The sequence below is a fragment of the Haematobia irritans genome, chromosome 1, assembly GCF_050003625.1.
Source record: "Haematobia irritans isolate KBUSLIRL chromosome 1, ASM5000362v1, whole genome shotgun sequence".
NCBI lineage: Eukaryota > Metazoa > Arthropoda > Insecta > Diptera > Muscidae > Haematobia > Haematobia irritans.
Genome location: NC_134397.1, coordinates 21,794,156 through 21,866,244, shown reverse-complemented (window position 1 = coordinate 21,866,244; position 72,089 = coordinate 21,794,156). Strand labels below are relative to the sequence as shown.

General features: G+C 28.1%; 1 long non-coding RNA gene across 2 annotated transcripts; it reads left to right on the top strand.

Moving 5' to 3' along the window:
• Window positions 1-48,334: 48,334 nt before the first annotated feature.
• Window positions 48,335-57,270, top strand: LOC142220437 (uncharacterized). Of its 2 annotated transcripts, XR_012717874.1 has the most exons (3): window positions 48,335-48,673; window positions 48,742-49,715; window positions 57,072-57,270. It is a non-coding gene; the product is annotated as an uncharacterized LOC142220437 (long non-coding RNA). The 2 variants fall into 2 exon arrangements; XR_012717873.1 differs by lacking the exon at window positions 57,072-57,270 and having other exon boundaries at window positions 48,742-49,918.
• Window positions 57,271-72,089: the final 14,819 nt, after the last annotated feature.

The window sequence follows — 72,089 nt, the reverse complement described above, 5'->3', positions numbered from 1 at the left end:
AATTTTCTAAAAAAAAATTAAATTTCGAAAAAAATTCTTTAGGAATATAATTTTGACAAAATTTTCTATAGAAATAAAATTTTTACAAAATTTTCTATAGAAATAAAATTTTGACAAAATTTTCTATAGAAATAAAATGTTGACAAAATTTTCTATAAAAAAATAAGATTTTGACAAAAATTTCTATAGAAATAAGATTTTAACAAAATTTTCTATAGAAATAAGATTTTGACAAAATTTTCTATAGAAATAAAATTTTGACAAAAGTTTCTATAGAAATAAAATTTTAAAAAAAGGTCCTATAGAAATAAAATTTTGACAAAATTTTCTATAGAAATAAAATTTTAACAAAATTTTCTATAGAAATAAAATTTTGACAAAATTTTCTATAGAAATAAAATTTTCAGAAAATCTTCCATAGAAATAAAATTTTAACAAAATTTTCTATAGAAATAAAATTTTGACAAAATTTTCTATAGAACTAACATTTTGACAAAATTTTCTATAGAAATAAAATTTTGACAAAATTTTCTATAGAAATAAAATTTTGACAAAATTTTCTATAGAAATAAAATTTTGACAAAATTTTCTATAGAAATAAAATTTTGACAAAATTTTCCATAGAAATAAAATTTTGACAAAATATTCTATAGAAATAAAATTTTGACAAAATTTTCTATAGAAATAAAATTTTGACAAAATTTTCTATAGAAATAAAATTTTGACAAAAATTTCTATGGATACAAAATTTTGACAAAATTTTCCTATAGCAATAAAATTTTGACAAAATTTTCTATAGAAATAAAATTTTGACAACATTTTTTATAGCAATGAAATTTTGACAAAATTTTCTATAGAAATAAAATTTTGACAAAATTTTTTATAGCAATAAAATTTTGACAAAATTTTCTATAGAAATAAAATTTTCAGACAATCTTCCATAAAACTAACATTTTGACAAAATTTTCTATAGAAATAAAATTTTGACAAAATTTTCAATAGAAATAAAATTTTGACCAAATTTTTTATAGAAATAAAATTTTGACAAAATTTTCTTTAGAAATAAAACTTTGACAAAATTTTCTTTAGACATAAAATTTTGACAAAATTTTCTTTAGAAATAAAATTTTGACCAAATTTTCTATAGAAATAAAATTTTGACAAAATTTTCTTTAGAAATAAAATTTTGACAAAATTTTCTTTAGAAATAAAATTTTGACCAAATTTTCTTTAGAAATAAAATTTGGACAAAATTTTCTTTAGAAATAAAATTTTGACAAAATTTTCTATAGAAATAAAATTTTGACAAAATTTTCTACAGAAATAAAATTTTGACAATATTTTTAATAGAAATAAAATTTTGACAAAATTTTCTATAAAAACAAAATTTTGACGAAATTTCTATATAAATAAAATTTTAATCAAATCTTGGATAGAAATAAAATTTTGACAAAATTATCTTTAGAAAAGAAAAATTTCTAAACAACAATTTTAGCAAATTTTCTCTAAAAATTACATTTTGCAAACATTTACTATAGAAATAAAATTTCGACTAAATTGTTTATGGATATCAAATTTTGCAAAAATTTTCTATAGAAATGAAATTTTGTGAAATTAAACTTAAATTGTGATTAAATTTTATATAAAGTAAATCTCATTAAAAATTTTAATTTTTCATTCTGGCTAGTCTATGAAAATGTCCCGTTTTCTCCCATTTTCTAGATGTAGCAACGTTCTGTTTTTGACGAGCTTAGACTATTCAGTCCATTGTGATACCACAGTGGTGAACTTCTCTCTTATCACTGAGTGCTACCCGATTCCATGTTAAGCTCAATGACAAGGGACCTCCTTTTTATAGCCGAGTCCGAATGGCGATCCACGTTGCAGTGAAACCACTTAGAGAAGCTTTGTAACACTCAGAAATGTCACCAGCATTACTGAGGTGGGATAATCAACCGCTGAAAAACTTTTTTATGTTCGGTCGAAACTGCGTTTGAACCTACGACTCTGTGTATGCAAGGCGGGCATGCTAAACATTGCACCGCAGTGGCTCCCGAAGGTAGGAAGCATGTACAGTTTTATTATTGAACCTGAGAGAGGGGCATAGATGCCTCGGAAAACTTGATCTGATATCTTTCTTATTAAAGAAAGTACTCTGATTACAACATACAGGTGCATCTCGGAATAGTCCTCGAATTTCCCCTGGAATTTCCATCTCTTTAGCATCTGCACGCGGAAAAGTCAAAGATAAAACCTTCACAGGATACCCCATGGTTGTTCAGTCTTTCTCATTTTTTGTCACGCCAAGTGTCATACGCTTTACATTCAATTTAGAAAATCACACAAAAAAGAAACGCTCTTGCATTTGCAAACAACACAAGAAACAAACAAGAAATCCAACGCTTTAAGTGAATTAAAAAACTGAGTACCAAAAGGCACCTCAAAGCCATTCATCGTTGTGACTGCGATGGTGGTGATGGTGGCCTAAAAGGCAATTCTAAATGAAATCCAAACACCAAAGTGTGAAAATACAAAAACGAAAATGGGAGAAAAAGGAAATTTGACACCAAAAAGAAAACTGAAATTAACGTTGTGGAAGAGTTGAAAAAGAGAATTGAAACCAGTGAGTTAGTGTATGGCACCTGCCATAGAGCTTGTAAATGAAATACAAAAATTCAGGGTAAAAAAGTAAAAGAGCGATTTACCAAATTCATATAACAAGAAATCTCATACCCCCACTGGAAAAAAATCTCGTCCGGTTCCAATGAGTTATTCTTTACACTAAAAGTTGACTGTTGAAAATTGGCTGACTATGGCAACTATGGCAATCAGAAGATCGGCAAAATTTTATTTCTATAAAAATTTATTGCAAAATTTTATTTCAAAATTTCTGTAGAAATACAGTTTTTGCAAAATTTAACTTCTACAGAAAATTTTGTTGCAATAAAAATTTTCCCAAAATTGTATTTCTATAGAAATTTTTAGCAAAATTTTAAAAATTGTTTCAAAATTTTATTTCTATAGAAAATTTTTGTAAAATTTTATTTCAAAAAAAAAATTTATGCAAGATTTAGCAAATTTTTGTAAAATTTTATTCCGAAATAAATTTTTTGATTTTTTTTTTTCTAAAGAAAAATTTCTTAAAATTTTAGCACCACACAAAAATTTTGTCAAAATTTTATTTCTGGTGAAAAAAATTGTCAACATTTTGTTTCCATAGAAAATTTGAACCAACATTTTATTTCTATAGAAAATTTTTGCCAAAATTTCATTTCTATAGAAAATTTTGTCAAAATTATATTTCTATAGAAAATGTTTGCCAAAATTTCATTTCTATAGAAAAATTTTGCATAATTTTATTTCTATAGAAAAATTTAGTAAACATTTTATCTTTATACAAAAATTTTGTCAAAATTTTACTTCTATAAAAAAAATTATCAGAACTTTATTTCCATAGAGAATTTTGTTACAATATTATTTCTATAGAAAATTATTGCAAATTCATAAAGAAAATGTTTGCAAAATTTTATTTCTATAGAAAATTTTGTTAATTATGTTTTGCCAAGATTTTAGTTCTAAAGAAAATTTTTGCCAAAATTTTATTTCTATAGAAAAATTTTGTAAACATTTTAACTTTATACAAAAATTTTGTCAAAATTGAACTACTATAGAAAATTTTGTCAACATTTTATTTCTATAAAAATTTTTGTTAAAATTTTATTTCTATAGAAAATTTTGTCACAATTTTATTTCTATAGAAAATTTTGTTAAAATTTGTTGCTATAGAAAATTTTGTCATTTTTTTCCCATAGATTTTGCTTCTAGAGGAAATTTTTTCAACATTTTATAACTTTAGAAAATTTTTTCAAAATTTTATTTCCATAGAAAAGTTTTGCCAAGATTTTATTTCTAATTAAAATGTTTGCCAAAATTTTATGTCTATAGAAACATTTTGCCAGAATTTTATTTCCATAGAAAAATTTTGTAAACATTTTTTAAACTTTATACAAAAATTTTGTCAAAATTTAACTACTATAGGGAATTTGGTCAATATTTTATTTCTATAGAAAATTTTGTTAAAATTTTATTTCTATAAAAAATTTTGTCAAAATTTTATATTATAGACAATTTTTGCACAATTTAAATTTCTATAGAAACTTTTTTTTTTACAAAATTGTAGTTCAATAGAAAATTTATTCTGTAGAAAATTTTGTCAAAATTTTATTTCAATAAAAAAAATTTTAAATCTTATATATAGGAATTTTTCCAACATTACAAAAGAGAAAATATTTGCAAAATTTTATTTCTATAAAAATTTCTGTCACTAATTTAATTCTATAGCACATTTTTGCAAAATTATATTTCCATAGAACATTTATTCAAATTTATTTCTATAGACAATTTTTGTAAAATTTTTTTGAGAACATTTTTGCAAAATTTTATTTTTATAGAAAAATTATGTCAACATTTTATTTCCGTAGAATATTTTGTCAAAACTTTACTTCTATAGAAAATTTTTGCAAATTTTTTTTCTATAGAAACTTTTTGCCAAATTTATTTCTATAGAAAATTTTTGCAAAATTTTATTTCTATAAAAAATGTTGTCAACGATTTTTTTATAGAAAATTTTTGTAAAATTTTATTTCTATCGAAAATTTTTGCAAAATTTTATTTCTATAGAAAATTTTTGCAAAATTTTATTTCTATAGAAAATTTTGTCAAAAATTTATTCTATAGCCAATTTTTGCAAAATTGTATTTCAATAGAACTTTTATGCAAAATTGTATTTCAACAGAAATACAATTTTGCAACATTGTATTTCAATAGAAAATTTATGCAATTTTTTTTTCTATAGAAACTTGTTGCAAAATTTATTTCTATAGAATAGAAATGTTTGCAAAATGTTATTTCTAAGAAAAAATTGCAAAATTTTATTTCTATAGAAAATTTTTGCTACATTTTATTTCTTTATAAAAATTTCTCAAAATTTTATTTCCATAGAAATTTCTAAAAAAATTTTTTGCAAAATTATATTTTTGTAGAAAATTTCATCAAAATTTTATTTCTATGGAAAATTTTGCAAAATTTTATTTCTATCGAAAATTTTTGCAGACAATTTTATCAATATTTTATTTCTATGGAAAATATTTGCAAAATTTAATTTTTATTGAAAATTTTGTCAAAAAGTATTTCTATAGAACATTTTGTCAACAATTTATTCTATAGCCAATTTAAAAAATATAAAAAACGAAAAAAAAAACAATAAAAAAAAACGAAAAATTTTGTCCAAATTTTATTTTGATAGAAAATTTTGTCAAAAATGTATTCTATACCAAGTTTTGCAAAGTTGTATATCAATAGAACTTTTATGCAAAATTTTATTTAAAAAAAATTCAAAATTTTATTTCTATAGACAATGTTTGCTACATTTTATTTATATAGAAAAATTTCTCAATATTTTATTTCTATGGAAAATTTTGCAAAATTTTATTTCTATCGAAATTTTTGCAAAATTATATTTTTGTAGAAAATTTTATCAATATTTTATTTCGTTATTGTTGTTTTTGATCTCAGCTTAAAGCCATGTATTGACTAAACTACAAGTGTAGCTTAACCAACAGAGGAAAAGTATGCTTGTCAAATAAGCTGAGATCAAAAACAACAATAACGATTGAAGAGAAGCCAACAATAACAAACAAAACGAATATTTTATTTCTTTAGAAAATATTTGCAAAATTTAATTTTTATTGAAAATTTTATTTCTGTAGAAATTTTTTGCAAAATTTTATTTCTATAGAAAATAATGGCAAAATTTAATTTCTGTAGAAAAATTTTATTATATGCCATTTTATTTGGAAAATATCAAAAAAAAAATATACTAAAATATTTTCACTTTAAAAACATTGCTTCACACCTGCTGTGTCATAGGTTTTTCTGTTTTCTTCTTTCAAAACCCATACTACTAATGATAATTCACCACCACCACCCTTTTCAGCTTATCTTTATGGTCATTATTCAATTTGCCATAAAATATATTTGTTCGACAATAAAGATCGGATACACAACACCACCAATATACCAAGGACGGCCGCTAGTTTTTCATCCATGTCCAAAAACCTAAGGATGTTTTTATTTATTTTTTTTTGTTTATGGTGGTGGGGATTGTTATTTAACTACTCCTGCTTGCGTCCAGTCAGTCGTCAGGCTACTTGGCCTCAGCATGCAGTTTTTTTCCAGCCCAATTATATGGTTCTGGTTGGAATGAATTCAATGAATATGTCCGTCTGTCTGTAAGGCCAAAGCGTTGGCAGCCATAACGAACAAACAAACAAACAAAAAATGTGAGTGTTGCCAACTTGACTCTAGGATTGTTGAGAGAGTTTGGTATCAACAAAAATGTTTGTGTATTGCATTCGGCCTGTTAATATTGCCATAAAGCGCCATGGAGAATTTAATTTATAACACAGCTTAACAATACGCTCTAAATTAACAACTATTCCCCCATTGTATCTAGAGGAGGCAAATGATAAAGTGCCACGTTTATAAAAAGTTCGTCCTTGCTAAAAGAGGCTTTAAAGGGGAAGAACATTATACTTCTAGAGCATGTTTGTATGTGCAAAAAAAAAAACAGTTTCCGCAAAAGAGTCTGCATACCAAAAATTTTAAGAAAATTCGAATGCAAACATTTTGTAACGAATCGTGAGAATTTGAATTGAAAAATGGCCTTGCAGCAGAAGGCATTTAATTGCTATCAATCTAAATGGAAGTATGCATGCCTACATTATGCACTTTGTTGTATATATTGCAACAATTTGAAAAGCAATGAAGCGAATAGACATTCAGAGATTGCAAATTGTTGCCAAATCGCTTATTTCAATATGGTTTTAGCCCAGACCTGGTATCGATCCTAGAGTGACGAAGCTAGCGGCTGGATTTCGTACAAGCAGTGTTACAGCTATATCACTTTATTGGAGAATTTTGCCACTTTTTTCAATCGATCCCAGCAAAAGATGGAGCACTATTTCAATAGGATTGTAAGAGAGAGATGCAGTACCAACTGCTTACAAAACAACCGAATCAGTGCCGGTTTTTGTGGGCGATGTCCCGATTGCATACTTATTTGAAAAAAAAAGTTGCACAAAAAGTGTCACCCTTTTTTGCCAAGGAAAAATACTAAAAAAAATTATTTCAATGAAAACACTATGATCAAATTATATATGCTAATGAATCTATCAATTATTTTTTTTTCTATAGAAACTTGTTGCAAAATTTATTTCTATAGAATAGAAATGTTTGCAAAATGTTATTTCTAAAAAAAAATTGCAAAATTTTATTTCTATAGAAAATTTTTGCTACATTTTATTTCTTTATAAAAATTTCTCAAAATTTTATTTCCATAGAAATTTCTAAAAAATTTTTTGCAAAATTATATTTTTGTAGAAAATTTCATCAAAAACACTATGATCAAATTATATATGCTAATGAATCTATCAATTATTATAGTTCCATTTCATCGACAATCTCTAAATTTCCTTTATGAAACCAGAATGCTACTTCAAAAGTTATAAGTGTTACACTTTTTAGAAATTCTCAACGATAACAATGGACGACTTGGCACCCGCAGTCAGCGTGCTGTGCGAAATTCTAAAAAGTGGCACAAAAGGTAGCAATCTCAATATAAGGTGACATAAAAGTTTAAGAAAAGTGGCACAATTCTTTGTAAAGAGAAAACACGGACTAATGGAACTAATCAGAATGGTGAACTCGTTTTCTTCAAATTATATATGATTGAATTATTTTATTTCCATTTCATTGAATTTCATTGAAACTAAATTTTCTAAAGAAATAAAATTTTCTAAAAATATACAATTTCGACAAAATTTTCTAAAAAAATAAAATTTCGAAAAAAAAAATTCTAAGAAAATAAAATTTTGACAAAATTTTCTAAAAACAGAAAATTTCAACAAAATTTTCTATAGAAATAAAATTTTGACAAAAATTTCTATAGAAATAAAATTTTGACAACATTTTTCTATAGAAGTAAAATGTTAACAAAATTTTCTATAGAAATAAAATTTTGACAACATTTTCTAAAAAAATAAAATTTTGACAAAATTTTCTAAAAAAAATAAAATTTCGAAAAAAAATTCTTTAGGAATAAAATTTTGACAAAATTTTCTATAGAAATAATATTTTGACAACATTTTCTAAAAAAATAAAATTTCAAAAAAAAAATTTATAGAAATAAAATTTTGACAAAATTTTCTATAGGAGTACAATTTTACAAAATATAAAATTTTGACACAATTTTCTACAGAAATAAAATTTAGACACAATTTTCTATAGAAATAAAGTTCTGACAAAATTTTTTATAGAAATAATATTTTGACAACATTTTCTATATAAATAAAATTTTGACAAAGTTTTCTATAGAAATAAAATTTTTACAAAATTTTCTATAAAAAAAATTTGACAAAATTGTCTAAAAAATATCGACAATATTTTCTATAGAAATAAAATGTTGACAAAATTTTCTTTAGAAATAAAAATTTTCTATAGAAGTAATTTTAACAAATTTTTCTATAGAACTAAAATTTTAACAAATTTTTCTATAGAAATAAAATTTTGACACAATTTTGTATAGAAAGAAAATTATGACAAAATTTTCTATAGAAATAAAGTTCTGACAAAATTTTTTACAGAAATAATATTTTGACAAAATTTTCTATAGAAATAAAATGACAAAATTTTCTATATAAATAAAATTTTGAAAAAAAATTCTATAGAAGTAAAATTTTAACAAATTTTTCTATAGAAATAAAATTTTAAAAAATTTTTCTATAGAAATAAAATTTTAACAAAATTTTCTATAGAAATAAAATTTTGACAACATTTTCTATAAAAATAAAATTTTGACAAATTTTTCTTAAAAAAAAAATAAAATTTCGAAAAAAAAATTCTTTAGGAATAAAATTTTGACAAAATTTTCTATAGAAATAAAATTTTGACAACATTTTCTAAAAAAATAAAATTTCAAAAAAAAAATATATAGAAATAAAATTTTGACAAAATTTTCTATAGGAGTACAATTTTACAAAATATAAAATTTTGACACAATTTTCTACAGAAATAAAATTTAGACACAATTTTCTATATAAATAAAATTTTGAAAAAAAAATCTATAGAAGTAAAATTTTAACAAATTTTTCTATAGAAATAAAGTTTTAAAAAATTTTTCTACAGAAATAAAATTTTAACACAATTTTCTATAGAAATAAAATTTTGACAAAATTTTCTATAGAAATAATATTTTGAAAAATTTTCTAAAGAATTAACATTTTGACAAAATTTTCTATAGAAATAAAATTTCTATAGAAATAAAATTTTGACAAAATTTTCTATAGAAATAAAGTTTTGACAAAATTTTCTATCGAAATAAAATTTTGACAAAATTTTCTATAGAAATAAAATTTCTATACAAATAAAATTTTGACACAATTTTCTATAGAAATAAAATTTTGACACAATTTTCTATACAAATAAAATTTTGACACAATTTTCTATAGAAATAAAATTTTGACACAATTTTCTATAGAAATAAATTTTGACAAAATTTTCTAAAAAAAAAATAAAATTTCGACAAAATTTTCTATAGAAATAAAATGATGACTAAATTTTCTATATAAATAAAATCTTGAGTAAAATGTGAAATTTTAATAAATTTTTCTATAGAAATAAAATTTTAACAATATTTTTCTATAGAAATAAAAATTTTCTATAGAAGTAATTTTAACAAATTTTTCTATAGAACTAAAATTTTAACAAATTTTTCTATAGAAATAAAATTTTGACACAATTTTGTATAGAAAGAAAATTATGACAAAATTTTCTATAGAAATAAAGTTCTGACAAAATTTTTTACAGAAATAATATTTTGACAAAATTTTCTATAGAAATAAAATGACAAAATTTTCTTTATAAATAAAATTAAAAAAAAAAAATTCTATAGAAGTAAAATTTTAACAAATTTTTCTATAGAAATAAAATTTTAAAAAATTTTTCTATAGAAATAAAATTTTAACGAAATTTTCTATAGAAATAAAATTTTGACAACATTTTCTATAAAAAAAATTTTTTGACAAAATTTTCTTAAAAAAAATAAAATTTCGAGAAAAAAATTCTTTAGGAATAAAATTTTGACAAAATTTTCTATAGAAATAAAATTTTGACAACATTTTCTAAAAAAATAAAATTTCAAAAAAAATTATATAGAAATAAAATTTTGATAAAATTTTCTATAGGAGTACAATTTTACAAAATGTAAAATTTTGACACAATTTTCTACAGAAATAAAATTTAGACACAATTTTCTATATAAATAAAATTTTGAAAAAAAAAATTCTATAGAAGTAAAATTTTAACAAATTTTTCTATAGAAATAAATTTTTAAAAAATTTTTCTATAGAAATAAAATTTTAACAAAATTTTCTATAGAAATAAAATTTTGAAAAATTTTCTAAAGAAATAACATTTTGAAAAAATTTTCTATAGAAATAAAATTTTGACAAAATTTTCTATAGAAATAAAATTTTGACAAAATTTTCTATCGAAATAAAATTTTGACAAAATTTTCTATAGAAATAAAATTTCTATACAAATAAAATTTTGATACAATTTTCTATAGAAATAAAATTTTGACACAATTTTCTATACAAATAAAATTTTGACACAATTTTCTATAGAAATAAAATTTTGACACAATTTTCTATAGAAATAAAGTTTTGACAAAATTTACTAAAAAAAAATAAAATTTCGACAAAATTTTCTATAGAAATAAAATGATGACTAAATTTTCTATATAAATAAAATTTTGAGTAAAATGTAAAATTTTAACAAATTTTTCTATAGAAATAAAATTTTAACAATATTTTTCTATAGAAATAAAAATTTGACACAAATTTCTATAGAAATGAAATTTTAACAAAAATTTCTATAGAAATAAAATTTTGACAAAATTTTATTTTTATCAAAAATTTTGTCAAAATTGGACACATTGAATGCTGCCAAAGTGGTTTTACCTAGACCAAAAAATCAATTCAGCATATCCAAAATGACAAGAAACAACATTGGAAACAACACAGTTTGCTTAGTTAGAAAAATGTCAGGCGAAACTGTAGCATACTTTTAGGCTGGCAAATAAATTTGAATTGTAGCATAATTTTAGGCGCACAAATACCATTCTAAAAATTGATATTTCATAGACGTTTTCGTGGTTTTCAAATCGTTAAAGTGTTTATAAAATGTCTCAAATATGTTATTCTTACAATTAGTACTTAAATTACCACGCCTTGGTATCAATGCAGGAGTGCAATGATTTAGAACCCAGTCCAAGTCTTGCCTGACTACTAAAATTAATATGCAAATTCCAAACATATATGTAGCCTATAGAACGTTTGTTATCCTCTATGAACACCCCTTATAACTTGTGTATAAAAATCAGGAGAAGAAATTAGCCATAAATTTCTATAGAAATAAAATGTTGAGAAAATTTTCTATAAAAAAAAAAAAATTTTTGACACAATTTTCTATGGAAATAAAATGTTGACAAAATTTTCTATAGAAAAAAAATTTGACAAAAGTTTCTTTAGGTATAAAATGTTGCCAACAGTTTCTTTAGAAATAAAATTTTCCCAAATTTTCTATAGAAATAAAATTTGGACAAAATTTTCTATAAATACAAAATCTTGACAAAAATTTGTCATGCGAGATATACATCAATCCACCTTCGGAAGGACATGCTGAAGAACCTCGATCCTGGGATGTCCATCTTTCTGAACGAATGTGCATAAATATAGATATTTATTATAGAGAAGTTTCTTTAATGAAATGCAGAATATTTTTTGCACATAAAATAAATAAGAAATAGAAAAATGTTATTCTATTCATTTATTCAAAAAACAAAGTTTATGTTGAATTTAAGCATACAGTTCCTACCTATTTACAGTAAAAATCAAGCATTGTAGAATTATACCTGAAAGAAAAGAGAGGAAAGGTTTATTACAATTGTTAATATTTTTATAAAAAAAATGATAATTCAGGAACAAGACATATATATGACATGCGAATATATTTTTTTCGCTGATACACATTTCAGTAACGAACGTCTATATTTTGGTTATTAAATATATAAAACCCAAAAAAGTTGAAAGCTCTTTAACATTCACTTAAGATAAAAACAGTTTCACTCACCCGAACACATTCACTTTATACACGAACACACACACACGTATTCACATATTCATCTCCAATTCCCTGGTATTTGTGCATAAATTACTTTATGTGTGACACAATCAGTATCGAGCATACCAAAAGCTATCGAACAATATTTGGATTTTTATACCCTGGAGCATTACACTTAGGTTTTATACAATAGTGAGGAATGCGAGAGGACTTTTGAAGATGATGCTAGGTTTCGGAATCATTTGAAATACAAAGCAAAAAATCTAAATTAACCCATTCAGTACCAACTTAAATTAATAAAAACAAAAAAAAACAAAACTTGTAATGAAAGTCTAAAGTGGGGCGAGGGAGCTATATTTAAAACTGAACCGATTTAAACCATATTTGGCATACTTGACGATACCATCAATAGTACTCCCTGTGAAAATTTGAAGCAAATCAATATAAAAACTGTAGCCTTTGGTGCATACAAATGCATGCCGGGCGAAAGGTCTATATGGGAACTATATCTAACGCTGAATCCATTTAGCTGATATTTTGCAGGTTTTACGGGACGCACAAAATATTTCCATGTACGAAATTTGAAGACGATCGGTGGTAGATAAGTATATGGCAGCTATATCTAAGCCTGAACCTATTTTTCCAAAGTCAATATCGATTGTATTTGATCCGAAGAAATACAATATGCCAAATTTGCAGAAAGAAAGACCATATGACAAATTTGTTTATATTGCATTTTTAGAAAATTTTGTCAAAATTTTATTTCAGTAGAAAATGTTGACAAAATGTTATTTCTATGGAAAATTTTGTCGAAATTTTATTTCTATAGAAAATTTTGTCACAATTTTATTTCTATGGAAAATTTTCTCACAATTTTATTTCCAAAGAAAATTTTGTTAAAATTTTAGTTCTCTATAGAAAATTTTATCAAAACTTTAGTTCTATAGAAAATTTTGTCAAATTTTTATTTCTATAACAAGTAAGGAAAGTCTGAAGTCGGGCGGGGCCGACTATATTATACCCTGCACCACTCTGTAGATCTAAATTTTCGATACCATATCACATCCGTCAAATGTGTTGGGGGTCTATACATAAAGGTTTGTCCCAAATACATACATTTAAATATCACGCGATCTGGACAGAATTTGATAGACTTCTACAAAATCTATAGACTCAAAATTTAAGTCGGCTAATGCACTAGGGTGGAACACAATGTTAGTAAAAAATATGGGAAACATTTAAATCTGAAGCAATTTTAAGGAAACTTCACAAACCATTATTTATGATTTATCGCTCGATATATATGTAATAGAAGTTTAGGAAAATTAGAGTTATTTTTACAGCTTTTCGACTAAGCAGTGGCGATTTTACAAGGGAAATGTTGGTATTTTGACCATTTTTGTCGAAATCAGAAAAACATATATATGGGAGCTATATCTAAATCTGAACCGATTTCAACCAAATTTGGCACGCATAGTTACAAGGCTAATTCTACACTCTGTGCAAAATTTCAACTAAATCGGAGTTAAAAATTGGCCTCTGTGGTCATATGAGTGTAAATCGGGCGAAAGCTATATATGGGAGATATATCAAAATCTGAACCGATTTCAACCTAATTTGGCACGCATAGATGCAATGCTAATTATACTCCCTGTGCAAAATTTCAACTAAATCGGAGTTAAAAAAGGGTCTCTGTGGTCATATAAGTGTAAATCGGGCGAAAGCTATATATGGGAGATATATCTAAATCTGAACCGATTTCAACCAAATTTGGCACGCATAGCTGCAATGCTAATTCTACTCCCTGTGCAAAATTTCAACTACATCGGAGCAAAAAATTGGCCTCTGTGGTCATAAAAGTGTAAATCGGGCGAAAGCTATATATGGGAGATATATCTAAATCTGAACCGATTTCAACCAAATTTGGCACGCATAGCTACAATGCTAATTCTACTCCATGTGCAAAATTTCAACTAAATCGGAGTTAAAAATTGGCCTCTGTGGTCATATGAGTGTAAATCGGGCGAAAGCTATATATGGGAGATATATCAAAATCTGAACTCCCTGTGCAAAATTTCAACTAAATCGGAGTTAAAAAATGGTCTCTGTGGTCATATAAGTGTAAATCGGGCGAAAGCTATATATGGGAGATATATCTAATTCTGAACCGATTTCAACCAAATTTGGCACGCATAGCTACAATGCTAATTCTACTCCCTGTGCAAAATTTCAACTAAATCGGAGTTAAAAATTGGCCTCTGTGGTCATATGAGTGTAAATCGGGCGAAAGCTATATATGGGAGATATATCAAAATCTGAACCGATTTCAACCTAATTTGGCACGCATAGATGCAATGCTAATTATACTCCCTGTGCAAAATTTCAACTAAATCGGAGTTAAAAAAGGGTCTCTGTGGTCATATAAGTGTAAATCGGGCGAAAGCTATATATGGGAGATATATCTAAATCTGAACCGATTTCAACCAAATTTGGCACGCATAGCTGCAATGCTAATTCTACTCCCTGTGCAAAATTTCAACTACATCGGAGCAAAAAATTGGTCTCTGTGGTCATAAAAGTGTAAATCGGGCGAAAGCTATATATGGGAGATATATCTAAATCTGAACCGATTTCAACCAAATTTGGCACGCATAGCTACAATGCTAATTCTACTCCATGTGCACAATTTCAACTAAATCGGAGTTAAAAATTGGCCTCTGTGGTCATATGAGTGTAAATCGGGCGAAAGCTATATATGGGAGATATATCAAAATCTGAACCGATTTCAACCTAATTTGGCACGCATAGCTGCAATGCTAATTATACTCCCTGTGCAAAATTTCAACTAAATCGGAGTTAAAAAATGGTCTCTGTGGTCATATAAGTGTAAATCGGGCGAAAGCTATATATGGGAGATATATCTAATTCTGAACCGATTTCAACCAAATTTGGCACGCATAGCTACAATGCTAATTCTACTCCCTGTGCAAAATTTCAACTAAATCGGAGTTAAAAATTGGCCTCTGTGGTCATATGAGTGTAAATCGGGCGAAAGCTATATATGGGAGATATATCAAAATCTGAACCGATTTCAACCAAATTTGGCACGCATAGCTGCAATGCTAATTCTACTCCCTGTGCAAAATTTCAACTACATCGGAGCAAAAAATTGGCCTCTGTGGTCATATAAGTGTAAATCGGGCGAAAGCTATATATGGGAGCTATATCTAAATCTGAACCGATTTCAACCAAATTTGGTACGAATAGCTAGAATGCTAATTCTACTCCCTGTGCAAAATTTCAACTAAATCGGAGTTAAAAATTGGCCTCTGTGGTCATATGAGTGTAAATCGGGCGAAAGCTATATATGGGAGCTATATCTAAATCTGAACCGATTTCAACCAAATGTGGCACGCATAGCTACAATGCTAATTTTACTCCCTGTGCAAAATTTCAACTAAATCGGAGTAAAAAATTGGCCTCTGTGGTCATATGAGTGTAAATCGGGCGAAAGCTATATATGGGAGATATATCAAAATCTGAACCGATTTCAACCTAATTTGGCACGCATAGCTACAATGCTAATTCTACTCCCTGTGCAAAATTTCAACTAAATCGGAGTTAAAAATTGGCCTCTGTGGTCATATGAGTGTAAATCGGGCGAAAGCTATATATGGGAGCTATATCTAAATCTGAACCGATTTCAACCAAATGTGGCACGCATAGCTACAATGCTAATTTTACTCCCTGTGCAAAATTTCAACTAAATCGGAGTAAAAAATTGGCCTCTGTGGTCATATGAGTGTAAATCGGGCGAAAGCTATATATGGGAGATATATCAAAATCTGAACCGATTTCAACCTAATTTGGCACGCATAGCTACAATGCTAATTCTACTCCCTGTGCAAAATTTCAACCAAATTGGAGTAAAATTCTGGCTTCTGGGACCGTATTAGTCCAAATCGGGCGAAAGATATATATGGGAGCTATATCTAAATCTGAACCGATTTCAAAAAAATTTTGCACATGTGACTATACTACTAATTGTACTCCTAGTGCAAAATTTCAACCAAATTGGGGTAATACTCAGGCTTCTGGGGCCGTATAAGAGCATATCGGGCGAAAGATATATATGGGAGCTATATCTAAATCTGAACCGATTTCTTCCAAAATCAATAGGGTTCCATTTTGACCCAAAACACATACTTGTGGCAAATGCGAAGTCGATTGGGCTTAAATTACTACCTAATCCCTTGGTTACAAAAATGTGTTCACGGACAGACGGACATGGCTATATCGACTCAGGAGCCCACCCTAAGCATTTTTGTCAAAGACACCATGTGTCTATCTCGTCTCCTTCTGGGTGTTGCAAACATATGCACTAACTTATAATACCCTGTTCCACAGTGTGGTGCAGGGTATAAAAATTTTGTGAAAATTTTATTTCTTTAGAATATTTTGTTGAAATTTTATTTTTTTTTCAAAATTTTGTTTCTATAAACATTTTGTCAAAATTTTATACATTTATAATGTAGCCTACTTTTAGGTGGGCACATACTTTTGAAATGTGTTACATAATTTTATTCTGAGATTTTACCACATAAACTAATAATTTTCGCATTCGACGGAATCTGATATTGTAAGATATTGTGTTGACGTAAGAAAGACCAACTTTAAAACCATTGCACTATGATATCTATTGTCCCAAATCTGAGTCAAAATGTTGTCAAGAATATATTGTCCTTCATACTGAGAACTTTCTCGATATTAAATAAACTTCAACTAAGGCCTACCGGCAAATTATTCAAGAGCATAACAATAGTGCAAGCTTTATGGTTACAAATACCCATGCTGGTTCACACGTTGATGTTTCATTACAATGATAATTTGTTTGTATTTTTCCGATTTTATGACATTTTTCTCCCAAAAAAAAAAAAAAAAAAACAATCCCATGATAATGCCGCAAGTGCTTTGTGTTGGTTTGTGTAACTCATCAATGCTGTAACAGGATAATACCATTACACACGCATACGATTGTAGGACAACGATACATATAGGCAACATTGTATTATTCTACTGTCGATTGCTCATACGGTCAATGGGGTTTTCGTTTTGCCTGTCCCTTGTTGCTTTTTCCGGTTGTTTACTTGAATTTCCCATTGGATTTAATTATTTATTGACCAAAATATATCTCTTCTGAGGGTATCTACAGGAATTCCAAATTAAATTTAGAGTGTGTATGTACGAGTATATCAATGATGCATTACCATAGGAATGAAAGATAAGGGAAATTCTATGAAAAAATCTTATCAATATGATCAAAATTTTAAATCTTGATTTTTACGCGTCACCATAATGCCATCAGTGAATATATCTGTACTAAATAGGGTTTCATATTGCCCCTAAAAAACGACAATATACAATTCTTGTTCTCTGTGTATCCGTTTATCCGTCTGTTCATAACGTGCAATTTGAAATTTTCACCCTTCTTTCTTTAAATTTGAACGACCAAAGGTTCTGTATGGATCTTGCAAATAAGTGACTACGATGATTGCCTTTTATATTTGGGAATTAGGGAACAAACTATTCGCCATTAAGATCTATGAACTTTTATATGCATTTGAGCCAATTGTCGTGGCACTTTTGCCACTCTGATCGAGATATCTCCAAAACACTCTGCCTGAACGCATCAACCGGTTCTTCAGGTATCGAAAAACGTTGATCTCTAAACTTACATTTTTCGGGAATAACAAGAAGTCATTCGTTGCCAAGTCAGGACTATACGGCGGATGATTAAATCGTTGTTTTGAGTCTTCGAAAAAACAGTTCTTTCAGCCGATGTGTGGGAGCTCACATTGTGGTGGTGAAGAGTAATCTGTATACGGCGGCTGGTTTTCCTGATTTCTTAGAAGACAACTGGCAAAAAAATGGATGTATAACACTCAGAATTGTCCACAATTTTATTTTTCTTCGAAAGAAATGCTTTACTATTTTATTTTATAAATTTTCAACTTTATTTTCAATACCATTTTTTTTGGGTGTATCAAATTCCCTTGAATTGCAAATGTGTAGAACTTTTTTTTATTTCTATAGAAAATGTCAAAATTTTATTTCTATATAAACATTTTGTGAGGATTTTATTCCTATAGAAAAATTTCTCAAGATTTTATTTCTATAAAAATTTTGTTAAAGTTTTAATTCTATGGAAAATTTTGTCAAATTTTGTTTCTATAGAAAAGTTTGTTAAAATTTTATTTCTGTAAAATTTTTGTCAAAATTGTAATTCTATAGAAAAAGTGGTCAAAAGTTTATTACTATCGAATATTGTCAAAACCCCATTTTTTGGAAAATTTTGTCAAAATTTTATTTACATAGAAAATTTTCTAAAAATGCTATTGCTATGAAAAATTTTGTCATATTTCTATCTCCATAGAAAATTTACCTAAAATTTTAATTCTATAGAAAATTTAGTCAACATTTTAGACCTATAGAAAATTTTTGCAAAATTTTATTTCTCTAGAATTTTTTTGTCCAACTTTTATTTCTATAGAAAATTTTGCCAAAATGTTATTTCTATCGGAAATTTTGTCAAAATTTTAGTGCTATGGAAAATTTTGTCAAACTTTTATTTCCATAGAAAATTTACTTAAAATTTTAATTGTGTAGAAAATTTTTGCAAAATTTTATTTCTATAGAATTTTTTTGCCAAACTTTTATTTCTATACAAAATTTTGTCAAAATTTAATTTCTATAAAAAATGTTGTCAAAAAAACATTTTTTTAACTTTTGTCAAAATTTCATTTATGTAGAAAACTTAATTACAAAGAAAAATTATCTAAAATTTTATTGCTATGGAAGGTTTTGTCAAACTTTTATTTCCATAGAATATTTACTTAAAATTTTAATTCTATAGAAAATTTTTGCAAAATTTTATTTCTATAGAAATTTTTTTGTCAAACTTTTATTTCTATAGATTTTTAGATTTTGTCAAAATTTTATTTGTATAGAAAATTTTGTCAAAATTTTATTTACATAGAAAATTTTGTTTCTATAGAAAATTTTCAAAAAATGTTATTGCTATGGAAAATTTTGTCAAACTTTTATTTCTATAGAAAAGGAATTGAACCCACTAACTTTTGTGTGCAAGGCGGACATGCTAACCATTGCACTATAGTGGCTCCTAATTCTATAGAAAGCTTAACCAAAATTTTATTTCTATAGAAAATTTTGTCAAAATTTTGTTTCTATGTTATAAAACGTTTTATCAAAAGTTAAAATTTTGTCAAACTTTTATTTCCATTGAAAATTTACTTAAAATTTTAATTCTGTAGAAAATTTTTGCAAAATTTTATTAATATAGAATTTTTTGCAAAATTTTAGTTCTATAGAAAATTTTTGCAAAATTTTATTTCTATAGAATTTTTTTGCCAAACTTTTATTTCTATACAAAATTTTGTCAAAATTTAATTTCTATAAAAAATGTTGTCAAAAAAACATTTTTTTAACTTTTGTCAAAATTTCATTTATGTAGAAAACTTAATTACAAAGAAAAATTATCTAAAATTTTATTGCTATGGAAGGTTTTGTCAAACTTTTATTTCCATAGAATATTTACTTAAAATTTTAATTCTATAGAAAATTTTTGCAAAATTTTATTTCTATAGAAATTTTTTTGTCAAACTTTTATTTCTATAGAAAATTTTGTCAAAATTTTATTTGTATAGAAAATTTTGTCAAAATTTTATTTACATAGAAAATTTTGTTTCTATAGAAAATTTTCAAAAAATGTTATTGCTATGGAAAATTTTGTCAAACTTTTATTTCTATAGAAAAGGAATTGAACCCACGACCTTGTGTATGCAAGGCGGACATGGTAACCATTGCACCATAGTGGCTCCTAATTCTATAGAAAGCTTAACCAAATTTTTATTTCTATAGAAAATTTTGTCAAAATTTTGTTTCTATGTTATAAATCGTTTTGTCAAAAGTTAAAATTTTGTCAAACTTTTATTTCCATAGAAAATTTACTTAAAATTTTAATTCTGTAGAAAATTTTTGCAAAATTTTATTAATATAGAATTTTTTGCAAAATTTTAGTTCTATAGAAAATTTTTGAAAAATTTTATTTCTATAGAATTTTTTTGCCAAACTTTTATTTCTATACAAAATTTTGTCAAAATTTAATTTCTATAAAAAATGTTGTCAAAAAAACATTTTTTTAACTTTTGTCAAAATTTCATTTATGTAGAAAACTTAATTACAAAGAAAAATTATCTAAAATTTTATTGCTATGGAAGGTTTTGTCAAACTTTTATTTCCATAGAATATTTACTTAAAATTTTAATTCTATAGAAAATTTTTGCAAAATTTTATTTCTATAGAAATTTTTTTAGTCAAATTTTTATTTCTATAGAAAATTTTGTCAAAATTTTATTTGTATAGAAAATTTTGTCAAAATTTTATTTACATAGAAAATTTTGTTTCTATAGAAAATTTTCAAAAAATGTTATTGCTATGGAAAATTTTGTCAAACTTTTATTTCTATAGAAAAAAAATTGAACCCACGACCTTGTGTATGCAAGGCGGACATGCTAACCATTGCACCATGGTGGCTCCTAATTCTATAGAAAGCTTAACCAAATTTTTATTTCTATAGAAAATTTTGTCAAAATTTTGTTTCTATGTTATAAAACGTTTTGTCAAAAGTTAATTTCTATAATACAAGTTGTTAATTTTTTTTGTAAATTTTGTAAAAATTTTACTTCTATGGAAACAAATTTTATTTCTATAGAAAATTATTACAATTTTTTTTTCATAATAAATTCATGTTTTTGCAAGCTCGAGGAACAGAAAAAATTTTATTTCTATATAACATTTTGTTAACATTTTATTTCTATAGATTTTTTTGTAAAATTTGTAAAATATTCTAAAATTTTATTTCTATAGAATTTTTTTTTTTCAATGTGTTACCCAGGATCAAGTACGCAAAATTCAAATATAGAAAGACTTGTGTCCTAGAAATATCCTTAATTCAATTCTCCGCCTCTTTGGCTCGCAATCAATGTCGAAATTATTAGTGTAAAGACAAAATCCCTGGAAGCTGTCACAACTTTTTTTTCAGTGTATGGACAACTTTCCACACAGTATCCATGTACGTCCCCATTGTAAATGTATGTGAGTGTAGTACATGATATTATCGATAGTTTATTTGTAAATGTAAATGTTTATTCTGTATCATTATCCTTTGATAAGAGCTTGTATATTTGTATGATTATGTCTGTGCGTGAGTGTTTACTTCTGTAAATGGATGTCCTTTATTTCTTTGAGTTGTGGCCCTGTGTGTGTGTGTGTGTGCACGTGTGCAAACAGATGAGCGTATGTATGTTTACCGATACAAAATAAAAGTTAATTTATATCGAACAACAATACATTTTAATAATGAACTTTGTAATATGGCTATTCACCAAAGATTTCCTTTGGTCCCTTGTGGTGAATTCAAGAACAATGGTGTGAAATAAAAATAAAAGGAAATGGATGCGTCGTATTTAATACAAAAACAAGTAAGTGAAGTAGAACGATCGCTTAGTAAAAAGGGACAATGTGATCCAATTTGTCGAAATCGGGCGATACATATATATGGGAGCTATATCTAAATTTGATCCGATTTCTTCCGAATTCAATAGCTTTCACACAAAAAAAACCTTTTTCCAAATTTCATTAACAATAAATTGAGAGGAAAACGAAAACAATTAAGGGTAATAATGGCAAATGCTTGTCGTGGGTAAATCGGTTATATTTTCACGAAACTGCGACAGTTCATATTATTGTTCACAAGCTTTCAAAAGCATTTTTCTATATTGCATTCAGAAATGAAGAATGGCTATCGTTAGAGCCTTCCAGCATAGTGAATGAATCGTTTACTTCTAGTACCCACTGTTGCCAGTATTGGGAATGTCCTCGTAATTGGCGAATTTCTTTTATAATTTTTATTTTTAGAAATAAATTTTGACAAAATTATCTATAGAAATAAAATTTTGACGAAATTTTCTATAGAAATAAAATTTTGACAAAATTGTCTATAGAAATAAAATTTTGACAAAATTTTCTATAGAAATAAAATTTTGAGAAAATTTTCTATAGAAATAAAATTTTGACAAAATTTTCTATAGAAATAAAATTTTGACAAAATTTTCTATCGAAATAAAATTTTGACAAAACTTTCTATAGAAATAAAATTTTGACAAAATTTTCTATCGAAATAAAATTTTGACAAAATTTTCCATAGAAATAAAAAAAATAGAATTTTGACAAATATTTCTATAGAAATAAATTTTGAATTAAATTTTTTGTTTTTAAATGTCTATAGAAATAAAATTTTGAAAAAAAAATTGACTATAAAATAGAATTTTGACAAAATTTACTATAGAAATAAAATTTTAAAAGTATTTTCTATAGAAATAAAATTATAAAAATATTTTCTATAGAAATAAAATGTTGATAAAATTTTCTATAGAAATAAAATGTTGAGAAAACTTTTTATAGAAATAAAATTTTGAGAAAGTTTACTATAGAAATAAAATTTTGACAAAATTTTTTATAAAAATAAAATTTTGACAAAATTTTCTAAAGAAATAAAATTTTGACAAAATTTTCTATAGAAATAAAATTTTGACAGAAATTTCTATAGAAATACAAATTTTCCAAAATTTTCTATAGCAATAAAATTTTTCCAAAATTTTCTATAGAAATGAAATTTTGAGAAAAATGTCTATACGAATAAAATTTTGAGAAAGTTTTCTATAGAAATAAAATTTTGACAAAATTTTCTATAGAAATAAAATTTTGACAAAATTTTCTATAGAAATAAAAAAATAGAATTTTGATAAATATTTCTATAGAAATAAATTTTAAATTATTATTTTTTTTTTAATGTCTATAGAAATGGAATTTTGACAAAATTTTCTATAGAAATAAAATTTTAAAAATATATTCTATAGATATAAAATTTTGACCAAATTTTCTATGGAAATAAAATGTTGAGAAAATTTTTTATAGAAATAAAATTTTGAGAAAGTTTTCTATAGAAATAAAATTTTGACAAAAATTTTATAGAAATAAAATTTTGACAAAATTTTCTAAGTAAATAAAATTTTGACAAAATTTTCTAAAGAAATAAAATTTTGACAAAATTTTCTATAGAAATAAAATTTTGACAAAATTCGTATAGCAATACTCGTATAGCAATAAAATTGTCTATAGCAATAAAATGTTGCCAAAAATTTCTATAGAAACAAAATTTTTAGAAAAATTGAGAAAATGAGAAAATGTTCTATAGAAATAAAATGTTGACAAAATTTTCCATAGAAATAAAAAACTAGAATTTTGACAAACATTTCTATAGAAATAAAATTGTGCGAAAAATGTCTATAAAAAATTTGTTGAGAAAATGTCTATAGAAATAATATTTTGAAAAAATTTTCGATAGAAATAAAATTTTGAAACAAAAAAAATTACTATAAAAATAGAATTTTGACAAAATTTTCTATAGAAATAAAATTTTAAAAATATTTTCTATAGAAATAAAATTTTAAAAATATTTTCTATAGAAATAAAATTTTAAAAATATTTTCTATGGAAATAAAATTTTGACAAAATTTTCTATAGAAATAAAATTTTGACAAAATTTTCTATAGAAATACAATTTTGACAAAATTTTCTATAGAAATAAAATTTTGAGAAAAATGTCTATAGAAATAAAATTTTGAGAAAATGCCTATAGAAATAAAATTTTAAGAAAATTCTCTGTACAAATAAAATGTTGAAAAAATCTTCTGTAGAAATAAAATATTGGCAAAATGTTCTATAGAAATAAAATTTTGACAAAATTTTCTATAGAAATAAAATTTTGTCAAAATTTTCTATAGAAATAAAATTTTGATAAAATTTTCTATAGAAATAAAATTTTGACAAAATTTTCTATAGCAATAAAATTTTGACAAAATTTTCTATAGAAATAAAATTTTGATAAAATTTTCTGTAGAAATAAAATGTTGACAAAATTTTCTATAGAAATAAAATTTTGATAAAATTTTCTATCGAAATAAAATTTTGATAAAATTTTCTATAAATTTTGATAAATATGTCTATAGAAATAACATTTAGATAAAAATGTCTATAGGAATAAAATTTTGAGAAAAATTTCTATGGAAATAAAATTTTGACAAAATTTTCCATAGAAATAAAATTTTGATAAAATTTTCTATAGGAACACAGTTTTGACAAAATTTTCAATAGAAATAAAATTTTGACAAAATTTTCTATTGAAATAAAATGTTGACAAAATTTTCTATAGGAAAAAATTTTTGACAAAATAGAAATAAAATTTTGAGAAAATTTTCAATAGAAATAAAATTTTGTTAAAAAAAAAACATAAAATTGATGAATAATATATTCTTTAAGTAACAAACTATATTCCCCAAAAGTCGAGAATATTTTTTCTTTATTTCCTACATATAAAACTCCATTACATTTTTTATCCTAGTGCATTAGAAGTTTTTCCCATATTTAACTTTACAATTCCGTTTTCCATTTTAGTTTCTAAATCAAAAAAAAAAGCATCTTCTTCTCTATTTAGAAATCAAATTTGTCTTAGAATATGTGTCTGTGACATCGGCAATTATTCATTGTCCGCAAAAGAAAGAAATGAAAATTCCCAAACAGAAAAATAAGAAAACTTTAGTTTTACTCCATGGACCCATAAAATCGTATCTCATTAAGTGACAAGTCTTCTAAACCTGATAAATGTCCTTAGTGCCTGGGGAATAAGTTTCGTGTTCAGTTTTTTTTCTCTTTGGTTTTAGTAAAAAGTTCTTGGCCAAAGTTCATGTTTATGCTTTGTTATATTGTGTCAACAAACAACAATAACAAATAAACAAAAAAACATAACTAAATCATTTACTTTGAATGATGATATGATGCCATTGTAGGGATGCCATTCATGGAATATTGGGACAATTTTCCCAATATTGCCTTTAAATTAAAAATATAGGGATAATTTTCCTCTTTTTCAAAATTTTTTTGATATATCAAATTTTTTATTTTAAAAAAATTTAGTTTTCACGTCCTTCTTTTCGATTTTTTATGAATTTGTGGCATTCCCCTCTCAAACGAAACTTTTCGATTTTTTCCGTTAAATTCAATTAGACAATTTTGACCAACATCAAAAGTCGATAAGACTATTTTTTGTTGAATCAATTTTCTAAAATTTCAAAAGTCGACTTCGATTTTTCGACATTTTTAGTCTAAAATAGTTTTTTGTCGGTTCAAGTTGCGCCTAAAATCATGCTACGATTTTACTCTGTCTGCGTTGCGCCTAAAAACATGTTACGATTTTCTTTTATCCATGAGCCAATAAATTAGGGGAGCGATTATTTCTATAGCCACCATAGTGTTAATCGAAAATGCTATGCATTTCACTACCTTGCATTCGTCTTGACTTACTCTCTTTCTTCAATGGCATACCTACTCCATTGCCTTTTTTACATCTTTCGGCCTTTTGGAGATTGTTTTTGAGTTATTATTGGTATTGTTGTTGTTTTCGTTCCTTGTGAATAACAACAATCACGGAAAGTAGAAACTTTTCCATATCGTTCTGGCTCTTTAAAAAAAAGGAAAATAAAAAGAGAGGGGAATTACATTTTTTTGCATTATTATGTATTCTGGACTGTTGTTATTATTGTTGTTGTTGTTGCTGCTGATATTATTTTTCTCTAAATTTTTGTTGTTTTTGTTTTTTTTTTATAAAAAAATTAGTTTTACATTACAATTGTATTAAAAAGTTTTTCCATTTGCATTTGTTTATTGTCAATTGTAAAGTCAGTCAGCGATGATAATGATGATGATAAAGGTGGTGGTGGTCAGGATGGTAGTGGAGCTGGTGTTTTATTATTGTTGTTAGTTTTGTTGACTGAAATGAAACCAAAATTGTTGCTGGCCCTCAACACCACCGCCACCACCACTAAAACATTTCACTTTGGTTCAAGGGAAATGCTTTTATTTCCACATCAATGCCACCGAAACACACACACACACACACACCCGGTCAATGGGCCCTATGTTGCTGAAGACAACGACAGATTGGAAACTTAACACAATTCAGTTTGGTAACAGGTGCTAACAAACCATCCACCAGCCGGCTTGCCCGCTAGATTCATCCATCCAACTTTGTCATGAAAGGGCAATGACAGTGAAATGGAGATATACATAGTTGGTCTGAACATTGTTATCATATTAACATGGCTAAAACAACCACCAACTTATATTGTCGATATGGGACGACATGCATAACTCATCTAAGGAACTTTAATGACAAGCGTAGCTCTCAGTTCTACAGGGTTTGGGTCTTATTTTAATTTTTGTTCGGAATATTGCAGCACGGATCAGTTTTGATGTTGTGGGTGGACGGCAAATATTTGGCAAGTGAACTTTGGCACTTTCTTTGCATATTTTCAGGCGTCTCAATTGTCCACAAATTTTATTGTAGTCGAAAATTTTCTGAAAATTTTATTTTAATAGAAAAATTTTCCAAAAATTTATTTCTATAGAAAATTTTCAGAAAAGTTTATTTCTATTGAAAATTGTATTTCTATAGAAAATTTTCTAAAAATTTTATTTCTATAGAAAATTTTCTAAAAATTTGATTTCTATATACAATCTTCTGAAAATGTTATATCTATAGAAAATTAATAAAAAAAATTTTGTCAAATTTTTTCGATTATTATTTTTTTTTTCTAAATAAAAAAATTACTGCAGAAATAAAATTTCGCAAGCTCTATAGCAATAAAAATTTTCGAAAAAATTTTGCTATAGAAAATTTTACTCAAAATTTTATTTCTACAGAAAATTGTCTGAAAATGTTATTTCTATAGAAAGTTTTCGTTATAATTTATTTCTATAGAATGGACTGCAACGGAAAACCTTTTTTTTATAGAATATGTTATTGCCATAGAAAATTTTCGAAAAATTTTATTTCTATAGAAATTTTTTTCAAAATGTTAGTTTTATAAAGAATTGTCGGAAAATTTAATTTTTATACAGAACTTTCAGAAAATTTTATTTCTAAAGAATTTTTTTGCTAACATTTGATTATAAGATTATATTTCTATAAAAAATAGGAAATTGTTTTGTATGGAAATTTCCTGATATTTTATTTTTATTTATTTATTTATATATTTACAATCATAATGAATTATGAAAATAAACAGGTTATATAGGTGCTAACAACATAGGTTTTCGACCTGTATTTTATTTTTGTTTATAGGAAATTTTCTGAAAATTTTATTTCTATAGAAAAAATTCTAGAAAATTTATTTCTCTAGCAAAATTGCTAAAAATTTTATTTCTATTGAAAATATTGTCAAAATTCTATTCATATATATAACACAGGGGAACAGTGGTTCTGATGATTAAGACCAGAATATCGTTTTTAAGGTTATCTGGGACGCTGAATTCAAAACTACTTGAAAAATTTAAAAACAATGTAAGTACGGCTTAAAGAGAATATTGTTTCCAGTTTCAGATATTTTTATACCCACCACCATAGAATGGTGTTGTCAACATTATACTTCTATAAAAAAAATTATTTCTATAGAAAATTTTTGAAAATTATTCGCAGAATTTTATTGTATAGGAAATTTTCTGAAAATTTTATTTCTATAGAAAATTGTCTGAAAATTTTATTTCTATAGAAAATTTTATGAAAATTTTATTTCTATAGAAAATTTTCTAACAATTTTATTTCTAAAGAAAATTTTCTAAAAATTTTATTTCTATTGAAAAATTTCTGAAAATTTTATTTCTATAGAAAATGTTTTGAAAATTTTATTTCTATAGAAAATTTTCTGAAAATTTTATTTCTATAGAAAATTTTATCTCTATCGATTTTTTTTTTTATTTCGTCAAAAATATTCTGAAAAATTTTTTTTCTACAGATCAAAATTTTCAAAATTTAGTTTTATAGAAAACGTTCTCAGAATTTTATCTCTATAGAAAATGTTGCTATATCTGTTGTTTCTATAGAATATAGAAATTTCTATAAAAATTTTGCTGAAAACTTTACATCTTTAGAAAATTGTCCACCTTTTTTTATTATATCAAAAAATTCAAAATTTTATTGCTATACAAAATTTTTGAAACATTTTTCTATAGAATATTTTTTTTTCTACTCTGGACCCTCGCTAGTCCGGACTATCCAGTAACTCGGGCAGCTCAAATTTTCGTAGATTTTTCCTCTCTAGTCCGGACAGTAATTTTTGTTTGTTTGTGTCCCAGCAATTGTTCTGAATTTAATCTTTTTTTAGAAACTAAAACAATACTAAGAAAAGGTGAGGGAGGAAGAATGTCATTTTGCGTGTTGTCACAGTTCCATCCGATATTATAAAACAAGTAAGGAAGTCTAAAGCCGGACGGGGCCGACTATATTATACCCTGCACCGCTTTGTAGATCTAAATTTTCGATACCATATCACATCCGTCAAATGTGTTGGGGGCTATATATAAAGGTTTGTCCCAAATACATACATTTAAATATCACTCGATCTGGACAAAATTTGATAGACTTCTACAAAATCTATAGACTCAAAATTTAAGTCGGCTAATGCACTAGGGTGGAACACAATGTTAGTAAAAAAATATGGGAAACATTTAAATCGGGAGCAGTTTTAAGAAAACTTCGCAAAAGTTTATTTATGATTTATCGCTCGATATATATGCATTAGAAGTTTAGGAAAATTAGAGTCATTTTTACAACTTTTCGACTAAGCAGTGGCGATTTTACAAGGTATTTTGACCATTTTTGTCGAAATCAGAAAAACATATATATGGGAGCTATATCTAAATCTGAACCGATTTCAACCAAATTTGGCACGCATAGCTACAATGCTAATTATACTCCCTGTGCAAAATTTCAACTAAATCGGAGCAAAAAATTGGCCTCTCTGGTCATTTGAGTGTAAATCGGGCGACAGCTATATATGGGAGCTATATCTAAATCTGAACCGATTTCAACCAAATTTGGCACACATAGCTACAATGCTAATTCCACTCCCTGTGCAAAATTTCAACTAAATCGGAGCAAAAAATTGGCCTCTGTGGGCAAATGAGTGTAAATCGGGCGAAAGCTATATAAGGGAGCTATATCTAAATCTGAACCGATTTGGCTGATATTTTGCAAGTTTTTCGAGACTCATAAAATATTCGGATGTACGGAATTTGAGGAAGATCGGTTGATATACACGCCAATTATGACCAGATCGGTGAAAAATATATATGGCAGCTATATCTAAATCTGAACCGATTTTTTCCAAAATCAATAGGGATCGTCTTTGAGCCGAAGCAGGACCCTATACCAAATTTTAGGACAATCGGACTAAAACTGCGAGCTGTACTTTGCACACAAAAATACATCAACAGACAGACGGACGGACAGACAGACAGACAGACGGACAGACAGACAGACAGACAGACAGACGGACATCGCTAAATCGACTCAGAATTTAATTCTAAGACGATCGGTATACTAAACGATGGGTCTCAGACTTTTCCTTCTTGGCGTTACATACAAATGCACAAACTTATTATACCCTGTACCACAGTAGTGGTGAAGGGTATAAATATGGGAAACATTTAAATCTGAAGCAATTTTAAGGAAACTTCGCAAAAGTTTATTTATGATTTATCGCTCGATATATATGTATTAGAAGTTTAGGAAAATTAGAGTCATTTTTACAACTTTTCGACTAAGCAGTGGCGATTTAACAAGGAAAATGTTGGTATTTTGACCATTTTTGTCGAAATCAGAAAAACATATATATGGGAGCTATATCTAAATCTGAACCGATTTCAATCAAATTTAGCACACTTGACTATACTACTAATTGTACTCCTAGTGCAAAATTTCAACCAAATTCGGCCAAAAATCTGGCTTCTTGGGCCATATAAGTCCATATCGGGCGAAAGATATATATGGGAGCTATATCTAAATCTGAACCGATTTCAATCAAATTTAGCACACATGACTATACTACCAATTGTACTCCTTGTGCAAAATTTCAAGTTAATCGGCATAAAAATCTGGCTTCTGGGGCCATGTAAGTCCATATCGGGCGAAAGATATATATGGGAGCTATATCTAAATCTGAACCGATTTCAATCAAATTGTGCACACTTGACTATACGGCTAAGTGTTATGTTTGTACAAAATTTCAAGCAAATCGGTATAAAACTCTGGCTGCTGGGTCCATATTAGTGCATATCGGGCGAAAGATATATATTTGAGCTATATCTAAATCTGAACCGATTTCTTCCAAAATCAATAGGGTTCTATTCTGACCCAAAACAGGAACATGAGCCAAATTTGAAGGCGATTGGACTTAAATTGCGACCTAGACTTTGATCACAAAAATGTGTTCACAGACAGACGGTCGGACGGACGGATGAACAGACGGACATGGTTATATCGACTCAGGGACCCACCCTGAGCATTATTGCCAAAGACACCATGTGTCTATCTCGTCTCCTTCTGGGTGTTACAAACATATGCACTAACTTATAATACCCTGTTCCACAGTGTGGCGCAGGGTATAAAAAAACAAGTATATAAAGCAGTAAATTCGGCCGGGCCGAATTTTAAATACCCACCACCATGAATCAAGTATAATAGTTTACTATGAAAACTCTTCATCGTAGTGGGTTACTTGATAATATGTAGAATCGTTCTCCCAAACGAGCCAGGTCCCGAAGACAAACTTTAAAGATTCTACCTATGAAGACCAGATAAGATTCTGGATTTATGAGAACCAAATTTGTTTGAGTTTTAGAGAAAATATAAACATATCGTGTATATGTTGAAATTACGCCTTGATTTAAAATCTTAAATCTGCAGATTTTTCCGCATTTATTTAAATACGATGAGTAACATTTTCAATTTCAGGAAAATCGGATAGAAAATACTGTTTCTAGACGCGCAAGAAGCAAAATCGGGAAATCAGTCTCTATGGGGGCTATATCAAAACATGGACCGATGAGCACCATTTTCAGCACACCTTTTTATGGTCCTCAAATACCTCTAGATTTCCAATATCAGGCAAATCGGATGGTAAATATAGTTTCCAGAAGCCCTAAAAGCAAAATCGGGATATCGGTCTATATGGCGGCTGTACCAAAACATGGACCGATGGGTACCATTTTCGGCACACCTTTTTATGATCCTCAAATACCTCTATATATTTCCAATTTCAGGCAAATTGGAAAAAAACTACGGTTTTTATAGGCCCAAGACTCCAAATCGGGAGGTTGGTTTATATGGGGGCTATATCAAAACATGGACCGATACGGACCATTTTCGACTCACCTTTTTATAGTCCCAAAATACCTCTAGATTTTCAATTTCATACAAATCGGATAGAAAATACTGTTTCTAGACGCGCAAGAAGCAAAATCGGGAGATCGGTCTATATGGGGGCTATACCAAAACATGGACCGATACGGACCATTTTCGACACACCTCCTTATGGTCCTAAAATACCTCTAGATTTTAAATTTCAGACAAATCGGATATAAAATACTGTTTCTAGACACCTAAGAAGCAAAATCGGGAGATCGGTCTATATGGGGGCTATACCAAAACATGGACCATACGGACACGCCTCTTTATGGTCCCAAAATACCTCTGGATTTCCAATTTCAGGCAAATCTGATAAAAACTACGGTTTTTATAGGCCCAAGACGCCAATTCGGGAGGTCGGTTTATATGGGGACTATATCAAAAGTTGGACCGATATAGCCCATCTTCGAACTTGACCTGCCTGCAAACAAAAAACTAATCTGTGCCCAATTTGGGGACGATAGCGCCATTATTGAAGGCTGTAGCGTGATTACAACAGACAGACAGACAGACAGACAGACAGACGGACAGACGGACATGCTTATATCGTCTTAGAAATTCTCCCTGATCAAGAATATATATACTTTATATAGTCGGAAATCGATATTTCGATGTGTTACAAATGGAATGACAAACTTATTATACCCCCGTCACCATTTTATGGTGGTGGTTATAAAAAAAAAACAAAGCAAAGTAGCTTTCGCAGAAAAATTGAGTTTTCTGCTAGAAAGGATAGTCAATAGGAATTTAAATTTTAAAGCGGTATAAAATGCCTAAATATATGCGGTGAGAAATTATCATCTCATCTCTCAACTGTTGAGAATTTTAAGCAAAACTGTTGAAAACAATCTAGTCAAGGAAATGGGTCTTGGTGAAGATCAAATATGTATATAACACATATTAATATGTTCTATTGCTATAGAAAATTTTTGGAAAAATTTTAATTCTATAGAAAATTTTCTGAAATTTTTATTTCTATAGAATTTTCGGAAAATTTTATTTCCATAGAAAATTTTGTCAAGATTTTATTTCTATGGCAAATTTTGCCTATATTGTATTTTGTCCTTTTTTTATTTATTTTGTACTATATGTATAATAGTTGAACCAAATGGAAAACAGATACTAAATTTCCTTTGACACATGAAGTGGATTAAAATCCTTGAAGCATTTCATAAAATTTGTCCTCGCAACTTTTTGTTTCCGTAGCATTTAAAAAAGAAAAAATATTCCACAAAAACAACCTTTTTTACATTCTGTGTCGCATTACCTATAGAGTGAATTAGTAACAATGATAAACCATCGTTACTATGACCATGTTCATAACTTTCAATGTGGTTCACTTGGGCTAAGGTTTGCAGCAGTTATTCGAATCCATTTTCACTAAACCAAATGGAAAATCGGACATTTGAGTGTCATTGCATAAAATATTAAATATGTAAACGGGAGCAATACCCCCTCTCCACCCACCCACTAAACATCCACGCGTGTTGGCCCTCAGCAGGATATCTCTGTGGTGGAGTGTTGTGCAATGACTCATGTTCGAAATGATTCCTGGCGATTTGTCCTGTATGCTGTCATACACTGGGGCACTGGTATTGTGAAACTGCATACAATGGGATTTTCATGGCAACAAACTAACAACCTTCAAATGTTGAATTCATGGAAACCGAGAATTTCAGCAATTGTTTTTTGCGCCTCAAATCTATGATTCAGGGAATAGAATGGAGGATGATAGCTTTATGGTCGCACAAAATAAAAAAAGAAGAGCATTTTTAATGGTCGGGAAGGTAATGTACATTGTCCTCAATATCAATAGCAGTGAAAGGCAGCACACTAGCCACCACCAACGTCATCATCATCGTCATCAACGTTGTCACCAAAACCTGCCACTCTCTAGGTTTTCTAGTCATTGTTCGTTGTGGGGATGTGGGGTGAATAAAATGAGCAAAACAAACAAACGTTGGCCAAATTCTCTGATGCATACACGCGCAGGATCCCATGTCCTTTAGCTGGCAAACATGATTCGGCCATGGATGTTGTCTGTTGTGGTTACCCAGGGTGAATACTTGGTCGGTCGACTACTGGGTATTAGTTTTGTGGTACCATCAACTTTTCCCATTGACACACATTTTCTTTTTTTTTTTTCTTGTCGAGTGGGACGCAAAACCCATTCCGTTTTTGGCATTAATGGAAATTTAATGGCATCAAAATCAATGGCTTAGGGAGAAATCTATAATTTAACTGGAGCGAGTACATAGAGGCAACCAAATAAGCGTTGCTTGCCCCCGGTCTCCAGAATTTTTGGTTGATACTTTGCCATTCTTTTACCTGGTCATAATTATATTTTGGTTTCATTTTAAAATTAGAATTTTTATCGAATTTATGCAAGAACTAGAAAGAATGATAATGAATGTTAGAGTAATGAGGGAGAGCAAAAGACTCTAGTGAAGTGGAACACAAAAATTTTTGCAAATCAGTTTAAATTATTCCACTAAGTTGGCAAAGTGAATGGGGGAGGGTATTTGGCAACCAGGAGCAATGTTAAAATTTTGACCAGGCCAAAACGGTCAATGCATTTTCTAAGGTATATCAAAATACAGTGAAACCACTCTATAGTGGCAAAATTTCCATGTGACTTATGTTATATTATAGCCTTACAAATGTGGACACAATAAAGGAGGCCTTCGGTGTTATCATCGGAGCAGTATCATAGTTAGTGGCAAATTTGTAACTTTTTTTGAAGTGTTGACACTTATTAATACATTTTACAGTTTTGTGCCACCTTTATGCCATGTTAGGTTAGGTTAGGTTATGTGGCAGCCCGATGTATCAGGCTCACTTAGACTATTCAGTCCATTGTGATACCACAGTGGTGAACTTCTCTCTTATAACTGATTGCTGCCCGATTCCATGTTAAGGTCAATGACAAGGGACCTCCTTTTTATAGCCGAGTCCGAACGGCGTTTCACATTGCAGTGAAACAACTTAGAGAAGCTTTGAAACCCTCAGAAATGTCACCACCATTAATGAGGTGGGATAATCCACCGCTGAAAAACTTTTTGGTGTTCGGTCGTAGCAGGAATCGAACTCACGACCTTGTGTACCTTGCCTTCATAAGTTTTGATACCGCATATATTTAAAATTACAAATGTTATCGGTGTCTTAACATAAAATCAAACCAGTGCTTCCACACGCACAGAAAAAACATGTTTGGACATGGTTGCCGCATCCATTTAATGCTTATTTAGAGTATTTAATTGTCGCGAAAACCATGTATTTTGTCTTTGTAAAAATAATTTTCGAGCGGAGAAAAATATATGTTGGTAATAAGCATTTAAATGGTTCTCAAATGCCGCAAACATGTTCTATTATTTAAATGATAGAATTTGAGACCATTATATGGTCAGGAAAATCATGTATCTGACCATTAAATTTTTTGACTTTTTTGCAGAGAAAAAAATATTTTTATAGTTTACGTATAGACATGTCTACAACCATTACATGGCCATAAAGACCATGTACATTGTTTTCGTGACCATTTAATTTTTTAATTTTTTTGCAGCGACAAGAATTTTATAAAAACATTGAGCAGGTACACACGATTTTCATTTTGCGCGTCAGTCGTGTGTTGATTGTTTCTTGGAATGGACGGAGAATACGGAATTATTGTGTTTTGTGTTAATTTATTTATTCAGAAATGGCACGTGGTTTTATGTGAATACAAAAAAGGAAAGTGTAATTGAAAAAAATATACCTGGTTTTTGTTCTGCATTTTGATATATGGTATAATTTATTTTTATTTGCAGTTACATGATGTCTGTGTTTGTACATTTGATGGGCACGAAGTAAATATGGAATGATTACTTATTGTTGAAATTGAACCAAACTAGAGTGTGTAAAAATATGTGAAGTTTGCTTGCACGACATTATAAATACAAATAAACAATGAATTAGTTTATAAATAAATAAAAACAAATAAATAAAGTTGATTTTGTGTTTTCTTTTCTCAAGTGGCGTCCTTTTTTCGACGACGAAAAAAGTTTTTTCATAAAAATCTAAACATTTTAGGTTGTGACCATGTTCTTTTAACTAGAAGAAAAACATTTTTGACGAATAACATAACATTTTAGATCGTGACCATTGTCTTTTAATGGAAACAAAATTCTTTTTATCAATATAATAACATTTTAGATGAGGACAATTGTATATTTCTTAGAACCATGTTCACTGAGCCAACATGGTTGCAGGTTAAAATGTTACATGGTCGCCGCAAAAATAGCTGCTATCATATTATTTTGCTCTTCGAATATGATTGTGACAATCATGTTTCTTCTCTGCGTGCAATACTACAATTGTGAGAAACTTTTTTCCTTATGAAACCATAGTGTTATCAACACGGTTGCCACTCGAGTCAAAAAGAATCTACCAAACTTTAGATAAAACCTTACGGAAACAAAAAAAAACTTATTTTATTTCTATAGAAAATTTTGTCAAAATTTAATTTCTATAAAAAATTTTGTCAACATTTCATTTCTATAGAAAATTTTGTCAAAATTTTATTTCTAAAGAAAATTTTGTCACACTTTTATTTCTATAGAAAATTTTGTCAAAATTTTATTTATACGTAGACAACTTTGTCAAAATGTTATTTCTATAGAAAATTTTGTCAAAATTTTACTTCTGTAGAAAATTTTCTCAATAGTTTATTTCTATAGAATATTTTCTCAATATTTTATTTCAACACAAAAGTTAAAAAATTTATATGTATAGAAAATTTTGTGAAAATTTTATTTTTATTGAAAATGTTGTGTAGATTTTATTTCTATTGGAAATTTTGTCACAATTTTATTTTTATAAAAATTTTTCTCAAAATTTTTTTTCTCGAAAAATGTTCTTAAAATTTTATATTTATAGAAAAATTTTGTCAACATTTTATTTCTCCAGAAAAGTTGTTCAAAATTTTATATCTATAGAACATTTTGTTAAAATTTTATTTATACGTAGACAACTTTGTCAAAATTTTATTTGACCAAATGTTCTGGTCAAAATTTTATTTCTATGGAAAATTTTATTTGTATATAAAATTTTCTCTTAATTTTATTTTTATAGGAAATTTCCGCAAATTTTTATTTCTATAGAAAATTTGGTCAAAATTTTATTTCTATAGAAAATTTTGTTAAATTTTATTTCTATAGAAAATATTGTCAACATTTTATTCTATAGAATATTTGGTCAAATTTTTATTCTTATAAAAAATTTGACAAAATTTTATTTCTATTGAAAAATATTTAAAAATTTTTTCTATCGAAAATTTTTTCAAAATTATATTTCTACAGAAAATTTTGTTTCTATAAAAAAATTTCTCAAAATTATATTTCTATAGAACATTTTTGTCAAGAAATAATATATTTCTAGACAAATTTTGTTAAAATTTTCTTCTATAGCAACTTATGTCAAAATTTTATTTGTATAGAAAAATCGGTCAAAATGTTATTTCTATAGAAAATTTTGTCAAGAGTTTATTTGTAAAGAAAAATTTGATCAAATTTTTATTTCTATAGAAAATTGGTTTAAAATTTTGTGTCAGTAGAAAATTTTGTGTCTATAGAAAATTATGTCAAAATTTTATTTCTTCAGAAAATTTTTGCAAAATTTTGTTTCAATAGAAAATTTGGTCAATATTTTATTTCTACAGAAAATTTTTGCATAATTTTGTTTCTATATAAAATTTCTGTTGAAATATTTTATTTCAACAGAAATGTTTGTCAAAATTTTATTTATATAGAAAATTATGTCAAAATTCTATTTCTATAGAAAATTTTTGTAAAATTTTATTTCTATAGAAAATTTTTGTAAAATTTTATTTCTACAGAAAATTTTTGTAAAATTTTATTTCTACAGAAAATGTTGTCAAAATTTTGTTACTATAAAAAAATTTCTCAAAATTATATTTTTATAGAACATTTTTGTCAAGAAATAATATATTTCTAGACAAATTTTGTTAAAAATTTCTTCTATAGCAACTTATGTCAAAATTTTATTTGTATAGAAAAATTGGTCAAAATTTTATTTCTATAGAAAATTTTGTCAAGAGTTTATTTGTAAAGAAAAATTTGATCAAATTTTTATTTCTATAGAAAATTGGTTTAAAATTTTATGTCAGTAGAAAATTTTGTGTCTATAGAAAATTATGTCAAAATTTTATTTCTTCAGAAAATTTTTGCAAAATTTTGTTTCAATAGAAAATTTGGTCAATATTTTATTTCTACAGAAAATTTTTGCAAAATTTCGTTTCTATATAAAATTTCTGTTGAAATATTTTATTTCAACAGAAATGTTTGTCAAAATTTTATTTATATAGAAAATTATGTCAAAATTCTATTTCTATAGAAAATTTTGTCAAAATTTTATTTCTATAGAAAATTTTTGTAAAATTTTATTTCTACAGAAAATTTTTGTAAAATGTTATTTCTACAGAAAATGTTGTCAAAATTTTGTTACTATAAAAAATTTTCTCAAAATTATATTTCTATAGAACATTTTTGTCAAGAAATAATATATTTCTAGACAAATTTTGTTAAAATTTTCTTCTATATCAACTTATGTCAAAATTTTATTTGTATAGAAAAATTGGTCAAAATTTTATTTCTATAGAAAATTTTGTCAAGAGTTTATTTGTAAAGAAAAATTTGATCAAATTTTTATTTCTATAGAAAATTGGTTTAAAATTTTATGTCAGTAGAACATTTTGTTTCTAAAGAAAATTATGTCAAAATTTTATTTCTACAGAAAATTTTTGCAAAATTTTGTTTCTATAGAAAATTTGGTCAATATTTTATTTCTACAGAAAATTTTTGCAAAATTTTGTTTCTATATAAAATTTTGTCAATATTTTATTTCTACAGAAATTTTTGTCAAAATTTTATTTATATAGAAAATTTTGTCAAAATTTTATTTCTACAGAAAATTTTGTCAAAATTTTATTTCTACAGAAAATTTTTGTAAAATTTTATTTCTACAGAAAATGTTGTCAAAATTTTATTTTTATATTGAAAATTATGTCAATATTTTATTTCTATGGAAAATTTTGTCAAAATTTTATTTCTATAGAAATTTTTGTCAAAATTTTATTTCTATAGACAATATTGTTAAATTTTTATTTCTATAGAAAATTGTTTTAAAATTTTATGTCAATAGAAAATGTTGTCAAAATTTTATATCTATAGAAAAATTTTGTCAACACTTTATTTCTACAGAAAAGTTGCTCAAAATTTTATATCTATAGAACACTTTGTTAAAATTTTATTTATACGTAGACAATTTTGTCAAAATGTTATTTCTATTGCAAATTTTTTCAAAATTTTATTTCTATGGAAAATTTTATTTGTACACTGTTAGAAAAATATGTTTTTCATATGTTCCGATATAAACAAAATGTGTTTGGGGCACAATTTTTAAACACAATATATTTAAGTGCAAACATGTAATGTTCCTAAACTAACACAAAATGTTTGGGACACATATGTTAATATGTTAGAATATATTATGTTTGGGGCATGAATGTTTCATAAAAATAGTATGTGCGAATGTAAACATATATAAATTTACAAATTTCGAGTAAACATATATATGTTGTGATACTTTATTCAGAGAGCGAAGAGAGAGAGAGTTAGTATAGAGAAAGAAATAGAGATGGAAACCGGGAGGGTTGCATAAAAAGATATCAACATAACACAGCGAAAGAATGAAATGAGAGCAATTTCTGTGAAACCGCCAAAAACTTAATATGCTTAAGTCTAAATATTATTTAATTTGAATATTAGAATGAGTATTCGGAATAAAGAGAATAGACATTCGGAACCAAGAGAATAGAAAAAAAAACAGTATATTTGTATTACAGAAAAAGATTCGAAGTACTCAAAAATTTCGTGGAAGTGAAAATTATGTGAGGGAATGAGCACAATATTCTTTGAGGAATTCTTCCAAGCATATACTATTTTTGGGCTCAAAATGCTTCCAAACATATAATATGCTCACACAAAACAAACATATTAATGTTTCGGCAGTATCAAATAATATATGTGCTTCCTGCAAAATATGTTTGGAACATATGTTAAAGAAGCGATTTTTTTTGAAGGTGTATATAAAATTTTCTCTTAATTTTATTTTTATAGGGAATTTCCACAAATTTTTATTTCTATAGAAAATTTGGTCAAAATTTTATTTCTATAGAAAATTTGGTTAAAATTTATTTCCATAGAAGATTTTGTCAACATTTTATTCTATAGAAAATTTTTCGAATTTGTATTCTTATAAAAAATTTGACAAAATATTATTTCTATTGAAAAATATTTAAAATTTTTTTCTATCGAAAATTTTGTCAAAATTATATTTGTACAGAAAATTTTGTTTCTATAAAAAAATTTCTCAAAATTATATTTCTATAGAACATTTTTGTCAAGATATTATTTCTATAGACAAATTTTATTAAAATTTTACTTCTATAGCAGCTTATGTCAAAATTTTATTTGTATAGAAAAATTGGTCAAAATTTTATTTCCATAGAAAATTTTGTCAAGAGTTTATTTGTATAGAAAAATTGGTCAAAATTTTATTTCGATAGAAAATTGTTTTAAAATTTTATGTCAATAGATAATTTTGTCAAAATTTTATGTCTATAGAAAATTATGTCAAAATTTTATTTCTATGGAAAATTTTGTCAAAATTTTATTTATACAGAAAATTTTTGCAAAATTTTGTTTCTATAGAAAATTTGGTCAATATTTTATTTCTACAGAAATTTTTATCAAAATTTTATTTATGTTATATAGAAAATTATGTCAAAATTCTATTTCTATAGAAAATTTTTGTAAAATTTTATTTCTACAGAAAGTTTTTTTTTTAATTTTATTTCTACAGAAAATGTTGTCAAAATTTTATTTCTATAGAAAATTTTGTCAAAATCTTATTTCTATAGAAAATTTGGTCAAGATTTTATTTCTTTAGAAAATTTTGTCAAAATTTTATTTCTTAGAAAATTTGGTGAAAATTTTATTTCTATAGAAAATTTTGTCAAAATCTTATTTCTATAGAAAATTTGGTCAAAATTTTATTTCTTTAGAAAATTTTGTCAAAATTTTACTTCTATAGAAAAAAAAAATTGCTTATAGTTGGAGATAAAAAACCCTTACCATTTCTTTGGTTGTACCAAAACAAATTAAGCTCATCTCTGTGATAGTTTCGCCAACATATGTATGTATGCGTACTGTTTTATCTAGTAGTCTTTCAACACAAGCATGACAGTTTGACAGTTATTTGTTTCAAATTTTCGGTTCGTTTAGCATCTATTGTTGCATGAGTGAATATGTAAGATATTCAAGAATATAAGAACTAATGGTGGTGGAACCTATTCACATTTTAAAGTTTCCTCTAATTGTTTTATATCTGGTCCTCTTTATAGTTTTCCTCTTTATGATTCATGGGTCTTCCCTTTGTGACAATGATTTCTTTTAAACGTTACAGCAAATTGCGTTTTAATGATTCAGTTTTTTTACATGTACCACCCGATTCTGCATCGGTTGTCAAACATCTACATTGTCTTGATGCAAACCACCATGATATAGACATTAATGTCTCATATGTCACTTGAAGGCTAATAACCTCATTTTGTTAGTCAAACATTCATCTACAAAAAGGTTTAGTAAGAACGAGGAGAGACAGAGGGAGAAGGAGAGAGAGTTTATGTGTATGTACAACTGTAATGTTTGGCATATCTTAAGGGTTTTTGAAATTGTCATAGTTAATCTCTTAATACTGTATACACAAATAGTTTATCATTATCTGATTGTTTCGGGCGAAAACTAATAATAATAATAATAATAATAATTGGTTTCTAATTTTAGCTTTCAATTATGACGAAGAAAACGGTTTGAACTTTTATGAACTTTCTGCTATAACTTAATTTCATAGTATGTTGAGAGATAATTGTAGCTTTCTATATACAATTGAGTTGTAATTGCTACATAGGGAAAAGGGTTGTGAGTTCAAAGAAGACCATGGAAAAAAGAAAGCAGAAGTACTGCTTAAAGTAATCATTTTTGTGCGATTTAATTTTTTTTTATACGTACCAATATTAATGACTTTAAAATTAGACATAAATGAATGCGTGACATACCTGAAAAGAGAAAAGCAGAAATAGTTTAAAATCTTCCGATAAATACTGAAACATACTAAAAAACTTATTATACATAACACAATAAAGTAAATTTTCTATAAAAATAAAATTTTGACAAAATTTTCTGTAGAAAAAACATTTTGACAAAATTTTCTATAGAAATAAAATTTTAATAAAATTTTCTATGGAAATAAAATGTTGACAAAAATTTCCAGAGAAATAAAATTTTAATAAAATTTTCTATAGAAATAAAATTTTGACTGAATTTTCTATAGAAATAAAATTTTGACGAAATTTTCTATAGAAATAAAATTTCTACAAATTTTTCTAAAGAAAAAAATTTAACAAAATTTTCTATAGAAATAAAATTTTGAGTAAATTTTTTAAAGAAATAAAATTTTGACACAATTTTGTATAGAAATAAAATTTTGATAAAATTTTGTACAGAAATAAAATTTCTACAAAATTTTATAAAGAAATAAAAGTTTTGCAAAAGTTTCTATAGAAATAAAATTTCTATAGGAAAAAAAATTTGAACAAATTTTCTATAGAAATAAAATTATTGACAAAATTTTCTATGGAACTTAACTTTTGACAAAATTTTCTATGGAAATTAAATGTTGACAAAAGTTTTTATAGAAATAGAAGTTTTACAAAAGTTTCAATAGAAATAAAATTTTGAGAAAATTTTCTATAAAAATAAAATTTTGGCAAAAATATCCATAGAAATAAAAGTTTTACAAAAGTTTCTATAGAAACAAAAATTTTGACAAAATTTTCTATTGAAAAAAAATGTTGACAAAATGTTCTATAGAAATAAAATTTTTGACAAAATTTTCTATAGAAATAAAATGTCGAAAAAATTTTCGATAGAAATAAAATTTTGGCACAATTGTCTATTGGAAAAAAAAATTTAACAAAATTTTCTATAGAAATAAAATTTTGAGAAAATTTTGTATACAAATAAAATTTTGGCAATTTTTTCTATAGAAATAAAATTCTGACAATATTTTCTATAGAAATAAAATGTAGGCAAATTTTCTATAGAAATAAAATGTTGACAAAATTTTCGATAGAAATAAAAATTTGACACAATTGTCTATTGGAAAAACAAAATTAACAAAATGTTCTATAGAAACAAAATTTTGACAAAATTTTCTATAGAAATAAAATTTTGCAAAATTGTCTATAGAACTAAAATTTTGACAAAATTTTCTATGGAAATTAAATTTTGAAAAAATTTTTTATGGAAATTCAATTTTGACAAAAGTTTCTATAGAAATAAAAGTTTTGATAGAAATAAAATTTTGACAAAATTTTCTATAGAAATAAAATTTTGAGAAAATTTTTCTAAAAAAATTAAAATGTTGACAAAAATTTCTATAAAAATAAATTTTGGCAAAAAATTTCCATAGAAATAAAAGTTTTACTAAAGTTTCGATAGAAATAAAATTTTGACAAATTTTTCTAGAAAAAAAATTTTGACAAATTGTTCTATAAAAATAAAATTTTGACAAAATTTCTATGGAAATTAAATTTTGACAAAATTTCTATGGAAATTAAATTTTGACAAAATGTTGGCAAATTTTCCATAAAAATAAAATGTTGACAAAATTTTCGATAGAAATAAAATTTTGGCACAATTGTCTATTGGAAAAAAATTTAACAAAATTTTCTATAATAATAAAATTTTGAGAAAATTTTGTATAGAAATAAAATTTTGGAAATTTTTTCTATAAAAATAAAATTTTGACAAAATTTTCTATAGAAATACAATGTAGGCAAATTTTCTATAGGAATAAAATGTTGACAAAATTTTCGATAGAAATAAAAATTTGGCACAATTGTCTATTGGAAAAAAAATTAACAAAATTTTGAGAAAATTTTTTTTTGAAATAAAATTTTGGCAATTTTTTCTATAGAAATAAAAGTTTTACTGAATTTTGTATAGAAATGAAATTTTGACAAAATTTTGTATAGAAATAAAACTTCTACAAAATTTTATATAGAAACAAAAGTTTTACAAAAGTTTCTATAGAAATAACATTTTTAAAATATTTTCTATAGGAAAAAAATGTTGACAAAATTTTCTATAGAAATAAAAATTTGACAAAATTTTCGATAGAAATAAAATTTTCGCACAATTGTCTATTGAAAAAAAAATTAACAAAATTTTCTATAGAAATAAAATTTCGGCAATTTTTTCTATAGAAATAAAATTTTGACAAAATTTTCTGTAGGACAAAAATGTTGACAAAATTTTCTATAGAAATAAAATTATAGACAAAATTTTCTATAGAAATAAAATGTTGAGAAAATTTTTCTAAAAAAATTAAAATTTTGACAAAATTTTCTATACAAATAAAATTTTGGCAAAAAAATCCATAGAAATAAAAGTTTTACTAACTTTTCGATAGAAATACAATTTTGACAAAATTTTCTAAAGAAAAAATTGTTTGACAAAATGTTCTATAAAAATAAAATTTTTGACTAAATTTTCTATGGAAATCAAATTTTGACAAAATTTTCTATGGAAATTAAATTTTGGCAAAATGTAGGCTAATTTTCCATAGAAAAAAATTTTGACAAAATTTTCTATAGAACTAAAATTTTGACAAAATTTTCTATAGAACTAAAATTTTGACAAAATTTTCTATAGAACTAAAATTTTGACAAAATTTTCTATAGAAATGAAATTTTGAAAAAATTTTGTATAGAAATTAAATTTCTACAAAATTTTATATAGAAATAAAAGTCTTACAAAAGTTTTTATAGAAATACAATTTTTACAAAATTTTCTGTAGGAAAAAAATGTTAACAAAATTTTCTATAGAAATAAAATTTTGACAAAATTTTCGATAGAAATAAAATATAATAAAATTTTGAGAAAATTTTTTATAGAAATAAAATTTTGGCAATCTTTTATATAGAAATAAAATTTTGACAAAATTTTGTATAGAAATGAAATTTTGACAAAATTTTGTATAGAAATGAAATTTCCACAAAATTTTATATAGAAATAAAAGTTTTACAAAAGTTTCTATAGAAATAAAATTTTTATACAATTTTCTGTAGGAAAAAAATGTTGACAAAATTTTCTATAGAAATAAAATTTTGACAAAATTTTCGATAGAAATAAAATTTTCGCACAATTGTCTATTGGAAAAAAATTAACAAAATTTTCTATAGAAATAAAATTTCGGCAATTTTGTCTATAGAAATAAAATTTTGACAAAATTTTCTGTAGGACAAAAATGTTGACAAAATTTTCTATAGAAATAAAATTATTGACAAAATTTTCTATGGAAATTAAATTTTGACAAAATTTTCTATGGAAATTCAATTTTGACAAAAGTTTCTATAGAAATAAAATTTGGACAAAATTTTCTATAGAAATAAAATTTTGAGACAATTTTTCTAAAAGAATTAAAATTTTGACAAAATTTTCTATAAAAATAAAATTTTGGCAAAAAATTTCCATAGAAATAAAAGTTTTACTAAATTTTCGATAGAAATAAAATTTTGACAAAATTTTTTATAGAAAAATTGTTTTGACAAAATGTTCTATAAAAATAAAATTTTTGACAAAATTTTCTAATGAAATCAAATTTTGACAAAATGTAGACAATTTTTCTATGGTGATTAAATTTTGACAAAATGTAGACAAATTTTTCATAGAAATAAAACGTTGACAAAATTTTCGATAGCAATTAAATTTTGACAAAATTTTCTATAGAAATAAAATTTTCTATACAAATACAATTTTGACAAAATTTTCTGTAGGAATAAAATTTTGGCAAAATTTTCTTTAGAAATATAATTTTGAGAAATTTTTCCATAGAAAAAAACATTTTGACGAAATGTTCTATAGAAATAAAAATTTTGACAAAATTTTCTATAGAAATAACATTTTGACACGATTTTCTTTAGAAATAAAATTTTGACAACATTTTCTAAAGAAACAAAATTTTGACAAAATACAACTTTGACAAAAATTTCCATAGAAATAAAATTTTGACAAAATTTTCTTTAGAAATACAATTTCGACAAAATTTCCTATAGAAATAAAATTTTGATAAAATTTCCTATAGAAATAAAATTTTGATAAAATTTTCTAAAGAAATAAAATCTTGAAAAAAATTTCTATAAAAATAAAATTTTGACAAAATTTTCTATAGAAATAAGATAAAATTAACAAAATTTTCCATCGTTACATATAATTTTGGGAGAAAAACATTAATAATATAATGGAAGCAAATTATTAATGGTAGTACTTTAAATCCAAAAATTATGGTTTACCCACATTGAGAGCCACTCTACTTTCATCACAAAAACTTTCTATATTCACCCTCCGTGTATATAACAATTTTCCTTCTGTATGACTTCCAGTTGTTGTCTATTAAAAATATTAAAAATATTTTTCAATTTTTCATACAAAATTTCTAATGTCAATGCACTGTTGTTTGGGTGTTGTGGTAACATAAATTTTCCAGCATTTTAACATCTAACAATGTCACACGCAAATTTTAACATCATTTAACAATAAAGCCACGGCACAAGCTCTGTAATTAAAAAAAGAAAATTCCCTAAAGGCCACAATCATTCAATCGCAAAAATGTACCATGTAGAACAATGTCTTCGTTGGCCTTAAAGTCGTTAATAAATGTGGCTTTAATTCGACTTTATAGTCTTCTTTACATTTTCGTAGATTTAATTTTGGGCTTTCTGTTTCTTCCTTCTCATGTTGGTTGATTTTAGCTACCATCATCATTCACCATTTTCGTATCACGTGCCAATTTGTGTTTGCCGCATAACCATGTCCATGGTACACCTGCGATTAAACGTGTAAATCATTTTCAGTGCTGACTGTTTTTGTTTCTCACCCAATCCCCCACCATAGGACAGGTAATCATTTTTTTCGTTTTCGGGTAATGTTTGTTTGTAAGCATTTTCTTAGTTTTTTTTTTCACGAATTTTATTTTCATTATTTTTGGTTTGGTCTTATCGTTGGAATAGCTTGATGGAAAAAAAATAAAGATTTTTTATGTATTTCTCCCCTTGTTAATTTTTCTTGGCTGCTGAATAGTAGTGACATTGGTGCTAACTACTAGATTTTGTTTTTGTGGAGCCCGTGCCACCTTCAATGGCTTGTCGTAAAATTTAAAGTTTTAATTAAAAATTTTCTTTTTCTTCATCTCAACTACTACTTTACGTACTCATCCATTTTCATGCAATATAAGATGGTGGCTGGAAGCTTAAATTATCCGTTCGAAGACATATATTTGAGGAAACAAACTCATAAGGGGGATGTTTTTTGACTTTGTCAAGAAAATAGAAAACAATAACCCAAAATATAGAAAACTAAATATATATATATATATATATATATAATCAAAGATATAATGCATTATATTTTTAACCATAATTTTTATATTTTAATCATAATTTTTTAGAAAACAAAAAATTTAAAACTATGAATAATATTTTTTTCATTAAAATTTTAATCTTTGAATCAAAAAGTTTATTATAATTTTTATAATTCTGTGGCGCCCAACGGTGAGCAGAACTGAGAGCTATCCATTGACAGAGATACGCAACAAATATCTGCCATACCCAAATTTAGGGTCCAACTAAAGCAGAAAAACAGAAACGAAAAATCATTTGGGAGCAACGCTAGGAATTAATTACTCAATAAGCAGTTCCACCAAGTGGCGCCCAACTAGGAGCACTAGTGGAAGTATTTATTTAGTCGATTTTCAATTTTTGAATCCCTAGAACCAGACTACTACACACTTACATTTTCGCGAACGCAAGATGCCAGTCTAGTTGAATGAGTGATTGTACGAACTAACGACACCAAATGCAAGCGAAGTGGCGCCCAACTGGGAACACTAGAGGAAGTTAATTACTCACAAGCTTTATTACCGTAATTGATCAATGAGAATCACATAGTCAATATGACGTGATTTTCGAAAAAATCAAAAACCAATTTGTCGAATTTTAAGCTTATAAAAAATCATCTATAATGTTTCGATCTTTTTTTACAAAAAATAATTTAGTCAATTTTTAATTTTTGTATCCCTAGATTCACCCTATTAAACACTTGCATTTTCACGAATGCAAGATGACAGCATAGCTGAATGAGTATGTACGAATTAACGACACCAAATATAAGCCCAGTGTGTGCTCGTTGATAGTATCCAACGACCTGCTGCTGCAGTTCCATTTCACAGGCATTGACATAGATTCCCTGGATGGAAAACATGTTTTCTTCAACTCTATCCCCATCATCTGTATATGAGTTTTTTTGCCCGAGCAAAACTTGGATTTTCATTAAATCTATATTCTTTTCTGTTACAGTTTTTTAGTCCAATTTTTTTATCTACATAGAACAAAATATATCTATAAAAATTTTTGAGGCGTGTGTCCAACACTAAAAATTTCCATAATTACGTATTTTTATTTCAATGAAAATAATGAACATTTATTAAATAAAAATTCAAAAATAACGCTCTGCAGGTATCTATCTATCTAATCAGTGTAAATGATTAGCATCAACTGTTCCGAAGATGAAATATCATATGATTGGTCAAATGTCATTCATAAATAACTCGTGTTCCGGTTCGTTCTTTCCTCTTTTACACGTCAAAGTATAAACTTCTATATTTTTCTTACTCAAAAGTTTACGATTGCCGAGCTGTGAAGTTAATTAAAACAGAAAAGTATTAATTCAAAGCAATCCACTTGTGGTTAAGATATACACAAATTTTAAGCTGCAAAAAATTAAACTTTATCACGCGAGTTAAAGGAATTTTAAGGTATTTTTTTGTTAAAGAATGAATTATGGACATTTCATTTTTCATTGGATAATATTTTTTCCGTACAGTATGTGGTCCAAAGATTTATGTCTTTGGATAACCCAAACTCAAAGTGATCGCCTGCATTGATGTAAAACAATAAGCGCAAAAAAATACGAATTAATACCCAAGCAAGATAAAATTTTGGAAGTGATACGCCAATTATTTCTTACCACTTTTTTGGAAAATCAAAAAAAAAATCTATACAAAAATACCTGAAAATTATAAAATTGTCAAGGCCTTCTATAGGCCCAAGGCCTTCCTGCCCTTAAAATTGAAATTCCAAATAATTGTCTTGTTGTGGAGAAGTAACAAAATTGCCAAAAAAATTGGATATTGCGTATTACCTTTTAATTTGGAGATCAATGAACATAAAAGAAGAATGAAAGTCTTCTCATAATTTACACCAACAACTACGCAGCATGTGCATTCCATTCAACACAAACAATTTACCCTATAGTTTGATTAAGTCAATGCTCTGTTCCGAATGGAGTCGGAAGAGAATTGAGAAACTACTCTGCTAAGTTTTCTTTTTTTTTACATCTGCTATGTTAAATTTTATGAATTAAAACTAACATTAATTGTAACATAATTTAAGCTCTCTCATCTTAGTGTAACATTTAAGTTTGATAGTCATTGCTTTAATAGCTTAAGTGATATTTATACTTAACATAATATTCTTTCATAACAAAGAAACAAACAAAACAACAAAAAGTGCATGACTGAATTTACTATGTAAATTCTTTACATAGCCCTGAATCATAATGGATTGTAGGGATACCTATGTTGAAGAAATTACATTGAAATTACATGAAATTAATGATATGATTACATTTGGTGGCATATTTTATTTACATCTATATTTTGAAATCTTTTACAGAACACGTATGGATTGAGCTCAATACATCGTTGAAAGCAATATGATATTTGAAGATTTTGTTTTTGCCCATATCATGTCCATCTATTACAGATCATCGCTATCCTCAACAGAGGATCTAAAAATGTAAGTCAAGCGCTTTATTTTTTTTACATTTAACAAATTGGTTATATGAATTAACATACATTTTGGTATATAGAAATATACGTTCGATTAAATTCTTATTTTGGGAATTCATACATAAAATATAACGACATTTATTGTTAGGTTTAAAAATGAATTATTTTAATAAATGTGTATAAATTTGAATTGTACAGAAATGAGATAAATTTCTTCTAATTGGGAATGGTGTATTGCAAGGTAATATGTAATGAGGTAAAGTAAATTTATTCAAAACAGTTTAGGGAAATGAATAATAAAATATTTCGGGCGCGTAATTCATTTAGAGTAGAGGGTGGGTTTTGATAAAAGCGTCCTGGCGATAAAAACAGCTTTCGCCCATATACAGATATATACCAAATGTCATCGGTTGCGGGTTATTTCGATTTTTTCATATTTAGGCCAAAATGATTTTAAGTCTTAGAATGTATATATTTTTGATTTCTGTTGTTGCTAAGAATCCTTTTAGTTAGGTCAAGGACCCTCCCCGATCCGGCGAGCTAAGCCCCATTTTTCTTACATTCTAAGCTCGACCAGCAAAAAGGAAAACTGTTTAAATATTTTAAGAACATAAGGCAACAAAAGAGATGGCGCCCAACGAGTTCGCTTTTAGCCGAATTCGAGATTTTTCAAGTTTAGTAGGTTAGACCAGGATCAGGATATGCTATGATATTCTGCCCGTATGATGCAATTTACTTTCCCACAATGTTTATTTTACTTTTGTGCATACCAATTGAAGAATGTAAACTTCAATTTGAAGCAGCAGAAAAGTCTACGGTTTTCGAAAGTTTGTTAGTCGGATTTTAAAAGATAGCGTAATTTTTTTTTTTTTAATCTTGTGACAGCTGAAAGATAACCACATTTACAATTTAGAGTCAATAGTATTTTTCCTATTTTCTTAAATGTCAGTCAAGTGTTTATTCGGTTTAAATAAGGATAAACTTTAGCGATATTTTAGAAAATTCAAATTAAATTTCAAGTATTTGTTTTCTGTAGGAGGGCGATGTTCTTGGTAAATATCTTTGAAATATATTAATAGCTTTTACATACCAATTTAAGTATTACCTTGAAAATGCAGTATACCATTCCCACAAAATTAATGATATCGTTCACATCTAATTTTTTATAATTTTTTTTTTGAAAATTGAGACTCGGTTATGTCAAGTAGAAGACGTAAGTCAAGAAGGCTAAATAAGTTGGAAGATTCATTAAGTGACACCGAAGTAAATTACACTATAGACGAAGAAGGGGAATTTCAAAATCCTTCCGTCATTAGACCTAGATTAGATATTAGTCCTATCGCGAATCGGACAAGAAGCAGGGGTAACCTGATCGATGTAATAGTAAGTCAAAAAGAGAGCATAATGCCAGATAATCCTAATCAAGTAGCAGGTGAAGTAGGAGCCACCGCTTCCAACTCGGGCAGTAACAATATGACCAATCTAGATGGATTAGAGGCCATGTTAGAGAGGGTAATGTCTTTAAATCATCGTTTGTATTTGGAGGAAGTGAGTAATCTAAGACGAACTTTAAGCGAAACGGTTGATAGTAATCAACCAAATGACCATAATACTAATGTTTCTCGTATATCTAATACATCTCAAGATCGTCATACACATAGAGGCCAAAGAAATGTGTCACAGCCAAATTCTTCGATGTTAGGTGAAACTTTGAGCGCTCCCAATGTTATTAAACCAATTTCAATGGACAAATGGAATGTTTATTTTGACGGAACGGAAGACGTAGAAGACTTTCTCTTTAAGATAGATACTTTGCGTAAAAGAAATAAGTATACACCCGAACAAGTATTGGCATGTTTTAATGTACTGTTAAAAGGGAAAGCAGAGTCGTGGTTTTGGTTTTATTCTAGGCAACATCCTGATGCTACTTATGATGACTTAACAACGGCTATTGTGAAGGAGTTTTCTAGGTCAGAAAATGACTGCGATAAGATAGTTAGAATGGTTCAGAAACATCAGGGACATAAAGAAAGTTTCGATGACTATTTTACAGCTATAGTAGATATGAATAGTAGATTGGATGAACCAATGAAAGAGCCGAAAATAATCGAACTTATAAAAAATAATGCAAAGGAATCATTAGGGTCTTTACTGTTCTCATCTGACATTTTTAGCTTGGACCATCTTAGAGCAGCGGCTAGAAAGGCCGAAGCATTTTTGGGCCGTCAGAGTCAACTTCGCCAGCCAAAGCGTTTTGTGGCCGAAATGTACTCTTCTGAGGATACAGATGCATTACCAGATATGGGTGATATAGCAGATATAGCATACAAACATTATCATTCCAAAAGGCCGATTGATTTTTCCAAATTCCAGTGCTGGAATTGCGATTTAATGGGCCATTCGTTTTATGATTGTCCGTCTGATAAACGTAATTTATTTTGTTACCGTTGTGGTGCAAAAGGTGTAACTACCCCGCTATGTAAAAATCACTCGGGAAACAAGAACAGGAACGAAGACTAGAGGGAACTTCGTTCGAAACCAAAAACCCCTCGGTATTGAATAATGACAAAGAATTAAATCATGTGAATTTATTACGAAGGGAGACACAATTGGATAAAGATATAAATGTAACTAAAGAGACTAGGAGAACTTATAATTTGTCTCTTCATGAGAGGAAAATGAAATATATAGAGACACGGAATAGAATTTTTGGTAATGGTCTATCGAAGCGTATAGAGAAATGTAGGGAAAGATTTAGGAAACGACGAGGATTTAAAAAGATAATAGAATCCGCAGTTATCGATGATGGTGGTGATGAGAGACCATATGCAAAAATAAGACTAGGTGGAATAGTAGTTTATGGGTTGTTGGATTCAGGTGCATCGATAAGCGTATTGGGAATGAACAGCCAGGATATAATAGAAAAGTGTAACGCGCAAATTGCGAAATTTAGCAGTACCTTGAAAACGGCTGATGGCAGTAGACAGGATATTATAGGTTACACTGAAATACCTGTTACTTATAAAAATACAACCAGAAATGTTTTATTTTACATAGCACCTTCTTTGAGGCAAAAGGTATATCTTGGGGTTAATTTTTGGAAGATTTTTGATATTGCTCCTCAAATTTTTCTGTCTGAGATTTCTACAGGTTCCAATTCTCAATCTGATGACACAGAATCATTTCATATTCTGAATTCTCGACAAAAATTAGAATTGTCAAAAGTTATCGATGAATTCCCATCATTTTCAAAATTAGGTTTAGGTCGCACTAGCCTAGAGACTCATAACATCGATACGGGGAATTCTCCGCCATTCAAAATTAAGCATTATCCGATGTCTCCGCCTCGACAACAGGAGGCTTATGCTGAGCTGGATCGGATGCTTTATTTAGGCGTTATTGAGGAGAGTAACAGCCCTTATTGTAGCCCTATTGTTTTGGTCAGAAAACCTGGGAAGAATAGGCTCTGTCTCGACTCGCGTAAGCTTAATGAATTGACAAAGAAAGACGCATATCCCTTGCCACACATAAATGGACTTTTAAGTAGACTACAGGACACTCACTATATCTCGGGCATTGACCTTAAAGATGCTTATTGGCAAATACCCTTAGATGAGAGTTCAAAAGAAAAAACGGCATTTGCAGTACCTGGAAGGCCACTGTACCAATATACAGTAATGCCTTTCGGTCTCTGCAATGCTGCACAAAGAATGAGCAGACTAATGGATAAAGTAATACCCAGTCGTCTACGTGAAAAAGTATTTATATATCTAGACGATCTTTTAGTCTGCACATCAGATTTCGATACCCATTTAAGTGTGTTAAGGGAAGTTGCAAAATGTTTGAATTATGCTAATTTGACTATAAACGTCGAGAAGAGTCGATTTTGCCAGAAAGAAATAAAATATTTAGGATACATAGTTGGCCAGGGTACTCTTCGAACTAACCAAGAAAAAGTAGAGGCGATAACTAAATTTCCCTTACCGAAGACTGCACGACAGATTAGAAGATTCATAGGCATGACCGGTTGGTACCGTCAATTTATTTCCAATTACGCCGAGTTATCTGCACCACTGACCGACTGTCTAAAGAAAACCGAGAAATTTAGAATAACACCAGAGGCGGAGTTAGCTTTCACACGATTAAAAGAGGCCCTTACAACGGCCCCTGTATTGAGTCAACCGGACTTTTCTAGACCATTTACTATACAATGTGATGCCTCGAGAGTAGGAGTAGGCGGTGTATTAGTTCAGACAGATTGTACCGGGCAGGAGCACCCCATAGCGTATGTGTCTCAAAAACTTAACAAGGCGCAAAAAAATTACACAGTGACTGAGCTTGAGTGTTTGGCCGCAATAGTGTGTCTTAAACGATTTCGACCCTATGTCGAGGGTCTTCAGTTTAAGATTATCACCGACCATAGTAGTTTACGATGGCTCATGTCACAAAAGGACTTATCCGGAAGACTAGGTCGGTGGAGTCTTAAGCTGCAGTCTTTTGATTTTGAAGTCGAATATCGAAAAGGCTCTGCTAATATTGTGCCAGATGCCCTTTCGAGAGTGCATGACGTGGAGGAAATAGAGACAGAAATGCCATTTGAAATTGACTTGAATTCTAATCATTTTTCATCGACGGAATATAATGACCTTAAAGACAAAATTGAACAATTTCGGGACAATTTTCCAGATACTTGTATTTCCGATGGATTCGTTTATCAGAGGGTGAAATTCAGAAAAGGGGAATGTGAGGAGGAAGATTTATTATGGCGTTTATGGTTGCCCCGAGGAATGAGAGATGAGGTTATAAGAAATTGTCATATCTTTAACTCATGTCACGGTGGTTTTGCAAAAACTCTAAACAGAATACGAGAAAAATATTTCTGGCCTAAAATGGCCAAAGATGTCAAAATGTTTGTGGCTGATTGTGATACGTGTAAATCTGTGAAACCTACAAATCAGATTTTGAAACCCCCTATGGGGCATCAGATGAAAACAGAACGCCCATTCCAGCGTATCTATATGGATCTTTTAGGTCCATATCCACGAACTAGGCAGGGCAATAGTATGGTTTTTGTAGCTTTAGACCACTTCACAAAATATATTTTTCTCAAACCACTGAAAAAGGCAACCTCGGCGGCTATTATATCTTACGTTGAGGAAAATATTTTTCACCAGTTTGGGGTGGCACAATATATACATACGGATAATGGCAAACAATTTGTATCATCTCAAATGGTTGATTTTCTAAAGGCCTATGGCATAACGCATATAAAAACAGCCTTATATTCTCCACAGGCTAATTGTTCTGAACGAACCAACCGCGAATTTTTAGTAAAATTGAGGGTTATGATAAAAGAGAAACAATCTAACTGGGACCAATATGTGTCAAAGATAGCCAGTATTTTACGAAGTGACTACCACGAATCTTTGAAGTGTTCTCCTTATTTTGGCTTATTTGGGACCAATATGGTACAGCATGGGTCTGCATACCCCATCTTAGAACGATTAGAATCGATACAGGACAACCAGATAAACTTTGTACCTAATGACACCAAAATTGGCATGATACACGACAAAATTCGCGAAAATTTGATCATAGCGCACGAAAAAGCTTCAAAAGTTTACAATATACGATGCAAGGATATTCAGTTTAAGGAAGGGCAGGAAGTATTCAGGAAAAATCGTACCCAAAGTGACTTAATCAAAGGTGTCAATGCGAAATTATTACCACCATATCTGAAATGTAGAATACGCAAAAGGCAGGGATCTTCACTTTACCATTTAGAAACCTTAAATGGCAAATATATTGGCCTTTTTCACGCTAAAGACATAAAAGCGATTTAATTTCTGAACTTGAATGGTGATATTAGCCCGGCTATTTGGAATCTCAGGGTGTAGTCGAGCCCCACAAAAAAAAAAAAAAAAAAAAACTATTTTTCCTTATTTCCAACCTCAGCATTTCGGTTTTCAAAGAAGGTTTGTTACAGTTTTTTAGTCCAATTTTTTTATCTACATAGAACAAAATATATCTATAAAAATTTTTGAGGCGTGTGTCCAACACTAAAAATTTCCATAATTACGTATTTTTATTTCAATGAAAATAATGAACATTTATTAAATAAAAATTCAAAAATAACGCTCTGCAGGTATCTATCTATCTAATCAGTGTAAATGATTAGCATCAACTGTTCCGAAGATGAAATATCATATGATTGGTCAAATGTCATTCATAAATAACTCGTGTTCCGGTTCGTTCTTTCCTCTTTTACACGTCAAAGTATAAACTTCTATATTTTTCTTACTCAAAAGTTTACGATTGCCGAGCTGTGAAGTTAATTAAAACAGAAAAGTATTAATTCAAAGCAATCCACTTGTGGTTAAGATATACACAAATTTTAAGCTGCAAAAAATTAAACTTTATCACGCGAGTTAAAGGAATTTTAAGGTATTTTTTTGTTAAAGAATGAATTATGGACATTTCATTTTTCATTGGATAATATTTTTTCCGTACAGTATGTGGTCCAAAGATTTATGTCTTTGGATAACCCAAACTCAAAGTGATCGCCTGCATTGATGTAAAACAATAAGCGCAAAAAAATACGAATTAATACCCAAGCAAGATAAAATTTTGGAAGTGATACGCCAATTATTTCTTACCACTTTTTTGGAAAATCAAAAAAAAAATCTATACAAAAATACCTGAAAATTATAAAATTGTCAAGGCCTTCTATAGGCCCAAGGCCTTCCTGCCCTTAAAATTGAAATTCCAAATAATTGTCTTGTTGTGGAGAAGTAACAAAATTGCCAAAAAAATTGGATATTGCGTATTACCTTTTAATTTGGAGATCAATGAACATAAAAGAAGAATGAAAGTCTTCTCATAATTTACACCAACAACTACGCAGCATGTGCATTCCATTCAACACAAACAATTTACCCTATAGTTTGATTAAGTCAATGCTCTGTTCCGAATGGAGTCGGAAGAGAATTGAGAAACTACTCTGCTAAGTTTTCTTTTTTTTTACATCTGCTATGTTAAATTTTATGAATTAAAACTAACATTAATTGTAACATAATTTAAGCTCTCTCATCTTAGTGTAACATTTAAGTTTGATAGTCATTGCTTTAATAGCTTAAGTGATATTTATACTTAACATAATATTCTTTCATAACAAAGAAACAAACAAAACAACAAAAAGTGCATGACTGAATTTACTATGTAAATTCTTTACATAGCCCTGAATCATAATGGATTGTAGGGATACCTATGTTGAAGAAATTACATTGAAATTACATGAAATTAATGATATGATTACATTTGGTGGCATATTTTATTTACATCTATATTTTGAAATCTTTTACAGAACACGTATGGATTGAGCTCAATACATCGTTGAAAGCAATATGATATTTGAAGATTTTGTTTTTGCCCATATCATGTCCATCTATTACAGATCATCGCTATCCTCAACAGAGGATCTAAAAATGTAAGTCAAGCGCTTTATTTTTTTTACATTTAACAAATTGGTTATATGAATTAACATACATTTTGGTATATAGAAATATACGTTCGATTAAATTCTTATTTTGGGAATCCATACATAAAATATAACGACATTTATTGTTAGGTTTAAAAATGAATTATTTTAATAAATGTGTATAAATTTGAATTGTACAGAAATGAGATAAATTTCTTCTAATTGGGAATGGTGTATTGCAAGGTAATATGTAATGAGGTAAAGTAAATTTATTCAAAACAGTTTAGGGAAATGAATAATAAAATATTTCGGGCGCGTAATTCATTTAGAGTAGAGGGTGGGTTTTGATAAAAGCGTCCTGGCGATAAAAACAGCTTTCGCCCATATACAGATATATACCAAATGTCATCGGTTGCGGGTTATTTCGATTTTTTCATATTTAGGCCAAAATGATTTTAAGTCTTAGAATGTATATATTTTTGATTTCTGTTGTTGCTAAGAATCCTTTTAGTTAGGTCAAGGACCCTCCCCGATCCGGCGAGCTAAGCCCCATTTTTCTTACATTCTAAGCTCGACCAGCAAAAAGGAAAACTGTTTAAATATTTTAAGAACATAAGGCAACATTTCCTCTTGCACATTACATTTTCTTGTAATTTTCACCTTCATTTTCAGCCTTAGCATTTTCTGTGCAGTTTTTTTTTTTTCGATGAACAATTTTTTCCCATCTCTTGCTTTCAGTGATTTCATCTCAGTCATTTCACTTTTCTTTTTACTATGTCATGGCAGAAGTCTGAACTCAATTGAGATGGAAGAAGAATTGAAAAGCAGTCCCCCTCTTCGTTCTTCGAGGGAGAAAAAAAAAGCATTAAAGAAAAGCATCGACATGAAATGAAGGAAAATTGTTAGGCAGCATCAGCAAACGCACTTTTCCGTTCGATGAAATGAACAGTGACAATGACATGAATGTTTAGCTTTATGGAAAATTGAAGAGCCTGGGGCGAGGGGACGAATAAGTAGAAACTGTTGTGCCATTAAGCAGACACTTTTCGAAGTGTCATTAATTTTGTGCACCTTTTTGAAGGAATTTAAATGAATTTTAGACGCTTGTCAATGATATCAAAATGAAGTCATGATTAATATTTTCAAAAGAATTATCAGATGGCTGAGTTTCTAAAGAACATATTTTAGACGTTTAGCGATGCTTAGAGGGACTTTAATAATAAATGGACTTGGAAGCAAAAAACTGAAGAAAATACTGCCATCAAGAATTGTTTAGAAGACATGTAGCACTGGAAAATATAAGTTAAGATTAAAAAAATCTCATGATTCCTAGATTTCTTATCGCTTATTTAACAAATATCAACTTTCCCAGCTGGCTCCCAACGTGGGGCAACAGTGACAACGACGTCAATATTTTATTTAGGGCAATCAATGTATACTATATTGTTTTGTTTACATATTTCTTTAACTGGCGCCCAACGTGGGGCAATTTAAATTTAATATGGTCAAAATATTAAAATGTACTAAATTTTTTGTAATAGATTGCGGGCTTATTGCAAACCGTAAAATGGACAACGCAAGAGTAACGTAGAATTTCTCCTTGACCAACAATATGCTGCAGTGAAAGCTATCAGCTGTGGGTGTCGCCTAAATTTTGTCCAAATTTGGGTGGTGACCAATTATGAGAGGTTAATTTTAACGTGATATGATATCAAACGTCTTACGAAAATTGTTCACTTTAAGAAGTCCGTTTTCCACTGTTTTCAAGTTTGAAAGGTTTCACTGTACTCTTCTTTTGGTTCACACAAAAAAAAATTCTGATTCAATCGCGAAATTAATCGATCCATTTAATTATTTAATTGAAATGTCTTCAATCACAGAAATTAAAAAATTAATTATAATACTATTAATTTGTGTGATTAATTTTTATTTCACTTAAAAAAATTTGTTGAATCAATTAAATTTTTAATTGAATATTTTTTAAAACTCAATTAAGATTTTAATTGGAAAAATTTTCGTGAATTTTTTTTTCGGTGTTCGTATAATATATTTAATTTAATAAATCTTATGTTTTAAATCCATTTCGTTATAAAATAAATTGAACATTTAATTGTCTATTTGGCACCCAACTGGGATCATAAATTAATTTATGCTTAAATCGAAACAATGGACTTCTATCCTGCTCATAAAGCTCGAAATATGAAACAATTATAAATACAGTGAAATCTCCCAGAAGTGGACATACACGATCACCGAAATTAGGCCCACATTTGGGAGGTCTCCAGTAATGAGAGTTTAGTTTTAATATATTATATATCTTACAAAAATTGTCCACTTTTGAGAGTTTTCCGGGTTTCAGAGTGTCCAGGTATGAGAGGTTTTAATATATTAATTATCTCACAATAATTGCCCACTGTTGAGAGTTTTCCGGTTTGCAGAGTGTCCAAGTATGAGAGGTTTCGCTGTACAATAATTTTCTAATCAAACCGAAAGATGGCTTGGATTCAGCGACACTCAGCGGACCCCTCTAAATCACAACTTTCGCAAGACTTTTGAGGGATATGAACAAACTCGATGTCCACTTTTGGGAGGTATATTTCGCGTATACGCAAGTGGCACCCAACATGGGGCAATCACATGAAATATTACATTTCATCCCAAAAATCTCATGATGCCATCAATAATTTTTAGAACACGTCTAGCTGTAGCAAATATAATTTATGTTTTAAAAAATCTGCTCATGGCTAAATTTTTTTTATCTACAATGTATATTAATAAATATCAACTTTCACAACTGGCTCCCAAGGTGGGGCAAAAATGGAAATGATATGAACATTTTATTATGGGCAACCAATTTATCATTTCTTAATATATAGGAAACATTTGACGAATTCTAGGGGTTTGGTTAAGTATTTATTGAACTGGCGCCCAACTCGGGGCTCTTCGAATTGAATAAAGACTAACAAGAAAATGTGCAACATTTTAGTACGGTATCTCCACTATTATAACATGTTACGTACTTATGTCAGACTGTAAGATGGATAACGCAGGAGTGAAGCAGTATTTCACCTTGATTTAAAATATAAAAATAACGCAAACTGGCAGAAATGTCAAATTCCATGTTTTGCATATATTCGGTGAAGAATAAGCCTACACACCCATTGCTTCTTTTTATTACGCAATATGATCATATTGTAAAAGGACAAATAATTGATATTTATATACAACTGGCGCCCAAACGCCAGCAGAATGTCCAAAATGCATCAATTCAATGTACGTCTCAAATAATTGCCGATGAAACTTTTTCAGTTCCAAAATGGTTATCTTCTTCAAGATTCATGTTAACTGGCGCCCAACGTGTTTGCATATTTCTGAGGATTTATAAAACAATAACTGGCGCCCAACTCAGAGCTGTGTGAATTAGTTTTAAAGGACTCTGTTTGCATTTTCTAACTCAAATGATGAGATGTATTAATGGTGTTAGGTGGTAGCTTAGGTCAAGTCTAGCGGCAGCCCATATATTTTAGTTTCACACATTCCATTCATTGTGATACCGCTAGAGATGAACTCCTATTTTTGCAATGAGTACTGCCCAATTCTATGTTTGGCAGAGGACCTCATTATAAAGAAATAGCTCGCTATATTGTGAAATATGTTACTCACACTTAGAAGAGAGACATTAAAGGCATTTAACAGAATGAATATTAACTGGCGCCCAACGCGTACATATGGCTTACAATAAATCATTCATCACCAGCATGCATTAAATATATGCAGTTGAAGTATATTGTGTTTCACAATTTCAAAAGTCGATTATATTCATAACAAAGATGACTGACTGGCGCCCAACGCGTAAATATTGCATGCCATAAATCAATGCATTGATGAAATTCTTTGATTTTCACAACTTCAAAGACTGATTGTATTCGTGACATATATGATTGCCACCCCTTTTCAAATCCAATTTTAAATCAGCCATGCACTTTCTTAACGGAAATGAAGTTCTCTTTTGCGCCCTTTTCATATGGGCAAACCTTAGCTGCTAAAATTATGCCATGTCTGATATGTATATTTCCACTTGAGTAGTTTTTCTTTCAAAATCGTTTTGCTCCCATTTTTTGTTCTTTGGCTCTTATCCGCTTTTTAATTTAACGCTAAATGAAGTGAAACATCATGAATAAAATCGATTTTATTGTTCATTGCTTACCTTACAAATCGATTGATTTGTGTGTTTTCTCAGTTAGATGATATTCCAGATATAATCTCAAATTCATATAGAAATAATGCTCGCACCTTTTTTTCCTGTTTCTTCTTGAGTGGATGGTGGGCTATAACATTTGCTACTCAAATTTGGCATTAGCATTAAGGGCCTAAATTTTTTTCCTTAGAAAGGTGGCAATTAGGGGAGGGCTTGTCTGCGTTTGGCATGAATAATAATAAAGGTTCATCATCAGCGTATATCTATCGAGGCATGAATTTATTTGTTTTGTATTAAATTGACTTCTTTTTTTTCAATAATTGATAGGCGTAAAAGTATGGGGATTTAGGGAAGGTACCAAAGAACACATGTACATATTTTAACGAGAAATGGATTTCTAACTTTTTTACTAGCTTTAATGTTTATATTAAAATTGAAATATGGGCAGTTACAAAATTGTATTAAACTACGTGAATCATGAATAATTATGCTGAATTCGACATAAATAGATTCCATGAATTTTTGATCAAGATATATAGCACACCTATGAAAAACCTACCAAATAAAAAAATCTTATCTTAAAGTTTTTTTTTAATATTTTGTTTATTATGAAATTGTTCTTTTTCTTTTCTTATATATTGTGATCTTTCTTATTAGCGATAATGTTTTGGATGTAAAAGTATTCCTTGAAAATTGTTTCAACATTTTATTTCTATAGAATATTTTGTCAAAATTTTATTTCTAAAGAAAATTTTGTCAAAATTATATTTATATAGAAAATTTTGCTAAAATTCTATTTCTATAGAAAATTTTGTCAAAATTTTATTACCATAGAAAACATTAATTTCCACGGAAAATTTTGTCAAAATTTTATTTCTATAGAAAATTTTGTCAAAATTTTATTTCTATAGAAAAATTTGTCAAAATTTTATTTCTATAGAAAATTTTGTCAAAATTTTATTTCTATAGAAAATTTTGTCAAAATTTTATTTCTATAGAAAATTTTGTCAAAATTTTATTTCTAAAGAAAATTTTGTCAAAATTATATTTATATAGAAAATTTTGTTAAAATTCTATTTCTATAGAAAATTTTGTCAAAATTTTATTTCTATAGAAAATTTTGTCAAAATTTTATTTCTATAGAAATTTTTGTCAACATTTTATTTCTATAGAAAATTTTGTCAAAATTTTATTTCTACAGAAAATTTTGTCAAAATTATATTTAAATGGAAAATTTTGTCAAAATTTTATCAATATAGAAAATTTTGTCAAAATTTTATTTCTATAGAAAAATTTGTGAAAATTTTATTTCTATAGAAAATTTTTATCAAACATTAATTTCTATGGAAAATTTTGTCCTCGTTTTTTTTTTTTATAGAAAATTTTGTCAAAATTTTATTTCTATAGAAAATTTTGTCAAAATTTTATTTCTACAGAAAATTTTGTCAAAATTTTATTTCTATAGAAAATTTTGTCAAAATTTTATTTCTATAAAAAATTTTGTCAAAATTTTATTTCTATAGAAAATTTTGTCAAAATTTATTTCTGTAGAAAATTTTGTCAAAATTATATTTATATAGAAAATTTTGTCAAAATTATATTTATATAGAAAATTTTGTCAAAATTATATTTATATAGAAAATTTTGTCAAAATTTTATTACTATAGAAAATTTTGTCAAAATTTGATTTTTACAGAAAATTTTGTCAAAATTTTATTTCTATATAAAATTATATTTATATAGAAAATTTTGTCAAAATTTTATTTAGAAAAAATTTCTCAAACTTTTATTTCTATACAAATTTTTGTCAAAAGTTTATTACTATAGAAAATTTTGTCAAAATTTTATTCCTGTAGAAAATTTTGTCAAACTTTTATTTCTTAGAAAAAATTTCTCAAAATTTTATTTCTATAGAAAATTTTGTCAAAATTTTATTACTATAGAAAATTTTGTCAAAATTTGATTTTCATAGAAAATGTTCTCAAAATTTTATTTCTATAGATAATTTTGTCAAAATTTTATTTCTATAGAAAATGTTGTCAAAATATTATTTCTATAGAAAATTTTGTCAAAATTTTATTCCTATAGAAAATTTTGTCAAAATTTTATTTCTATTGAAAATTTTATCAAAATTTTATTTCCATAGAATATTCTTACAAAATTTTTTTTCTATAGATAATTCTTAAAATTTTTTTTCTATAGAAAATTGTGTCAACATTTTATTTCTATAGAATTTGTTTTCAAAATTTTATTTCAATAGAAAATTTTGTCAAAATCTTATTTTTATAGAAAATGTTGTCAACATTTTAATTTTATTGAAAATTTTATCAAAATTTTATTTCTATAGAAAATTTTGTCAAAATTTTATTTCTATAGAAAATTTTGTCAAAATTTTATTTCTATAGAAAATTTTGTCAAAATTTTATTTCTAAAGAAAATTTTGTCAAAATTTTATTTCTATAGAATATTTTGTCAATTTTTTTTTTCTATAGAAAATTTTGTCAAAATTTGATTTCTATAGAAAATTTTGTCAACATTTTATTTCTATAGAAAATTTTCTCAAAATTTTATTTATTTAAAATTTGGTCAAAATTTTATTTCCATAGAAACATTTTATCAAAATTTTATTTCTATAGAAAATTTTGTCAAAATTTTATTTCTATAGAAAAATTTTGTCAACATTTTACTTCTATAGAAAATTTTGTCAAAATTTTATTTCTATAGAAAATTTTGTCAAAATTTTATTTCTATAGAAAATTTTGTCACTATTATATTTATATAGAAAATTTTGCCAAATTTTATTTCTATAGAAAATTTTATCAAAATTTTATCAAAATAGAAAATTTTGTCAATATTTTATCAAAATAGAAAAGTTTGTCCTAACTTTATTTCTATAGAAAATTTTGTCAAAATTTTATTTCTATAGAACATTTTGTCAAAATTTTATTTCTATAGAAAATTTTGCCAAATTTTATTACTATAGAAAATTTTGTCAAAATTTAATTTTTATAGAAAATTTTGTCAACATTTTATTTCTATAGAAAACTTTGTCAAAATTTTATTTCTATAGAAAATTTTGTCAAAATTTTATTTCTATAGAAAATTTTGTCAAAATTATATTTATATACAAAATTTTGTCAAGATTTTATTTCTATAGAAAATTTTGTCAAAATTATATTTATATAGAAAATTTTGTCAAAATTTTATTTCATAGAAAACAATTCTCAAAATTTTATTTCTATAGAAAATTTTGTCAAAATTTTATTTCTATAGAAAATTTTGTCAAAATTTTATATCTATACAAAAATGATATCAAAATTTTTTTCTATACAACATTTTATAAAAAAATTAGTATAATGACCATATTGAAGCCCTGGAAGACAGTATTGAAACCCTGGGCAAGATAAATAAATCAGCCGTAAGCCATGAGCATTCCAGAAGGACTCGCTGCCATCACACATAGCAGGCACTCGCCCAAAAATGGCTTAAAAAGGAGGTTCCTCTTTTCATTTCACCATACAATGGCCATCAAAATCTTCGGATCTCAATTCGTTAGCCTTTTGCGCCATTTAAACATTTGGGAGAGTAAGATTGGCAGTAAAAAGTAGCAAGCTCTCAATCGCTCTCAATACGACGCTTCGCCGGATATAGGAAAAAAAAAACACTGATATGTCTTTGTCGGCCGTTTGAAGGCCACAATTCGTGCCAAAAGTAACTAATTTGAATAAATCGTTGGTGACGCCGCACTCAGTAGGTGTCACCCAAGAAAGGCTTAAAAAGGAGGTTCCCCCATCATTTTTACCACTCAATGGCCACCAACAAACATCTCCGGATCTCAATCCGTTGAACTTTGGAACCTGGGCTATTTTGGAGAGAAAGGTTGGCACTAAAAAATACTAAAGTGTCAATCAAGACGGTGCTTCGCAGGGAATAATTAAAAATATTTGATATTATTCTGACATTTTTCGTTGAACATATTAAAAAAGTAGGGCTTTACTTGCATTACAATCAGCCACTTTATAAAAATTGCCATATAAACGGGTCGCAAGGTTTCACTTCCGGATCGTCTGGAAGGAATCAATTCTCATCCCATTTGGTTGAACTTTGGCATGTGATTTTAGGATATGCACCCATAGAAAAAATCATAAACGGCGTGCTCATTTCAAAACGATGCGTTCATGAAAGTAAATCAACACACATGTGGTGTCAATCTGACAATACTAAAATGACACCATGTGTTGTCATGATCTGAAAACGCAATGGTTACCAAATGGCTACCGTGACTCGAACCCGGATTGCCGGCACCATACGCGCTAACAGTCGCCTTAGCGCATTGCACCACCGAAGGAGTTGCCATAAAAACGTCTAATGAATACTTTTCATGGTCAAACAAAAACGAAAGTCGTTCATTAAATCGAGAACATTACCTTTTGGTTTTTCGTCAACGTTTCTTTTTTTATTTTGTTACCATACGTTCACTATTTTGCAACTTAATTTTTTCTATCAGTGTGCTCTATAATAATTATGCAGAAATTGGTGCATATTCATGGAATCACAACAAAATGGCGATTTGAATTTTTTTTGAGTGAAGTGTGGAGAGGGATTCCATGGATTTATGAAAATAACACTCAATCTATCCATCAATATAATGACGTATAAGTCAAAAAAGAAGGCGATGCTTGCAGTTTTCATAAGTTCCATCCAAAAAATCAAATCTTCACCAAGTTATATGACTCGTATTTGGGCTTTAAAACACGTTTGCATGAAGAACGTCTGGTGGATATTTCACTACAATAACGCACCGTTAAACAGGGCCATTGGTATCCGTGAACTTGAACCCTCTAATGCCCCAATTTTTTTGCCAGCTGATTAAATTTTCAATGTTAACGACACAAAAGCAAGGGAACTAAGCAAGAAAAATTTATACCGTAAAATTCAGCATATGCTGCAAAGCCTCTTGAATAGTTTCAAATAAGTTTTCTTGTTATTTTGCCCATTTTTGTTGTCTTAAGGTGTGTTTTACTAAAAGCTTCCTTATTAAATGAAGCCCGCCTAAAGGCGGGCTTGGGTATTGGAGGGTTAAAACTACACGAATTCCATTTAGCAGCCGCATTTACCTGATTTGAATCCCTGCGACTATTTTCTATTCGGTCGACTTAAGAAATTGCTCCGCGGAACACGTTTCAGCTCGCGAGAATAGATCAATGGAAAATCGATGTGGACTCTGATAACCATACCACAAATCGAATGTGAAAAGTTTTTCATCGATTGGCTCAAGCGCTGCCATAAGTGTATTGCCGTTGGTGGGGAGTACTTTGAAGGGGGCAATATCGGCTTTATATATAATCTTGTATTTTAAATTTTTATACCCTCCATCATAGGATGGGGGTATATTAACTTTGTCATTCCGTTTGTAACACATCGAAATATTGCTCTAAGACCCCATAAAGTATATATATTCTGGGTCGTGGTGAAATTCTGAGTCGATCTAAGCATGTCCGTCCGTCCGTCCGTCCGTCCGTCCGTCCGTCTGTTGAAATCACGCTAACTTCCGAACGAAACAAGCTATCGACTTCAAACTTGGCACAAGTAGTTGTTATCGATGTAGGTCGGATGGTATTGAAAATGGGCCATATCGGTCCACTTTTACGTATAGCCCCCATATAAAGGGACCCTCAGATTTGGCTTGTGGAGCCTCTAAAAGAAGCATATTTCATCCGATCCGGCTGAAATTTGGTATACGGTGTTGGTATATGGTCTCTAACAACCATGCAAAAATTGGTCCACATCGGTCCATAATTATATATAGCCCCCATATAAACCGATCCCCAGATTTGGCTTGCGGAGCCTAAAAGAGAAGCAAATTTCATCCGATCCGGCTGAAATTTGGTACATGGTGTTGGTATATGGTCGCTAATAACCGTGCAAAAATTGGTTCACATCGGTCCATAATTATATATAGCCCCCATATAAACCGATCCCCAGATTTGGCTTGCCGAGCCTCAAAGAGAAGAAAATTTCATCCGATTCAGTTGAAATTTGGTACATGATGTTGGAATATGGTCTCTAACAACCATGCAAAAATTGGTCCATATCGGTCCACTTTTACGTATAGCCCCCATATAAAGGGACCCTCAGATTTGGCTTGTGGAGCCTCTAAAAGAAGCATATTTCATCCGATCCGGCTGAAATTTGGTACATGGTGTTGGTATATGGTCTCTAACAACCGTGCAAAAATTGGTTCACATCGGTCCATAATTATATATAGCCCCCATATAAACCGATCCCCAGATTTGGCTTGCCGAGCCTCAAAGAGAAGCAAATTGCATCCGATCCGGCTGAAATTTGGTACATGGTATTGGTATATGGTCTCTAACAACCGTTCAAAAATTGGTCCACATCGGTCCATAATTATATATAGCGTCCATATAAACCGATCCCCAGATTTGGGTTGCAGAGCCTCAAAGAGAAGCAAATTTCATACGATCCGCCTGAAATTTGGTACATGATATTGGTATATGGGCTCTAACAACCATGCAAAAATTGGTCCACATCGGTTCATAATTATATATAGCCCCCATATGAACCGATCCTCAGATTTGGCTTGCGAAGTCTCCAAGAGAAGCAAATTTCATCCAATCCGGTTGTAATTTGGAACATGGTGTTAGTATATGATCTTTAACAACCGTGCCAGAATTGGTCCATATCGGTCCATAATTATATATAGCCCCCATATAAAACGTTCTCCAGATTTGACCTCCGGAGCCTCTTGGAGGAGCAAAATTCATCCGATCCGGTTCACATTAGGAACGTGGTGTTAGTATGTGGTCGCTAACAACCATACCAAAATTGGTCCAATCACACAAAAATTGGTCCATATCGGTTCATAATCATGGTTGCCACTAGAGCCAAAAATAATCTACCAAAATTTTATTTCTATAGAAAATTTTGTCAAAATTTTATTTCTATAGAAAATTTTGTTCAAATTTTATTCGGTCCATAATCATGGTAGCCACTCGAGCCAAAAATAATCTACCAAGATTTTATTTCTATAGAAAATTTTGTCAAAAGTTTATTCTATAAAAAATTTTGTTAAAATTTTATTTCTGTAGAAATTTTTGTCAAAATTTTCTTTCTATAGAAAATTTTGTCAAAATTTTTATTTCTATAGAAAATTTTGTGAAAATTTTATTTCTATAGAAATTTTGTTAAAATTTTTTTTCTGTAGAAAATTTTGTCAAAATTTTATGTATACTTTGCCAAACTGAATTATATACGTATTGGATCGATCTTTCTTGATTTAATATATAGCACGTATGGACTTACATACAATTTTGAATATGGTGGTAGGAGGTTTTAAGATACCTTACCATCGGCAAGCGTTACCGCAACTTAAGTAATTCGATTCTGGATGGCAGTGTTTAGAAGAAGTTTCTACGCAATCCATGATGGAGGGTACATAAGCTTCGGCCTGGCCGAACTTACGGCCGTATATACTTGTTTTTTTTAATAAATTCTGGGAGTTTTTTTTGATCAATGTATATATAGCCCATATATATTTAAACAGATCCCCCAGATTTGCATTCTTGAGCCTCATGGAAACCGAAAAAAACCCTGGCCATGCCAAAAACAAAAAGATCTTCAAATGTAAATATGACTCAGCAAAATAACTTTTCCTTTCATAATAAATATAAATGCATTTTTTTAATGTGGCCATTGTTATGCGTTCTTTAATTGTAAAGCGATTAGCATGCAAAGCATATGACAATGCGTCTTTGCAGGATGGACGGACGGACGAAATGATGGTCGGATGGCATGAACAAAATATGCTTAAGGTTGATTGTCTTCGACCAATCATTGCTGCCGAGGAAACAATGCTGCATATTTGTTTCTTGTTTCATTGCTGTGTCGAATGGTCGTCGCAATGCAATGGTTACCAAATGGCTACCGTGACTCGAACCCGGATTGCCGGCACCATACGCGCTAACAGTCGCCTTAGCGCATTGCACCACCGAAGGAGTTGCCATAAAAACGTCTAATGAATACTTTTCATGGTCAAACAAAAACGAAAGTCGTTCATTAAATCGAGAACATTACCTTTTGGTTTTTCGTCAACGTTTCTTTTTTTATTTTGTTACCATACGTTCACTATTTTGCAACTTAATTTTTTCTATCAGTGTGCTCTATAATAATTATGCAGAAATTGGTGCATATTCATGGAATCACAACAAAATGGCGATTTGAATTTTTTTTGAGTGAAGTGTGGAGAGGGATTCCATGGATTTATGAAAATAACACTCAATCTATCCATCAATATAATGACGTATAAGTCAAAAAAGAAGGCGATGCTTGCAGTTTTCATAAGTTCCATCCAAAAAATCAAATCTTCACCAAGTTATATGACTCGTATTTGGGCTTTAAAACACGTTTGCATGAAGAACGTCTGGTGGATATTTCACTACAATAACGCACCGTTAAACAGGGCCATTGGTATCCGTGAACTTGAACCCTCTAATGCCCCAATTTTTTTGCCAGCTGATTAAATTTTCAATGTTAACGACACAAAAGCAAGGGAACTAAGCAAGAAAAATTTATACCGTAAAATTCAGCATATGCTGCAAAGCCTCTTGAATAGTTTCAAATAAGTTTTCTTGTTATTTTGCCCATTTTTGTTGTCTTAAGGTGTGTTTTACTAAAAGCTTCCTTATTAAATGAAGCCCGCCTAAAGGCGGGCTTGGGTATTGGAGGGTTAAAACTACACGAATTCCATTTAGCAGCCGCATTTACCTGATTTGAATCCCTGCGACTATTTTCTATTCGGTCGACTTAAGAAATTGCTCCGCGGAACACGTTTCAGCTCGCGAGAATAGATCAATGGAAAATCGATGTGGACTCTGATAACCATACCACAAATCGAATGTGAAAAGTTTTTCATCGATTGGCTCAAGCGCTGCCATAAGTGTATTGCCGTTGGTGGGGAGTACTTTGAAGGGGGCAATATCGGCTTTATATATAATCTTGTATTTTAAATTTTTTTTTTTAATAAATTCTGGGAGTTTTTTTTTTGATCAATGTATATATAGCCCATATATATTTAAACAGATCCCCCAGATTTGCATTCTTGAGCCTCATGGAAACCGAAAAAAACCCTGGCCATGCCAAAAACAAAAAGATCTTCAAATGTAAATATGACTCAGCAAAATAACTTTTCCTTTCATAATAAATATAAATGCATTTTTTTAATGTGGCCATTGTTATGCGTTCTTTAATTGTAAAGCGATTAGCATGCAAAGCATATGACAATGCGTCTTTGCAGGATGGACGGACGGACGAAATGATGTTCGGATGGCATGAACAAAATATGCTTAAGGTTGATTGTCTTCGACCAATCATTGCTGCCGAGGAAACAATGCTGCATATTTGTTTCTTGTTTCATTGCTGTGTCGAATGGTCGTCGCAATGCCTTCTATGCTTTAATTTTTTTTACGATTGTTTTGTGCGTTCAAGCGAATCGTCTTAATTTCCTCTTTATCATAATTTAGGTTTTGTGATGGCATACAGCAAACTATAGCAAGATATGCTAGCAAATGAGCTGCCTCCCCCCTTCTTCTACTTCCACAAGGCACACTTTAGTCTTACCAATGACCCTATACGGTTCTTAAATAGCTGAAAGGGAAGTAAAATGTGGATATTTCTTCTTCGAAGTTCACCAGGGCATATCCAAGCATTTTAACTTAAATACATAAAGCCAAAGCCAACAAGTCATACAGCCAAAGAAGAGCTTTTGTACCATGATTAGCTTCATTTTTGGTGTCCTTCACTTGGTTTCGATAGCGATTCAATTGCAGAGACTTTTTCAACAATAGACGACAAACAATTATGAAGATTGAGAGAAGAGGGAATACTATGTATGTGACGTGTATGATTAGGGATTTATAAATTGAAAAATAATAGAAAAATTAAAAAATTATATATAATAAGATTTTTAAGTGATATTGCTGTTCCATAAATTATTCAACGCATTTTTATTTAATTTAAACTGTTTGGAATTTGATTGGTTTCTGCTAAAAAATGATTGCTTATTATTGGTATTTTTTTTTTATTGTAGTCATAAATTAACGACCTTTTTACACTAGGAGAAGAATATATGGACACAGTATGGTATTTATAAAAAAGTTTGATTTTTTCGGCGTAGGGAATTTTCACGAAAGTTTTGATTTTTTTGGAGGTGAGCCCAATTTTACATATATGGGAGATGTGGGGAAAAAGTTTCTTATAAAAAAAGTTTGAGGGTTTTATGGAGGCTGCGACTTTTTGGTGATGGTCAAAAAATTTGGATTTTTTGAGAATTTTCATGAATCTTTAAATTTTTTGGAATTGTGTAGGATTTAGCGACGAGTTGGCTGTAGGAAGCGTATTTAAAGAAATGGATTGTTGTGCATTTTTTATTTTATTTTGAACAGACATTAACGTCCTTTTGCTTCTAGGAAGCATATTTAAAAAGATATGCATAAATTATTTTTTCTACGTTTGTTGTTTTTGTTTTTCGACCTTTTTGTTTATTACCTTATGTTATCTTTTTGTAAATTCAAGCTCGAGGTCAAAGCTTTATTTTTATTTTTTTGTTTTATTTTTTCATAATTCGATATTTCGATCTCCTTCGGAAATCATCAACGGGAATAAAATAAATAAATAAAGTTACAAGC